Source organism: Procambarus clarkii, chromosome 49, assembly GCF_040958095.1.
Source record: "Procambarus clarkii isolate CNS0578487 chromosome 49, FALCON_Pclarkii_2.0, whole genome shotgun sequence".
Lineage (NCBI taxonomy): Eukaryota > Metazoa > Arthropoda > Malacostraca > Decapoda > Cambaridae > Procambarus > Procambarus clarkii.
The window spans coordinates 14,162,452-14,226,204 of NC_091198.1; the positions used below are offsets into that span (position 1 = coordinate 14,162,452).

A 63,753-nucleotide genomic window follows, 5' to 3' on the forward strand; every position below is an offset into this window, starting at 1 on the left:
TGCCAGCACCTGAAATAAGTGTACAAACATTACACATGCATAATTATTTGGTCTTATGTTATCACAAAATAATGTTATTTTACCAAGAACAAATCTCCAACATTCCCATTATGAAGAAGTACAGATAACTGCACCATTTCACTATGAAGTAACAATTAACATTTGTTGTAACCAAAAATTCAAAGAAAATATTAGTTTGCAGGGCCAAGCAATGGTATATCTAGTAAATGCAGACATAATGGATTGATTGAAAAACCCATCAGAAATTAGAGTATGGTCAGAGGTTAATTAATATAGACACGTGTGAAGTTTCATTAAAGACAGCCAGAAGAGATGCTAGTGACAGATACCTGCGACCTTTAAGAAATGGGATTCGGACATTTTTTAACAAAGAATGAAATATCTGCCTTTCGTCGAAGGTCTATTATGGTACTGGCATAGTTTCCCTGTTCCATCATCTACCTGGAGCATACCTGGAGAAGGTTCTGAGAGTTCTACTCCCCAAGCCCGACCCGAGGCCAGGCATGACTTGAGAGAGCTTGGTCCAACAGGCTGTTGCTTGGAGAAGCCCACTGGACCACATATCTACCACAGCCCAGTTGGTCTGGCACTCCTTGAAGAAAACTATCTAGTTTTCTCTTGAAGATGTCCACAGTTGTTTGGGCAATATTTCTTATGCTCGCTGGGAGAATGTTGAACATTCGTGGATCTCTGATGTTTATACAGTGTTCTCTGATTGTGCCTATGACACCCCGGCTCTTCACTGGCTCTAAATTTTCTTCCATATCGTTCACTCCAATACGATCACATCCTCTCTCCACACTCTTCAACACTCCCTGCTGGTCTCCCTCTCTTGTAGCCACTCCTCCACCCTCGTCCTCTCTCCACACTCTTCAACACTCCCTGCTGGTCTCCCTCTCCCGTAGCCACTCCTCCGCCCTCTTCCTCTCTCCACACTCTTCAACACTCCCTGCTGGTCTCCCTCTCCCGTAGCCACTCCTCCACCCTCGTCCTCTCTCCACACTCTTCAACACTCCCTGCTGGTCTCCCTCTCCCGTAGCTACTTCTCCACCCTTGTCCTCTCTCCACACTCTTCAACACTCCCTGCTGGTCTCCCTCTCCCGTAGCTACTTCTCCACCCTCGTCCTCTCTCCACACTCTTCAACACTCCCTGCTGGTCTCCCTCTTCCGTAGCCACTCCTCCGCCCTCGTCTTCTCTCCATACCATTCAATAACCTTTGTTGGTAGGACATTTGATGAGGTTCTACAGGCAAAAGCGTCATGAATAACGACTACTTCTAACTACATGTTTTTCTACAGTGTCATTCATCTGCACACACACTGCTCTTCTCAACCTGAATTTGTATTCTTTTCCTATTAAATAAATTGTAGTGAAAATATGAGTAAAATACAAACTGACAGATGCAGCACTTCACTTACCTCGGATACTGGATAGTAATATGTGGCAAAGAACGAGAATGCCAGGAAGTGATTGACGAAGAACAAAACTGGAAGAAAAAAACTGTACTGTAATTATAATGTATGTTTTGTACACTAAAAATAAAAATGATGACATTTTTTATGCAGCAGTTTGGAAGCACAACAAAATTACCATGTTCTAAAAAAAATATTTTTGACATTTCATCTTCATCTAAATTAAAATCAGAATGTGTCACACAAAGAAGTCTTCAAGCATTTTTACGCTAAGACATTCACTAGAATGTATCAAACATTTAGATCTAAAACAGAAACTCTGTTTTCCAGTCTTCCTCTTTACTATTGATCAGTCTTTCAAAAGACTGCACAGCTACCAAAATTTGCACCCAATTCCATGTTGCAAACATATTTGTAATAATTTTTGGAAATAGTCCACATCATCTAAATAAAGACGCAGAAAAAATTATGTCCTAGCTACAACAAAATGGTAAGGAGAGTCACAGGCAGTTATGAGACTAGAATTTTGTTTAGATACCAGCATATTTAATCATATGGTAAAATATATTATTTTAGATAGGTGACCTAGGCTATTTTGAATAATGAAAATAATTTTGTAATTGTTTGAATTAAATTACAGTAATAAGAAATGCAAACAAACTTACCAATGCCAAGAATAAATGGCAAGGAGGTTAAGAAGAAGAAGGGAAATGTGCGGAGGATGGAGAGGTGCACCAGCTGCGAGAAGAGGCCGCACAAGATCACTGATGCTGGCAAACTCTCAAACAAGAAGAGTAAAATGTACAACCCAATTGTTACCTGTAAAATACCACAATGAAATATAACAAATTAGTCAAATAAGCAATATGAAACATGGTACTGTTTATTCTTGACACAAACAGTTCTGTTTATTCTTGACACAAACAGTTCTGTTTATTCTTGACACAAACAGTTCTGTTTATTCTTGACACAAACAGTTCTGTTTATTCTTGACACAAACAGTTCTGTTTATTCTTGACACAAACAGTTCTGTTTATTCTTGACACAAACAGTTCTGTTTATTCTTGACACAAACAGTTCTGTTTATTCTTGACACAAACAGTTCTAAAATAGTAATAATTTTCAGTCATTCTTCTTTACCCGAGCATACCCAATACGCAGTATACATGACAGACTATCAAGTGTTAGGCTGAGGTTCATCACCTTACATACGAATAATAAGTGTATTAGCTTAATATCTCTTACCTCAGTGAAAAGTTAAATACCAGGAAAATAAGTTGACAAAGGTTGAGAGCTTGCTTAATTACAGTAAATAAATACCATACTTAGTAAAGAATAACCCTAATGGGTTCGCAACAATATTTTTGTTGAAAAAAACTAGCATTGAATGTAATGGCTCCTTGGGAGTGGCTCCTGGGAGCCACTCTGGCTCCCAGGAGCTATCGGACTGATATATGCTTCTGCCAGTTCACCAGGAACCCAAACCCGGCTAGCTGGGAAAGCATCAAATCCCTGGCGAGCAGACGCAAGGACCGACTGGGAGCCCAAACCAGCCAGTTGTCAAGGTAAGCCAACACCCGAACACCTAACAGACGCAGACAGACCACCATGACTCGGGTAAGGCGTGTGAACATGCGAGGTGCCAGGTTCAACCCAAAAGAGAGATAACGAAAACGGTAACTCTGGCGCCCCAAAACAAAACCGAACCAGTCCCTGAACCCCGGATGAATCGGGACATGCCAATATGCGTTCTTGAGGTCCAGGGACACCATCCAAGCGCCCGGCTCCAGCAGAAACCAGACCTGGGACAGAGTGGTCATTCAAAAGGAGGGGGCAAAAAACTAGTGTTGAATGTAATGAAACATCATTTTCTGGGTGAGTCCCGGAGGCTTTCCGGAGCTATCCAGGCTGATAGGGATAGTCCTAACTTTTGGCATCAGTCGATGTGGGTGGAGTTCTAGGCCTACTGGGGACAACGGCCAGAGCCTGGTCCCCTCAGAGAGGCACGAGGAGCAATGGCCTATAGAAATGCACATGTGATTTTGGAGCATTCTATATCTGCCATCAACTGGGACAGGCACCCAAAAAGGTAAGCGCCTCAAAATAAACCCCTATTCTGGTAAAACCAACGAAAATAACGAAACAAATGGACAGAACTTCCCCAAGGAAAAACGAGCAAACAAGCATGACGTCACATGAGCCGCACCGCATGTCTGCGCAGCTCCCCCCTCACCAGGAGGGGGAAGGGGAAGTCCCAGACCCTCGCTCTGGCGATTCACACCTCCAGTTCCGAGGCTGGATATCAAAAAACTTGAAACCCCCCAACCAGAGGGAGGGAAGGTTTTCCAAAGCTCCGAATCCCGGAGCCTCTGGGATTCTCCCAGAAAATGGCATTTCATTACATTCAACTCTGGTTTTCAGGGAAAGCCCCTATGGCTTCCCGGAGCTACTTCACCAAAGACCGGGGATCTTTGGTGAAGCAAAGTCGTCCCCCCCCCCCAGGTAAACCTGGACCACAGTCAACACCTCGCGCTACTCAAGCGTGCGGGTACGACAAAAGGCATCCCAAGCATCCAGCGAAAACATAGGGTAGTCCGCAAGCCAGGACGACTCCAGAACCTCATAATGAACCCAGTATGGCGACGAAGACCCAAACCTGAAGGAAGACGGATCCGTTATAGAGACATACTCCGGGTCCCGCAGGAGATAAGCTGCAATGGCCACCCACAACTCTGACGGAGAGATGCGGTAAGCCGAAAACCTCCGGAAGAACGGAACCGAAGGACCCACAGGGACACTGAACCAAACCCGGAGAGGAGCCGAACCCATAAATAAAACGGGGCAGCCTCAGGGTATCCGGGGGGAAGCAACCAACCTAGTGCGCTGTAACAACCTAAACCTATCCTGCAGCGTGCGAGACGTCTGCAGCCGAATAATGTCAATCAGATTGGATGAACCGAATCACAAACAAGCAACAAAGCTCACAGGACTCCGGGTCAAATGTGTCACCAACTCAACAGACAACATGACGGATGCAAAAACAATGAGTGTCGCCCTGAGACAAGGGAACAGAGCAACCCTCAAACTCGCAAAAAGCGAGAGGAGACTCAGGGGGTCACATCCACTGAACCCAAGTGCCCCTGCTGGGTTTCCCAGGGCCCCTAGACTGGGTCTGTTAAGGGGAATCCCAAGCAGGGTACTGCTAACCGGCACTCACGCTACCAATCAACACTGCTAATGCTGAACCTCCGGGATGTGTCCACTCACAAGGGCTTAGCAGGGGGGTACCACCAAACACAAACAACCCTAGTATAAAGGGGAATGAACACCAAGGCAGACTCCCCACCAGGCAAAAACAAAAATAAAAGAAAAACCTCGCAAGAGGACAGTGTATCCAGAGGGAACAGAGCCGGCTACTGTTATAGGTAAAAACTAGCTACGCAGTACCCCGTGCCCCTACCAATGCAAAAACTACCACTTACCACAAGGCAAACCAGGGAGGAAACCCCCCAAAACACTCAGGGCAGTCAATCGGCAAGCAGCAAAAGACCAACAGAGGCAGACCCAAGGTGATTTGTGGAAGGGAACCCCAACCCCCCAGTGTGGTTCTTACAGGGTACTCGGAAAAGGTGACACTAAGCACATGCAGCCCGAATTCCTGTGAATATTACTCCCAGCTCGCACAACACTGTAAGAGCAGTACTGAAACAGAGGACAACACAACAAGAGTCTGGAGCTGGAGCCACAACGACCAAGCCGTATCCCATCAGCCGAAGAACTGCACGGTGGATTGCCGGCACAGGGGGTCTGGGGCTCCCCCTTCCCCTTCCCAAGGAGGGGGGGGGAAGCCCGCAAAAGTATGTCACCAGAAGGAACAGGAACACGGCTGCTGCATAGGTAGGCAAACTGCGCAGCTCCTTGCGTCCCAATCAGGAACAATACCACTTCCTACAAGGCCTAACAAAGGCCACGAAAACTCCAGCTGGACCCAAGGGCGGGGTAAATGCTGAGCAGCAAGAACTCCTATGGAAGTGGAATCCCGAAGGCCTAATGGAAGGTAACCCCAGAACCCAAGGGTAGTACTTACAGGGAGCTTAGGGAAGGCAGCCCTAAGCTCATGCAGCCCCTAATTTCACCTGGCTACTGCACCACAAACAGCAGTATACACCACTAAGACAAACAGTCTCCGTGGTGTAGTGGTAAGACACTCGCCTGGTGTTCTGCGAGCGCTATGTCATGAGTTCGTATCCTGGCCGGGGAGGATTTACTGGGTGCAATTCCTTAACTGTAGCCTCTGTTTAACGCAACAGTAAAATGTGTACTTGGATGAAAAAACGATTCTTCGCGGCAGGGGATCGTATTCCAGGGACCTGCCCGAAACGCTACGCGTACTAGTGGCTGTACAAGAATGTAACAACTCTTGTATATATCTCAAAAAAAAAAAAATACTGCCAAGAAACCGAGGCCAGAGTCGATGCCCGCCCCAGAGCGCATCAGCCTTCAAACTGGAGGTACCTACTTGATGGGGTTCTGGGAGTTGTTCTACTGCCCAAGCCCGGCCCAAGGCCAGACTTAACATGTGAGAGATTGGTCCATCAGGCTGTTGCTTGGAGCAGCCCACAGGTCCCCATATCCACCACAGCCCGGTTAGTCTGGCACTCCTTGAAGAAAACTATCTAGTTTTCTCTTGATGTCCACGGTTGTTGCGGCAATATTTCTTATACTCACTGGTTGAACAAACGTGAACCTCTGATGTTTATACAGTGTTCTCTGATTGTGCTTATGGCACCCCCTGCTCTTCACTGGTTCTATTCTGCATTTTCTTCCATATCGTTAACTCCATTATTGTTAACTCCAGAAGTTGTTATTTTACTGTGTAGATTTGGGACCTGGCCCTCCAGTATTTTCCACCTGTATATTATTTGATATCTCTCTTCTCCTTTCTGGTGAGTATATTTGGAGAACTTTGAGACGATTCCAATAATTTAGGTGCTTTATTGCGTCTATGTATGCCGTATATGTTCTCTATATTCCCTTTATTTCTGCAATCGCTCTTGCTCTGAAGGTGGAAGTGAGTACTGAGCAGTACTCAAGATGGGACAGCACAAGTGATTTGAAGAGTACAACCATTCTGATGGGATCCCTGGATTTGAAAGTTCTCGTATTACATCTTGTCATTTTTCTGGCTGACGCAATATTTGCTGGTGAACACTGGTCACCAGCAAATACATGTTGTTTTCCTATGGGCAGATTTGATTGTGTTTTGTAACCTGTATTATGTTTAAGGTTCTCATTTTTACAGTACCTGAGTATCTTGAATTTATCACTGTTAAACATCATGTTATTTTCTGCTGCTCGGTCAAAAACTTTATTAATATCTACTTGTAGTGTTTTAATGTCTTCAGCTGAGGTAATTTCATGCTGATTTTTGTGTCATCTGCAAAGGATGATACAAAGCTGTGACTTGTATTCAAGTTTATATCTAATATGGGAATGAGGAAATGAAGAGGTGCAAGGACTATACCCTGAGGTACAGTTCTTGCACCACTGCTTTTCCTCATGAGGCGTGAGTAGCCAGCATGGGGGAGGGGGGTCCGGGGCTCCCCCACCCCTCCCGGGGAGGGGAGGGCTGCATGGACAAGCAGCACGGCGGCAGTGTATGACGTTTGCTTGTTTGCTAATTTCTTTGGGCTGAGGGAGTTCTGCCTCTCTATTCAGTCTTTGATTGCAATTTTCTTACCAATTGGGGTCTGTTTTGTTATGCCTACCTCTCTGGGTGCATAACCCCAGTCGATGGCAGACATGGAATTCTCTGAAATACACGAGGGTCTCCATAGGACACTACTCCCTTTGTCTCTCTGAGGGGGGCCAGGTACTGGCTCATGGTCCCCAGTAGGCGAACTCCAATTGACTAATGCATCAGACTAATACAGTGGAACCCCGAGTGACGAGCGGCTCTATCTACGAGCATTTCGAGAAACGAGCAAGCCACTTGCCAAAAATTTGTCTCAATTGACGAGCTTTCACTCGATTAACGAGCAAACTACATGGTGATTCCTAGCATTCCCGCTGGTTCTCAGACGCCTCCGACGACAGTGTTGTTGTTGTTGTTTCGCAAGACGAGTGTTTCACATGATGAGCGTGGTGCCGGAACGGATTAAATTCGTTAACAGAGGCACCACTGTATAGCGTATATCAGTCCGACAGCTCCAGGCAGCTGGAGGGGTTCCCCACAAAAAAAAGACAAAATAAAAAATATGGCAGGAAAATCTAATGCTCCAATCAACAGTAAGGAATAAATGATAACAAAAGCGTCAAATAATATATGACCAGTTGAATAAATAAGTTGGTAATTATGAAGAAAATGTTAAGTTGAATTTGAGAAAAAGGATAGATGACCAAAATTAATAAGAGATTGGCAGTAATATTATGAATAATTTATAGAACTGATGAACATGTGAGGATCATGAATATACAGTATGACCTCAATTATCCAAACTATTTGGTACCTCGATGTTTGGATAACTGAAAATTCGAATACAGTACAGATTGAGATATATTTATTGGAAACTTCTTAATTTTGGTACATATTTAAAGATACATGCTAAAATCACCTGTAATGGTATTTTAATGGGAATGCACCAATGAATGTGTAGGAGTGCAATTAAATTTGTTATTTTAAATAAACGTGTCCTCCATTGTGTCAAGTTGGCTGGGTAGGACCCTAAAGAGGGACTTAGCTAAAAAAAAAAAAAAAAAAAAAAAGGGAGGCACAGAGTTTAATTTAATGATCCTCTCTGAACGGCACCTAAACTGGTGGGCTGCCACCTCCTCCGACCCTGTGCTACTAACTAGTGGTGACATCTAGTGGAGGTCACTATAGTGAGTACTGTAGCTGGTTAATGATATACTGGTATTTACAGAACAATTATTGGCTATCTTTGTGATCCCAATGATTGTTTGAAGGTCAATCAATCATTGGGTAAAATTAATAGTTTAATATTTTCTTTGGTGTTATTGTGAGTTTCTTCTTTCAGTAGATGGATTGAGGTAACAACTCTCCTCAATCTCACTTTCCCTTGACTATGAAAGAAGACCATTGAAAAGTTACTTGTTCCTGTAGGACTTGACTTCAACCAGAGCCTGCCTGCTTAACACTTTCATTTGGGAGGGACGTATACGACAGTCCGTAATTAACTCTGCGGATGTTCGGGAGGGATGTCTATGACGTCCGATTTTAATATATTTGTTAAAATTCCATTTTTTATCCAATCATTTTGGGACGTGTTTTAAAGTTTGTGCCAATGTCTACCCATTTTCTGTTGGGGCCATGTGGCATAAAGATTCGCCAAAAATACAGGGCTGTGAAACTAACCCTGTAAACTGGAAATACAGTCTATATTTGGTGATTTTTCTGATTTTGAAGATGAAAGTGACAAAAGTGAGTGATGAAGATAGTGAGTTTATTGAAACTGAAACAGCAGGTGAGGATGAACTTGAATGTGAGGGGGAGTGGTGATTTTGAGCCCCCTACCACCACAGGTACGCAGTGGACACACCGCATATAGGAAATGCGAATGTTGTGGTGAAGCCTGGTCAACTGACAACACTCCACCATTTGTAGACAGTTTTACTGAAACACCAGACTTGACTGTACCAGTACCAAGCACTCCTCTGGGAATTTATACAGTTATTTATTACACCCGGACCATCAGGTGTGAGGTGGCCACTATTCCCATCTTCACCTCCACATGACAACTGCTAGGAGAAACTGCTTGTATTGTTGAGAAACTTCACCACTGCTAGGTGAAACCCTCATATTGTTGATAAACCAGAACAGTCTGATCAGCAAATTGAACCATTCCCTATTTCGCATTCAGAAAGGGCTGAAGTGTCGTGTTGCTCCAGAAATGGTAAAAGGAAGGACACCAAATATAAGTGCAAGTCGTGTGATGTGACTGACTTTCACCTTTGCTGTGGAGATGGGGGGGGAGGTTGGCTTGGAATTTGGACTTTATATGCATATATTCCCTGTAGGGAATTCTATTGTGAACAAATTGATACCATATTAAATGATGTAGGACGAGAATTGAGGTGAGAATCCCACAAAGAGTGCACACATTTTGGTGGTGTTGAGCGCTCACGGGTAACCCTCAGCCAATTTGTGAGTTTAGTGCGGATGGCACCTCTGGCTTTTGGACTTCATATGTATATATCCCTGTAGGGAATTCTATTGGGAACAAATAGATACCAAAATTAATGCAGTAAGACAAAAATTGAGGTGAGAAAACTTAAGAGAGCATACATATTTAAGTCTGGCCACGCACTCATGGCCAATGCTCGGCGCTCCTGAGGAAGTCTAGAGACCATACGGTGGGGAAGGGAAAGTGTTAAAGTGACCTGAGTGGACTCATGGCTGTATATAAAAGAGCAACCAAAGGAGGCTCTGCACACAAAATTTTGAAAGCATTATTGAGTTTGCATTTACAGCTCATTCTTAAATATGTTTTTATACATATAGGTACTTGTTTTTCACAATAAAATTACAGTAGGGTAAAACTTACCCATATCCAAATTCTGAGAACCTTAGCTGCTGTGCTGGTATACTCTTCGACCAACTCTGCTAGGTAATAGAGTGCTGCAGCTAGAAAGAAAATTGCCTAATATTAGCTTATACTGTAGTCTAGATCAGCCTTCCATACATGAAAGGCAGCAGAAATAAAGGGAAACCCAGAACTTCATCTTACTCACTGTGTATATATCTTAAACTTTCATACAATAAACTCAAGTGAACAGGATCTTCCACACTGTTGCAACCACTTGGGCTGAACGGAAGAGTGACAGTCTTGCTTCATGCAGGTCTGTGTTCAATCCCCTGACCGTCCAAGTAGTTGAGCACCATTCCTTTCCCCCATCCATCCTGTTTCGTCCCAAATTCCTTATCCTGATCCATTTCAAGTGTTATATAGTTGTAATGGCTTGGCACTTTCTCCTGATAGTTCCCTTCCCACTGTTGCATTACCTCATCAACATCCAAGAACAACCGTTTCACCAAGACAAAATATGCACTACCAGTCACCTGTCTTCACTACTGTACTACCAGGTGGCATGCATTTCACATGCCCACCAACTTTTTTATTCCTCATAGTCATTGTAAACGTATATAATAGTTTTATCTTAATTCCAGTTACACCAAACAGAATAGTATGTGAAACAATGCTATACAATTTGTTGATACAGTATTCAAAGAACCCAGTATTCCACAGGCTTCTATCCGACATATCTACGACATGGATGACCTATGGAGGAGTCAAATTTGACTCCTCCAACATTATGGAGGAGTCAAATTTAAATTGCCTGCCAACAGGAGTACGGTATTTCCCTTCTCCAGGTTATAGCCGATGGTGATTGTCTGTGCCATCCCCAGGACAGCACGCCTCCGTGAAAGAGAGAACAACCACATTGTGCCGAGGAGCTCCTGTGAATCCACAATTTGACTCGGGGCTAATAATACCTGTTGGGAGTACATCACAAACACTCCAAGCCTTCACTACATATTTAATCTACCTCCAAAACCTAGGCTAGCTTCTACCTCTACATCACAATACTACAGATGCAAGGTGAGCCTCTGTTAATTCTGTACACCTTATAATCATGCAGAGGTTCTGCCATAACAAGTGTGGTAGCCTCTATATTACACTGGGTACTACATCTTTCTCTCACGTCTTGAATCACATGTGCTGCAAATGTAACTCCAACAGAAGAAAGAATGCTGCCAATGACCATTACATCAATGACTTGGATTACTGACTGGATGAAGGGAAGAGAATTATCAGGGAAAAGCACCAAGCTATTACGACTTAATAGCACTTGGAAGGGAAGAGCACGAGGATTAGGGATAAGATGGGGGGGGGGGGAAGGAATGGTGCCCAACAGCTTGGACGGTCAGGAATTGAACGGCGATCTGCAAGAAGGGAGACCGTCACTCTACTGTCCAGGGATTGCCGACTGATTAATGAAGTCTTTGTTAAATATGGTTTCCTGTTGCCAGGCAGCTTGTTAGCTTTATCGTCTCCCTAGTCAACAACTGGCCATTCCCAAGTTGCAACTCACAACAGTTGCCCAAAACGCTATGCGTATTAATGGCTTTAGGTATTGTATGTACTAGCTCTATTTATAAATCCAACATTATGTTTGTAAATCAACTACGTATGTACTTTTCCCGAATAAAAATTTATTTATTTATTTATTAGTTAACTAGCTTCCAGATACCTATGCTAGATGAATGAAGCATTGGGTGAATGGAAATGTGACCAAATGTCTCCACCTGCAGAGAATCAGACCAGGATCACTCAGGTAGTCACTACACTACAAGTGCAGCTCACCTCACCCGGTCTCACATTCCTGGTAACCATCTATGTCTACATTTTTGGGACTTGTCTTACTTAAAGACAGGTTAGGGTTAGAAGATGAGTCCCAATAATGCTGACCAATGATGACCAAACTACACACCAGATGAAGAAACGACCACGTTTCGGTCCGTCCTGGACCACGTGGGGCCTGACGGCTGAGTGGACAGCACTCGAGATTCATAGTCCTAAAGTTCAGGGTTCGATCCCCAGTGGAGGTGGAAACAAATGGGCAATTTCTTTCACCCAGATGCTCTTGTTCACCTAGCAGTAAATAAGTATCTGGGAGTTAGACAGATGCTACGGGCTGCTTCCTGGGGGGTGTGTAACAACCAGGAAGCCTGGTCGAGGACCGGGCCACGGGGACGCTAAGACCTGAAATCATCTTTTTTTCATCAATCATTACGCTTTGCGTAATAGTGGCTTTAGGCACTATGTACTAGCTCTATCTATAAATCTATCAATTTTTGTATCACCTCTTGTATGTATGTACTTTACCTGAATAAACATTTGAATTTGAATTTGAATCTTAAGATAACCTCAAGATAATCATTATCAAGTCGTGTATAATAATAGTCCAAGACGGAGCGAAACATCGTCGTTTCTTCATCTTCTGGTGTGTGGTTTGGTCATCACAGGTTAGGGTTACCTTACAACATCACCTTCAGCTGAAGATGGAGCTCTGAGCAGAGACCCTAGCTATGAAAACGTTCAAAGCGGTGTGGATAAACACAACATTTATTACATGCCTAGGTGAAGATATCGACTAGCCATGTGTCCCGAGTGGGTATAGACTTATACGCTGTTACTGACCGAGGGCTAGAGTTCCTAGACATATTTGTAGGAGCGTGGAGAGCCAGGAGAGGAGGTAGAGGAGTCCAGGCATGACAGCAACTCTCCTCACCTCAAGATGCCAAATAAACACATTGTTCGGGTGCTTCACTTCATTCTAGTCATTTTACCTCAACAATTAGATAATACACTATTTATACAGAATCTTGATATTTAAAATTTCATTCTTGCCATATGTTTTATTTTTAAGTAAATAAAGTAAGTGAAACTTGAACTTATTTTTGATTATATGAACATTGAGCGTAAGTTAATAATACAAGGAATCGGACGTGTTGCCGAGAGAGCCAATCAGGTGGCTGCTGAGATGGCGATGACATCACAGCAAACTTCTCTATCTGTTATTTAACTCATCCGTATCTACCCTAGACATCACGGGAGACATCTCCCGTCACGCAGGGTGCAGTCGCACCACCACAGATTTCCAGTATCATCTATTGATACTGGTAATGGTTCAAAAGGGCCACCACTTACGGGCTATTCATGCCCGTGCCACCTTTTGGGTGGCTTAATCTTCATCAATCAATCAATCACCCTAGACATAGTATTGACGCAGTTGTACTAGTAGGGGTTTAAAATTATATTTTACCCCGAGGGGCGAGTTTATTGGGCAGCGCCACTCATCTTGTGAGTGAACATACCGCCATAGCAGAATGTACAACACTCTCCAATAGGAAGAAAACCCGCTGGGTTGTTCATCCTGTCACTTGTACCCAGACACAGCTGGGACTTGCTTAACTGTCTCAAGTGAACAGCTCCTCAAACAAGAAGATTAACATTTATCAACCCTTAAAAGCTTACGTTATCATTGCGGGTGCAAAATGGGGAAATCTTTTAAGAACAGTATCAATATTTGACAAATAGTGTTTTCCTAACTCAAACAATGTGGGGTTTATTATTCTACACATATTCCTAATATGTCTCTCAGGTGTTCACATTCACGTAGATAGTGGTCAAGGCGGTGTCCATCACTCTCACCACAGATTCTGCAACTTCGCTGATCAACTGTTGTTTCCATTCCAAATCTCCATGGATATTTGTATCCAAGACGGATTCTCGCTATTACTGATTCTCTCCCTCGTCGTCCTCCTCTTCGGCCATAATGATTGGGATTGCTAGCTGCAACCATGTTGTACCATCGTACAGATTCACTGGTTTGTGCTTCTATCCTCCTTTCCTCAGTTACCTTGTCACGGTGATGTTGCCTGACAATACCTCTAATTTGTAGTTGAGTCTTGGGTATGAAGTATTCAATATGGTCTCCTTCAGCGCCTTCAGCAGCCAGCACATCTGCTCGTTCATTCCCACATATTCCAACATGGGAGGGGATCCACAAAAACTTGATGACTCTTCCCTGATTGGTAAGTACTCTCACAGCTCTCTTAATTTCAGCGACTATTGCAAGATTTTCTGCCTGATTTTTACTTAGGCTTTGCAGTGCTGCTTTTGAATCGGTGCAAATCACTGCACCATTAGTGTTCCGTTCAAGGAACTTTAACGCCATAACAATGGCAGTTAGCTCTGCTTGCGTTGAAGAGGCATAGTTCTCAATACGTGCTTTTTCTTCATTTCTGCGTTGGAAAGTATTATCCTTGATTACCGTGTATGCCGCATCAGCCCTGCCATTGATAGGATTAGATGACCCGTCAGTGTAGATTTGATCTAGTTCATCTCCGGCTTCTTTATAAATTTCCTCGAGATACTTGTGCCTCATTTCTTGTGGTATCATGTTGGATTTTTTCATTGCCATTTCATTGATGATAATCCTGAATGGGTCATCCTCCCAGGGAGGTAACCTCTCTACAGGCAGGAGCTCACGGGCTTGCTCAAGCAGGTGAAGCTCTTCAAGGTAGCAGACTGATCTGTGATGCCATTTTTTGCTTCTCCTGTTTCCCCCTGAAAGTAGCACAGAGCTCAGTTTTTTCTTGGCAATATCATTGTAATGGGGATCTCTGGCTATCTTAATTGCAAGCTTAGCATTCAGCTCCTGAATTCTGTTGAACTCCAGTTCTTTGGTCCCACCTCTGAGCTTTCCATCAAATGGTGCATACACTAGCTATACCGCTCTGTGCGGGCTCAGCCAGGTTGCTACAATGTATTAATTCCTATCATTAAAGCTGGAATAATACAAATTACCCGATTGTCCTTTATATTTTATTATTTTATTAATTTACAATATAAGTGTGAAGGTTTATACTATGATATAATGTAATGTAACCAATATATGTTAGTATGTGTATATCTTATAGCTGTGTATGTCTAAGTTGTGTATATCTTAGCTGTGTATGTCTTAGCTGTGTATGTCTTAGCTGTGTATGTCTTAGCTGTGTATGTCTTAGCTGTGTATGTCTTAGCTGTGTATGTCTTAGTTGTGTATGTCTTAGTTGTGTATGTCTTAGTTGTGTATGTCTTAGTTGTGTATGTCTTAGCTGTGTATGTCTTAGCTGTACTTACCTAGTTATGCTTGCGGGGGTTGAGCTATATGGCTCTTTGGTCCCGCCTCTCAATTGTCAATCAACATCTGTATGTCTTACCAATGTATGTCTTACCTATGTATGTCTTACCTATGTATGTCTTACCTATGTATGTCTTACCTCTGTATGTCTTACCTCTGTATGTCTTACCTCTGTATGTCTTACCTCTGTATGTTTTAGCTCTGTATATCTTAGGTGTGTATATCTTCGCTGTGTATATCTTGGGTGTCAATATGACTTCAGTGTTGTCCTGTGGCTGGGCTGTGGAGAGAGGCACACTGACTGACACTGACTGGTGTGTGACTGGTACTGTCCTCTCCTGTCTCATACTGTCGTCCTGTGGCTGGGTTGTGGACAGAGAAGCATTGTCTGACACTGGTTGGTGTTTGACTGATGCTGTCCTCTCTAGGTCCATTATGTCTGCTGTCTTGCTGGTAGAAGCAAGTGGTGAAGCCTCGATAACAGTTTTCTTCGGTGCCTGCTGCACTTCGGTCCACTGTCCCTCCTCGTCTGAAAGCTGCCTCCATTGCCTCTTTCTCTTCGACTTCCCCATGACGCCTCCACGTAGTGAGCACCGATTCACTGCCCTACCTAATGCCTGAGACACTCCTAGGCCTGGAGAAATTCATTCCCCTCCAACGGAGGTCGTAGAATGATTCCCCCAGGTGGAATCAGGGATATCTAACACCTAAATGAGCTGTTTGGTCTACCTTTCCCTTAAAAGGCTCAGTACACCTTCTAAGGTGCTCTCTTGTGGCGATGCCCGCAGAGTATCGCCTCGCCCTTCAGAGTAGGACTCTAAGTGACCTGGTCAGTGATACGGTCCTCACACAAAATCACACAAGACGAAGGCATACTCCCATCACAAGCGGAGAGCAAATGAAGAACTGCAAATTAATGGTGTAACACTTGAATGGGTTGACCACTACCGGTACCTTGGCGTCACTGTCGGCTCTAACAAGGGAAAGAAAGAGGAGCTCAATCAACTCATAGGAACATGCAAAAGTCGACTCAAGGCACTGAAAGCTATGACCTGGAATGGACATGGAGCCTCAATTGCCGTGCTCAAAATGATGTACACAGCCTATGTGCGCTCCGTCATAGACTATGCCGCACCAGTACTGTGCACCTACTCCCAAACCGATATGAAAAGGCTTGAAAGCATTCAAAATGAAGCCATGACAATCATTCTTGGAGTCCCAAGAACTGCCAAAACGTCTAATCTACGAGAAGAGTTGTCCCTTCCCAGTATTAAAAACAGAATTCAGGAGCTGAATGCTAAGCTTGCAATTAGGATAGCCAGAGATCCCCATTACAATGATATTGCCAAGAAAAAACTGAGCTCTGTGCTACTTTCAGGGGGAAACAGGAGAAGCAAAAAATGGCATCACAGAGCAGTCTGCTACCTTGAAGAGCTTCACCTGCTTGAGCAAGCCCGTGAGCTCCTGCCTGTAGAGAGGTTACCTCCCTGGGAGGATGACTCATGCAAGATCATCATCAATGAAATGGCAATGAAAAAATCCAACATGATACCACAAGAAATGAGGCACAAGTATCTCGAGGACATTTATAAAGAAGCCGGAGATGAACTAGATCAAATCTACACTGACGGGTCATCTAATCCTATCAATGGCAGGGCTGGTGCAGCATACACGGTAATCAAGGATAATACCTTCCAACGCAGAAATGAAGAAAAAGCACGTATTGAGAACTATGCCTCTTCAACGCAAGCAGAGCTAACTGCCATTGTTATGGCGTTAAGGTTTCTTGAACGGAACACTAATGGTGCAGTGATTTGCACCGATTCAAAAGCAGCACTGCAAAGCCTAAGTAAAAATCAGGCAGAAAATCTTGCAATAGTCGCTGAAATCAAGAGAGCTGTGAGAGTACTTACCAATCAGGGAAGAGTCACAAAGTTTCTGTGGATCCCCTCCCATGTTGGAATATGTGGGAATGAACGAGCAGATGTACTGGCTGCTGAAGGCGCTGAAGGAGACCATATTGAATACTTCATACCCAAGACTCAACTACAAATTAGAGGTATTATCAGGCAACATCACCGTGACAAGGTAACTGAGGAAAGGAGGATAGAAGCACAAACCAGTGAATCTGTACGATGGTACAACATGGTTGCAGCTGGCAATCCCAATCAGTATGGCCGAAGAGGAGGACGACGAGTGAGAGAATCTGTAATAGCGAGAATCCGTCTTGGATACAAATATCCATGGAGATTTGGAATGGAAACAACAGTTGATCAGCGAAGTTGCAGAATCTGTGGTGAGAGTGATGGACACCGCCTTGACCACTATCTACGTGAATGTGAACACCTGAGAGACATTAGGAATAACTGTAGAATAATAAACCCCACATTGTTTGAGTTAGGAAAACACTATTTGTCAAATATTGATACTGTTCTTAAAAGATTTCCCCATTTTGCACCCGCAAGATAACGTAAGCTTTTAAGGGTTGATAAATGTTAATCTTCTTGTTTGAGGAGCTGTTCACTTGAGACAGTTAAGCAAGTCCCAGCTGTGTCTGGGTACAAGTGACAGGATGAACAACCCAGCGGGTTTTCTTCCTATTGGGGAGTGTTGTACATTCTGCTATGGCGGTATGTTCACTCACAAGATGAGTGGCGCTGCCCAATAAACTCGCCCCTCGGGGCAAAATTTAAAAAATTTAACAAATCGGTCACGGGCGTCGAGAGTGCGGTACGAGAGTTTGGGTCGCCTGCCTACTGGGGTTGCACAGAATACCAGTCAGCTGCAGATAATCAACAACGTTGTTTCTCCATCAATTGTAGACGAAATCGGAATTGTTTCCTTCCAAACAAGATTTTGTCTGGGTCTCGGAGTATTGATGTATTCTTCCTCACAAAACCGCGATGATTTGAGTTGATGGGTGCTCAGAATCGTAAGTTTTCCCGGGAACAAATCCGCAAGAGGCCAGCTAGCAATGGCGCCGGCAGCGAGTCTAATATATAATATGCCAGGTGCCAATATGGCTTCAGACCTCTCCCCCCCCCCAAGAAACACTAACGATGCAATCATTAGTATGATTAACTTGATACATACAGTTCTTGGTAAAAATGAGTTCCCTGTTGGGTTATTTGTTAACCTACGTAAGGCTTTTGACACTGGCACCAAAACCTTCTTCTTAAATTACCTCATTATGGAGTCAGAGTAATGATAAATACCCTCCAATATCTTCAGTCTTATCTTACTGACAGGCTCCAGTATGTTTCTGTGAATAATTCCATTTCTCCCACCCTACCCATAAACATTGGTGTTCCTCAGGGCAGCATACTTGGCCCTCTCCTCTTTCTCATCTACATTAATGACCTTCCAAATGCCTCACAACACCTCAAACCAGTCTTATTTGCTGATGTCACAACCTTCATTTACTCCAGTCCTGACCTTCTTGCTCTAAATGTCACAGTGAATACTGAACTAAATAAAGTCCATCTTTGGCTAACTGCTAACAAACTCACCCTTAACACTGACAAAACCTTCTATATTTTATTTGGTAATAAATCAAATTAATCTAAAAATAAACAATATCCAAATTAGTAATTTACGCAGCTAAGAAATATTTCATTAAAAATGATCTGTTATCAGAAATTTTAGCCAAATATCCCCAGTTTGCTAACTGTAGTTAGTAACTGAGTGATTGTAACCTATCCACCGCTGCCCACTGGATGAGGGGCGGTGTGCAGGACAAACATATCAATTGTGACACTAGCTCTACACATATGTCAGTTGCTTAATTTAGAACCTGTACTTGTGGTCGATCTCGAACCCATTGTTGATGTGACGACTTATACTGAATTTTCTGGCTAACTCATCAAAATTGTAACTTGCTTAGCTAAATGAATTGTGGAGTTCAGTCCCTGAGCCCATTATGTGCCTCTGTAACCCTTTCCACTACCGCCCACAAGATGGGTATGGGGTGCTTAATAAATGAACTAAACTACTAAGACATACACACCTAAGATATACATAACTAAGACATACACACCTAAGATATACATAACTAAGACATACACACCTAAGATATACATAACAAAGACATACAGAGCTAAGACACACAGCTAAGACATACACAGATATTTAAAATTTCCTTCTTGCCATACATTTTATTTTTAAGTAAATAAAGTAAGTGAAACTTGAACTTATTTTTGTTTTTAAGTTAATAATTCATATTAATATATCTAGGTATATATACTTATTATACTTAGGTATATGTACCTAAACCTAACAACTTTACCATTAAACATTGCTATTATCTTATCTTATATGTGCTATCAGTGTGTTAAATATGCCTACTAATCTTTGTCATATTATCAATCAAAGGTTTCAATGTACTGTAATGTGCCTACTTACCGTACATTGTCAAATACAGCTTCGTCAAATTTTCTTACAATGTACCTCTTAACATTTTATAAATTTTGCTAGAAATTACCTACTTAATATTATCTGTTAGACTAAAGACCTGTCCGAAACGTTGTACGTACTAGTAATAATAATAATAATAATAATAATAATAATAATAATAATAATAATAATAATAATAATAATAATAATAATAATAATAATAATTTATTTAGGAACAGTACATACATAGTTGCAGCGTTACAGTACAAACATTCTGTTAGATTTAAATATAGAGGTAGTACATACAATACCTAAAGCCACTAGTACGCATAGCGTTTCGGACAAGGTGTGGGGGGGGGGGGAAACACTTAGACTAAAACTTAATAGTAATTGAGCTTAAAGTATAAATTGAGTTGAATGAAAAAAAAATAATAAAAGATAAAAAAAGGGGGGAACATGGTAGAAAATAGCCAATATACAAGTTGGTCAACAAACAGCTTTTTTTTTAAATAGTAAGACATGGGTTGACATTTAGAACTAAGGTAGGTTACATGGAGTTAATTAGGTAGTACTTAGTTTTCATCTTAAACTGGTTGGGAGAGGTACAGTCTTTGACATAATTGGGAAGGTCATTCCACATTTTGGGTCCCTTGATTTGTAGAGCATCTCTAGTTTGATTAAATCTAACTCTTGGAATAACAAATAGGTATTTGTTTCTGGTGTGGTGCCCATGGGTTCTGTTACAACCTTCTAGGAAGCGTTGAAGGTCACGATTGACAGAGTGTTTACACAGATTAAGTTTGACTCTGTGGATATCAAAGATATATTTATTTCTGGTGTGGTGATAATGGGTCCTATTACATTTGTCCAGGGAGAGTTTCAGAGCAGGATTTGCATTGAAGAACAGGGTTTTGTAAATGTAGTTGACACAAGAGAATTTGTGGAGTGAGATTATGTTTAGCATGTTTAGGGAGTTAAACAAGGGGGCTGAGTGTTGTCTGAAAGCAGAATTTGTTATTATTCTGATAGCAGATTTTTGCTGGGTGATGATGGACTTGAGGTGGTTTGCAGCGGTTGAACCCCATGCACAGATACCATAATTAAGATAGGGATAGATTAGTGCATAATATAGAGAGATGAGAGCAGAGTTAGGTACATAATATCTGATTTTGGAGAGTATACCAACTGTTTTAGAGACTTTCTTAGGTATGTATTGTATGTGGGTACTGTAGTTGAGTCTCTTGTCTAGGAATAGGGCGAGAAACTTTCCATCATTTTTATTGCTAATGTTTACACTTGCCTATCTGAAGCTGAATTGCATTTGTAGATTTGCTTCCAAATAAGATGTAGTAGGTCTTTTCTATGTTAAGTGTTAGTTTGTTGGTTGACATCCATAAGTGGACTTTTTTTAGTTTATTATTAACAACATTATTTAGTGTATGTGGGTTGGGGTTAGAGTAGATGAGGGTAGTATCATCAGCAAACAAAATAGGTTTCAGAATGTTAGAGACATTAGGCAGATCATTGATGTACATAAGAAATAGGAGAGGTCCCAAAATGCTGCCCTGTGGCACTCCAACGGTTATTGGTAGAGTGGGAGAGGTTATATTATTGATGGCTACACATTGGTGTCTATCACTAAGATAGGATTGGATATAGTCCAGTGTATGGCCTCGGATTCCATAATGATGGAGTTTACGTAAGAGGTAATTGTGATTAACAGTATATAAGGCCTTTCTCAGGTCAATGAAGAGTCCAATCGGAAACTCATTTTTGTCAAGGGCTGAGTAAATTATATCAAGGAGACTAATAATTGAATCGTTGGTACTCTTTTGGGAGCGGAAGCCAAACTGACAGTGGCTAAGAATGTCGAATTTTACGAGATAGGAGTAGAGCTGTTTGTAGATAATTTTTTCAAATATTTTTGATAGTATGGGTAGGTTTGATATTGGTCTATAATTGTTTATGTCTGCCGGATTACCTCCTTTATGAACTGGCGTTACTCTTGCTTTTTTAAGGATATCAGGGAAGGTATGACACTCAAGGGATTTGTTGAACAGCAGAGCTATAGGATGGTGCAAGGGCATGGGAGGCGCTCTTGTATACAATGGATGGGATTTCACTGATGTTCCCAGCTTTGGTTTTTAGTGAGTGTATGATGGACACAACATCTGACGGGCTGACTGGTGAGAGGAGAAGAGAGTTTGGATAGCTGCCTGAGAGATATGTGTTGATATGTGTCTGAGTCTGTGGGCTTTAACTGGCAAGATTAGCACCAACCGATGAAAAGAAGCAATTAAATTCATTCGCCATTTCTAAATCAGATGACGGTATAAGGCCATCGTTAGAGAGTGTTATCTGGTTGTGGGAGTGTTGTTTAGTTACCAGGATATTAGAGATGGTTTTCCATGTGCTTTTCATGTTTCCCTTTGCTTCTTTGAATCTAGTCTCATAATATGAAAGTTCAGCTTTTCTTATGATACTGATAAGCAGTGATGAGAACCTCTTAACTACTTCCCTTGTAACTAGGCCAATCCTAAATTTCTTTTCATATTCATGTTTTTTGTTGATTGATTTGATTATGCCACTTGTGAGCCACGGGTTATTTTTTCATTTATAAAAAAATAAATAAAATAAAATGTTTATTTAGGTAAGGTACATACATACAATACATATTTACAAAGGATTGGTTGACTTATAGGTAGAGCTAGTACATACAATGCCTAAAGCCACTATTACGCAAAGCGTTTCGGGCATGATAAACTTAAATGACAAGCTTAATACTAATTGAGCATAATGAGTAGAATGAAAACAAGAAATGAAAACATAGCTGAAAAAGCAGCACAAATACAATTATGTCGACAAACAGCGCTCTTTAAAAAAAACAGACATTGGTTGACAATAGAAGGGTAAGGTAGGTTACAGGGAATTTATTAGGTATAGCTTCGTTTTTAGCTTAAACTGGTTGAGAGAGGTACAGTCTTTAACATGGTTGGGAAGGTCATTCCACATTCTGGGCCCCTTGATTTGCAGAGCATTTCTAGTTTGATTAAGTCAAACTTAATCAGTTACTTGTTTGGTAAGGAGGGGACAATGAGTGTTGTAGAGGCTTAGAGTTTTGGAGAGAAAGAGGTTAGTTAATGAGTTTATATCCTGTGTATTATTAAATTCAGATTCCCAGTTAATATTGTGAAGTGCATTAGAAAGATTGCCTAAAGCTGATTTACTGTGTAGCCTGAATGAAAGTTTCTTGCTCTCTGGTGGTGCTGTGTCCATGTTTGCTATGAGGAAGGTAGGATAGTGGTCAGTTGTTCTGTCATAGATTACCCCAGATGTAAGGGGATCTGTTATATTAGTCCATAAGTGATCCAGGGTAGTGGCAGATGTTTGAGTGACTCGGGTGGGCTTGGTGATTGTGGGGATTAGCATACAGGAATACAGGATGTCTTATTAATGTAATCAATGCTGTTTGTTGGCCAACTTGCATAATTGCTATTCTCTGCCTTGTTCCCCCTTTTTTATTTTTTTAACTCAATTTATACTTTAAGCTCAATTACTATTAAGTTTTAGTCTAAGTGTTTTTTCCCCCACACCTTGTCCGAAACGCTATGCGTACTTGTGGCTTTAGGTGTTGTATGTACTATCTCTCTCTTTAAATCTATCATTATATATGTAACTCAATGGATGTACCTTTACCTGAATAAAGAATCTGAATCTAAATCTGAATCTGATTCTCCTTCCCCGTCCCCCAACACCGGCTAGCAGAGTCTCTGGTTCCTAAAGCCATCACGTTCTCTCGAGTTGCCTACAACTCACAGAAAATGGTGTATTAAGACGCTCGAGGCAATCCTAATCTAAACTATCGACCCACGCATAGAAAACGTTAATGTTTGTGAGCCGCTATGTTTTTGTTTTAGATTTAGCTACTCAGAACAAAAAGATCCAAGTAGTACAGGCTATAGTGAATCCGTAGTGGACTTATCTAGTACAGGAGCGGGGCTGTAACTGTACCTATAACTGTAACTGTATTCGCAAGGATTTATGGTACCACTTTATATTATATATATTTATTTATTGTTTTTCTTGCCCGAAACGCATTGCGTAATAGTGGCTTTAGGCATTGTATGTACTAGCTCTATCTATAAATCAATCCATTAATGTAACATCACTTGTATGTATGTACCTTACCTGAATAAACATATTTATTTATTTATTTATTTATTTATTTATTTATATGTCCGTTGGGAATTCTAGCTTAGTTTAGTTCATTTATTATGCACCCCATACCCATCTTGTGGGCGGTAGTGGAAAGGGTTACAGAGGCACATCATGGGCTCAGGGACTGAACCCCACAATTCTTTTAGCTAAACAAGTTACAATCTTGATGAGCTAGGCAGAAAATTCAATGCACATCACATAAGTACACCGAGAACTTCAACAAAATCTTGTAGATCTGAGGCAAAGTGAAATCGACACCAGTAATTCCATCTATCATCATACTATCATGCAAGAGGAGCCACACATCTATGGTTCATCCAATAAAATCAGCAGACTTCTAGATGTTACTTCTGCTCGGCTTAGACTCGGTTACAAGTATCTCTGGGAATTCTCATTATCTGCTGATGTAGACCTGACCAAATGTAAACTGTCAACAAAATTATTGTTGCTCAAAATTATAAGCGAAAGCGAGAGTAACCCCAGTCCACAAATGTGGTGATCTCACTGATATCAACAACTACAGACCTATATAAATTCTGCCAAACTTGTCAAAAATATTTGAAAAACTAATCTACAAGCAGCATTACTCTTATCTAGCCAAACTCAATATACTTAGCTCTTGTCAATATGGCTTCAGACCTAAAAAAAGCACTAACGATGCACTTATTAGTATGATTAACTTGATACATGCAGCTCTTGATAAAAATGAGTTCCCTGTTGGGTTATTTGTGGACCTGCGTAAGGCTTTTGACACTGTCAACCACTAAAACCCTCTTTATTTATTTATTTATTTAGTTATATACAAGAAGGTACATTGGGTTTGTGAGAATACATAGCATAGTATTTACAATCTTGTAAAGCCACTAGTACGCGCAGCGTTTCGGGCAGGTCCTTAATCTAACAAATAATTTTAAGTAGGTAAATTGTAGCAGAATTAATAAAATGATACCAAATACATTGCAAGAAAAAAATGAGATGAGAGAGATTAGTAAGTATATTAAAGCACATTGGTATATAAAGCTCTGATTGATTACATTGACAGCTTGATTGGTAATTTAAACAAGATTAATAGACACCATACAGCATTAAGTTTAACTCTGGGGATATCAAAGAGATATGTATTTCTGGTGTGGTGATAATGGGTCCTATTACATCTGTCCTGGGAGAGTTTCAGAGCAGGATTTGCATTTAAGAACAGGGCTTTGTAAATGTAGTTGACACAAGAAAATTTGTGGAGTGAGATTATGTTTAGCATGTTTAGGGAGTTAAACAAGGGGGCTGAGTGTTGTCTGAAAGCAGAATTTGTTATTATTCTGATAGCAGATTTTTGCTGGGTGATGATGGACTTGAGGTGGTTTGCAGCTGGTTGAACCCCATGCACAGATACCATAATTAAGATAGGGATAGATTAGTGCATAATATAGAGAGATGAGAGCAGAGTTAGGTACATAATATCTGATTTTAGAGAGTGTACCAACTGTTTTAGAGACTTTCTTAGTTATGTGTTGTATGTGGGTACTGAAGTTGAGTCTCTTGTCTAGGAATAGGCCAAGAAACTTTCCATCATTTTTACTACATTGTCTATCTGAAGCTGAATTGCATTTGTTGATTTGCTTCCAAATTAGATGTAATAGGTCTTTTCTATGTTAAGTGTTAGTTTGTTGGTTGACATCCATAAGTGGACTTTTTTTTAGTTCATTATTAACAACATTATTTAGTGTATGTGAGTTGGGGGTTAGAGTAGATGAGGGTAGTATCATCAGCAAACAAAATAGGTTTCAGAATGTTAGAGACATTAGGCAGATCATTGATGTATATAAGAAATAGGAGAGGTCCCAAGATGCTGCCCTGTGGCACTCCAACGGTTTTTAATGTGCTTAGCTGCACGATCAATTAGGCTCCTTCCGGCACCACCACATGCGGGAGGCCTGAGCTGCTCGCTGGGAGTGTTCTTCTCTGGTTGCTGGCTGTGGTGAAAGGAACCTCCTCCTTCCTCTTCGTTTCCTTATTTCTGTGTCTTGTTCAAGATAAGTATATACTGAGTACATTATTCAATCTCTGGCATACTCATGTTCTATGTGTAGAGTAGTATACTCTGTGTGTAGTAGGTGTTTTTAGAGTTTATATTACTAGTTATTCTAAAGGGGGTCCCATTGGAACCACGTGGTCCCCCTACCCTAAGCTGACTCTAACTTCAAGTTATTCAATAGTAGAGCTTTACCCTAGCTTGTGTTCAGTGTAAAACCTTGTATCCTGCTTATGTGGACCAAGGCTTTTAACGTAAGGTAGTTTGGTAAAGTTATTATTATTATTGTTATTGGTGTGAATGTATATGGGGGCTGTTAAGGGGTTAATAAATAAGTACATGAATTATAAGAGTATCGTTCTTCCTGTGTAGGAGATCTTGATCATTCCCTAGACTGACCTTGTTGTGTAGCCAAGTAGTCAACACTACTTCTAGTTTCCATGGGGGCCGGGCCTTACTGATCTCCCCAAATTGATACATCTTTATTCTGACTGACCTTACCCCTGAATAGCACTAGTTTCCCCATAGCAAGCCTACCATTTTTTATAACAAGTGGGGGCCTGTCCGGGAGGAGCCTAATTGATCGTGCAGCTAAGCACATTAAAAAATCTTCCCCTATGCAACATATTGTTACTTTACAAATGATTAAAGTATTAGTAAACATAGTTGGTGCCTATGTTATTATTTAATAATCAACCCCCAGCTCAGTCTTTAAATGCTCTTTGAGAAACAAGAATAGTCTTACGTCTGGCAGGGAAGATACAAACAATGACACATCGAGTTGCGTTCAACTATACTATAGGAAAGTTTAATAACTCAATTTTGACCTCTGGTTTCCACTGAAGAACCTAGGGTCGTAACAACAAGTTTTGGCCTTAATGTAGAGTATACGTCAAAATGCGACGTTCTATTAGAAGGACGGTTCACTGCCTGTCGCTTCGCGCATGCCCCGTGACCTCTGACCCCTGACCCCCTGACCTCTGACCCCACAACCTCCGCCTGGGGAGACCTCATTACGGCCACCCGGTTATTAAAAGTTACTGGAGTTTATTAAAACTTATTAGATATTAAAAAACTTAGGAAAGAGAATAAATTTCTGGCCGTTCACCCGCCGCCTGACTGGACTCCACAACACACTACAGAGTGTCCACTCCCTGGTGAACCTCTCACCCACTGATCAACACTCCCGCCCTCATCTATATGGATATGTGTATGTGGCATGTGTATGTATATGTATATGTATCGTGGTCTAGTGTCTAGACTGACAATCTTGTATTCCTGAGGCCGGAGGTGGGACTCAAGCGAGATATTATAGTTCCAGGTCATGTGATGAGAGGGGGGGGGGGGGGAAGGGTGGGAAGACAGTGAGGGCGGGAAGACTGTGAGGGCGGGAAGACAGTGAGGGCGGGAAGGCAGTGTGAACGGGAAGACAGTGAGGACAGGAAGACAGTGTGGACGGGAAGGCAGTGAGGGTGGAAAGACAGTGAGGGCGGGAAGACAGTGAGGGCGGGAAGACAGTGATGGCGGGAAGACAGTGATGGCGGGAAGACAGTGTTGACGGGAAGACAGTGAGGGTGGAAAGACAGTGAGGGCGGGAAGACAGTGAGGGCGGGAAGACAGTGATGGCGGGAAGACAGTGATGGCGGGAAGACAGTGAGGGCGGGAAGACAGTGATGGCGGGAAAGCAGTGAGGGCGGGAAGACTGTTGACGGGAAGACAGTGAGGGTGGAAAGACAGTTTTTTTTTTTTTTTTTTTTTTATTTTTTTTATTTTTTTTTTATTTTGAAAGGACGGAAAGACAGACGGAAAGACGGAAGAAAAGACGGAAAGACAGTGAGGGCGGGAAGACAGTGAGGGCGGGAAGACAGTGATGGCGGGAAGACAGTGAGGGCGGGTAGACAGTGAGGGCGGGAAGACAGTGATGGCGGGAAGACAGTGAGGGAGGGAAGACAGTGAGGGCGGGTACACAGTGAGGGCGTGAAGACAGTGTGGACGGGAAGACAGTGAGGGCGGGAAGACAGTGAGGGTGGAAAGACAGTGTGGACGGGAAGACAGTGAGGGCGTGAAGACAGTGTGGACGGGAAGACAGTGAGGGTGGGAAGACAGTGAAAGCGGGAAGACAGTGAGGGCGTGAAGACAGTGTGGACGGGAAGACAGTGAGGGTGGAAAGACAGTGAGGGCGGGAAGACAGTGAGGACGGGAAGACAGTGATGGCGGGAAGACAGTGAGGGCGGGAAGACAGTGTGGACGGGAAGACAGTGAAAGCGGGAAGACAGTGAGGGCGGGAAGACAGTGAGGGCGGGAAGACAGTGATGGCGGGAAGACAGTGAGGGCGGGAAGACAGTGAGGGCGGGAAGACAGTGATGGCGGGAAGACAGTGAGGGCGGGAAGACAGTGTGGACGGGAAGACAGTGAGAGCGGGAAGACAGTGAGGGCGGGAAGACAGTGATGGCGGGAAGACAGTGAGGGCGGGAAGGCAGTGTGGACGGGAAGACAGTGAGGGCGGGAAGACAGTGAGGGCGGGAAGACAGTGAGGGCGGGAAGACAGTGTGGACGGGAAGACAGTGAGGGCGGGAAGACAGTGAGGGCGGGAAGACAGTGATGGCGGGAAGACAGTGAGGGCGGGAAGGCAGTGTGGACGGGAAGACAGTGAGGGCGGGAAGACAGTGATGGCGGGAAGACAGTGAGGGCGGGAAGACAGTGTGGACGGGAAGACAGTGAGGGCGGGAAGACAGTGAGGGCGGGAAGACAGTGATGCCGGGAAGACAGTGAGGGCGGGAAGGCAGTGTGGACGGGAAGACAGTGAGGGCGGGAAGACAGTGAGGGCGGGAAGACAGTGAAAGCGGGAAGACAGTGAGGGCGGGAAGACAGTGAGGGCGGGAAGACATTGAGGACGGGAAGACAGTGAGGGCGGGAAGACAGTGAGGGCGGTAAGACAGTGAGGGCGGGTAGACAGTGAGGGCGGGAAGACAGTGAGGGCGGGAAGACTGTGAGGGCGGGAAGACAGTGAGGGCGGGAAGACAGTGAGGGCGGGAAGACAGTGAGGGCGGGAAGACAGTGAGGGCGGGAAGACAGTGAGGGCGGGAAGACAGTGATGGCGGGAAGACAGTGAGGGCGGGAAGACAGTGTGGACGGGAAGACAGTGAAAGCGGGAAGACAGTGAGGGCGGTAAGACAGTGAGGGCGGGAAGACAGTGAGGGCGGGAAGACTGTGATGGCGGGAAGACTGTGATGGCGGGAAGACAGTGAGGGCGGGAAGACAGTGAGGGCGGGAAGACTGTGATGGCGGGAAGACAGTGAGGGCGGGAAGACAGTGAGGGCGGTAAGACAGTGAGGGCGGGTAGACAGTGAGGGCGGGAAGACAGTGAGGGCGGGAAGACAGTGAGGGCGGGAAGACAGTGAGGGCGGGAAGACAGTGAGGGCGGGAAGACAGTGATGGCGGGAAGACAGTGAGGGCGGGAAGACTATGATGGCGGGAAGACAGTGATGGCGGGAAGACTGTGATGGCGGGAAGACAGTGATGGCGGGAAGACTGTGATGGCGGGAAGACAGTGAGGGCGGGAAGACAGTGAGGGCGGGAAGACAGTAATGGCGGGAAGACAGTGAGGGCGGGAAGACTGTGATGGCGGGAAGACAGTGAGGGCGGGAAGACAGTGAGGGCGGGAAGACAGTGATGGCGGGAAGACAGTGAGGGCGGGAAGACAGTGATGGCGGGAAGACAGTGAGGGCGGGAAGACTGTGAGGGCGGGAAGACAGTGATGGCGGGAAGACAGTGAGGGCGGGAAGACAGTGAGGGCGGGAAGACTGTGAGGGCGGGAAGACAGTGATGGCGGGAAGACAGTGAGGGCGGGAAGACAGTGAGGGCGGGAAGACAGTGATGGCGGGAAGACAGTGAGGGCGGGAAGACAGTGATGGCGGGAAGACAGTGAGGGCGGGAAGACTGTGATGGCGGGAAGACAGTGATGGCGGGAAGACTGTGATGGCGGGAAGACAGTGAGGGCGGGAAGACAGTGAGGGCGGGAAGACAGTGATGGCGGGAAGACAGTGAGGGCGGGAAGACTGTGATGGCGGGAAGACAGTGAGGGCGGGAAGACAGTGAGGGCGGGAAGACAGTGATGGCGGGAAGACTGTGATGGCGGGAAGACAGTGAGGGCGGTAAGACAGTGAGGGCGGGAAGACAGTGAGGGCGGGAAGACAGTGATGGCGGGAAGACTGTGATGGCGGGAAGACAGTGAGGGCGGGAAGACTGTGATGGCGGGAAGACAGTGAGGGCGGGAAGACAGTGAGGGCGGGAAGACAGTGAGGGCGGGAAGACTGTGATGGCGGGAAGACAGTGAGGGCGGGAAGACAGTGAGGGCGGGAAGACAGTGAGGGCGGGTAGACAGTGAGGGCGGGAAGACAGTGAGGGCGGGAAGACTGTGATGGCGGGAAGACAGTGAGGGCGGGAAGACAGTGAGGGCGGGAAGACAGTGAGGGCGGGAAGACAGTGAGGGCGGGAAGACTGTGATGGCGGGAAGACAGTGAGGGCGGGAAGACAGTGATGGCGGGAAGACAGTGAGGGCGGGAAGACAGTGATGGCGGGAAGACAGTGAGGGCGGGAAGACTGTGATGGCGGGAAGACAGTGATGGCGGGAAGACTGTGATGGCGGGAAGACAGTGAGGGCGGGAAGACAGTGAGGGCGGGAAGACAGTGATGGCGGGAAGACAGTGAGGGCGGGAAGACAGTGATGGCGGGAAGACAGTGAGGGCGGGAAGACTGTGATGGCGGGAAGACAGTGATGGCGGGAAGACTGTGATGGCGGGAAGACAGTGAGGGCGGGAAGACAGTGAGGGCGGGAAGACAGTGAGGGCGGGAAGACAGTGAGGGCGGGAAGACAGTGATGGCGGGAAGACAGTGAGGGCGGGAAGACTGTGATGGCGGGAAGACAGTGAGGGCGGGAAGACAGTGAGGGCGGGAAGACAGTGATGGCGGGAAGACTGTGATGGCGGGAAGACAGTGAGGGCGGTAAGACAGTGAGGGCGGGAAGACAGTGAGGGCGGGAAGACAGTGATGGCGGGAAGACTGTGATGGCGGGAAGACAGTGAGGGCGGGAAGACAGTGAGGGCGGTAAGACAGTGAGGGCGGGTAGACAGTGAGGGCGGGAAGACAGTGAGGGCGGGAAGACTGTGATGGCGGGAAGACAGTGAGGGCGGGAAGACAGTGAGGGCGGGAAGACAGTGAGGGCGGGAAGACAGTGAGGGCGGGAAGACTGTGATGGCGGGAAGACAGTGAGGGCGGGAAGACAGTGAGGGCGGGAAGACAGTGAGGGCGGGTAGACAGTGAGGGCGGGAAGACAGTGAGGGCGGGAAGACTGTGATGGCGGGAAGACAGTGAGGGCGGGAAGACAGTGAGGGCGGGAAGACAGTGAGGGCGGGAAGACTGTGTGTGTGTGTGTGTGTGTGTGTGTGTGTGTGTGTGTACTCACCTAGTTGTACTCACCTAGTTGTGTTTGCGGGGGTTGAGCTCTGGCTCTTTGGTCCCGCCTCTCAACCGTCAATCAACAGGTGTACAGATTCCTGAGCCTATCGGGCTCTGTCATATCTACACTTGAAACTGTGTATGGAGTCAGCCTCCACCACATCACCCCCTAATGCATTCCATTTGTCAACCACTCTGACACTAAAAAAGTTCTTTCTAATATCTCTGTGGCTCATTTGGGCACTCAGTTTCCACCTGTGTCCCCTTGTGCGTGTTCCCCTGGTGTTAAATAGACTGTCTTTATCTACCCTATCAATCCCCTTCAGAATCTTGAATGTGGTGATCATGTCCCCCCTAACTCTTCTGTCTTCCAGCGAAGTGAGGTTTAATTCCCGTAGTCTCTCCTCGTAGCTCATACCTCTCAGCTCGGGTACTAGTCTGGTGGCAAACCTTTGAACCTTTTCCAGTTTAGTCTTATCCTAAATCCTGTGTGTGTGTGTGTGTGTGTGTGTGTGTGTGTGTGTGTGTGTGTGTGTGTGTGTGTATGTGTGTGTGTACTCAGCTAGTTCGTACCTAGTTATGCTTGCGGGTAGTTTGAGATTACCAGTACCTGTGCCTCTAGAAGCTCTGTGCCTGCCACTCTCCATAGTATATAACATATCACTGGTAACAGGTGAACTGCCAAAAATTTGGAAGACGGCCAATGTAGTCCCAATATACAAGAGGAGTGATAGACAGGAGGCACTGAACTACAGGCCAGTGTCCCTAACCTGCATTCCATGCAAGATGATGGAGAAGATTGTGCGAAAAAGCTAGTAGAACATCTATAGCAAAAGAACTTTGTAAGACAACATCAGCATGGGTTCAGAGATAGGAAAGCATGCCTAACCAGTTTAATTGAGTTCTATTACCAGGCAACAAAAATTAGGCAAGATAGAGAGGGCTGGGAAGACTGCATATTTCTGGACTGCCAGAAAACCTTTGACACAGTACCACCTAAGAGACAAGTACACAAACTGGAGATGCAGGCAGGAGTGAAAGGGAAGGTACTCCACTGGATAAGGGAGTACCTAAGCAACAGAAGACATCGAGTCACTGTGAGGGGTGAGGCCTCGGAGTGGCGGGGAGTCACCAGTAGAGTCCCACATGGATTAGTCCTTGGACCTATAATGTTTCTGATATATGTAAATGATCTCCTAGAAGGAATTGACTCGTTCCTCTTAATGTTTGCTGATGATTAAAAATTATGAGGATCAAGACAGGAAGATAGTATGAGGCTACAAGATGACCTAGACAAACTGAAAGAATGGTCCAACAAATGGCTACTAAAGTTCAACCCTAGTAAATGTAAGGTAATGAAACTAGGAGGAGGAACTATGAGGTCAGATACTGGATACCGAATGGGAGATGAAGTTCTTCACGAAACAAATATCACAAATAAGCTGTGTTGGCTAGGATAGAGAGAAATATCTAGGAGTTGATATCACGCCAAACCTGTCTCCTGAAGCCCACATCAAAAGAATAACATCATCGGTCTATGCGAGGCTGGCTAACATCAGAACTGCTTTCAGAAACCTGTGTAAGGAATCCTTCAGAACCTTGTATACCACATATGTAAGGCCAATCCTGGAGTATGCGGCCCCAGCATGGAGTCCGTACCTAGTCAAGCACAAGACGAAGCTGGAAAAAGTTCAGAGGTATGCCACTAGGTTAGTCCCAGAACTAAGAGGCATGAGTTATGAGGACAGACTACGTGTACTGCACCTTACGTCGCTGGAAGACAGAAGAGCTCGGGGAGACATGATCACCATATACAAAATTCTCAGGAGAATTGACAGAGTAGACAAGGAAGGATTGTTTAACACGGGTGGTACACGCACAAGGGAACACAGGTGGAAGCTGAGTACCCAAATGAGCCACAGAAACGTTAGAATTTTTTTTCAGTGTCAGAGAAGTTAGCAAATGGAATGCACTAGGAAGTGATGTGGTGGAGGCTGACTCCATACACAGTTCCAAGTGTAGATATGATAGAGGCCAGTAGGCTCAGGAATCTGTACACCTGTTGATTGACGGTTGAGAGGCGGGACCAAAGAGTCAGAACTCAACCCCCGCAAGCACAAGTAGGTGAGTACACATGGTCTTGTATCTAATGCGTTGTATATCTTGCATTATCTTATAGGGTATTATAAGCATCTGTTTCAACCCTCTTCTACTCATCTCGTCCTTCTGTCTCTCATACCTTGTTCCTGTCCCCCCCCTCACTCCCTATCCGTCACCCAGGGGGGGGGGAGGAGGGGGTAGTTAGGGGTGGGGGAAGAAGGGGGGTGTGGGGCCACAAAAGGTTATATATATGATAATGACTGCCAACTCTCCAGTGTCAAAGAGGCGACGTTCCAGAAATCATAACAAATATATTTTGTCCTACCTTCCCCCCCCCCCGGCTCCAACAACAGCAGCAGCAGCAGCAGCAGAGGGCCGGGGGGGGGGGGGGCGGGGGTAGCTATCAGTTGTTTATTAGTGCCATGGTGGGGGGAGATTGCAGCTCTTGATACCCAGCCTCTCATACCCGGTGCTTATTGTATTGTCAAGCTGTGCATGGAAGCTGATTCATCAACTTCTTCCGTTATTGTATTCCGCTGGTCAACCCCACACACACACACACACACACACACACACACACACACACACACACACACACACACACACACACACACACACACACACACACACACACACACACACACACACACACACACACACACACACACACACACACACACACACACACCAGGTTGAGGATAGTGAGTGGTGTCCCAGTGAACATAAAGGTGTAGTGCTTTGGAAGGTGAGGTGAGAAAACATGAATGTGCCAAGGGAAGTGAAAAATTGAATGAGAAAAAGTTGCCCTAGTGTTCACAGTGCAGACAATCGACTTGAGAATGGTCCAGGACGGACCGAAACGTCGTCGTCCCTTCACCTTCTAGTGTGTGGTCTGGTCAACAGACAACAACATTCAAGATGGCCGCCGGCAAGAAGGAATACAAAACAGTGCCAGATTTTGGGAGTTTTAATAAAGAAAGCATTGATACAAGCAGTCTACACAACAAATTGGCTAAATTAAATATGATAGTGAACTATCATGCAGAAATAATCAACAAATTGAAAGAGAGTAATGAGCACTTGAGTAGCAAGGTTTTAAGTCTTGAGGGTTTAGTGAAAAACTTGTGCAAAGACAAGAATCAATTGGAAACAAATTGCAAAGTCATGGAAGAGAAAAATAAACTCTTAAAAATAGCTTTGGAAGAAGTTAAAGTAAATTTAAACATAAATGACTACAATAGGTTAGGTAAGGAACTTCAACAAGAGAAACAGCTTGTGTCAGCACAGATGGAGGAAGTTACACGGGGAATAGAACAGTGCAAGAAGGATATGCAACTCACCTATGTACAAGTGGCCAAGGAGAAGGACAAAATTGAAGAAGCAGTAAAGGAAGCCAAACACTGTAGCAACCAGGATAAAACAAACATTAGGCTGGAAGTCAGAAAGGAACTGGCATCAAATCCTAAATTGGTGCAAAAAACAGTTGATCGAAGTAAGCCTCTGATAATTTTTGGTTGCAAAGAAAAGGAGATAACATCTAGGTCAGAAAGCGCTGTAGAAGGAACGAAAGTAACAGATAAAATTGTTGGCCTCGTGGAAGGTCTTACAACCGTAGAGAATGTGTGCGACTACAGGAGGATTGGAAAGTACGTAAAAGGGAAAGATCGACCTTAGAGAATCAACCTAAACGGTGCCAAACAGATAGAAGAAGTACTAAGGAATGTTAGACAATTACAAAGTGATAAGGATAGGAAAGTGTGGTCGTTAAGACGAGATCTTTCAAAAGAAGACAGAGAGAAGCTGAAACTGAACCTCGCCGAGGCAAAACGTTTAAATGAGAACAGGAATGAAGAAGAAATCAATTCTTTTTTCTACATTGTGATAGAGGTAGGCAGACCAGTAAAGTGGTATATAAAGGCAAACCAACAAAATCATTAGAGGGAGGGGGAGTGAAGAATAAGAATAGGGGGAACAAGTTCCTGAAGATTGCATACACCAACATAGATGGAGTGAGATCGAAGATACTGGAGTTAAGTGATGTAATACAGCTGCAGACACCAGACATTGTTGCACTCACGGAGACAAAACTTGAAGGTGATATTTTAAATGAGGTCATATTCCCAAGAGGCTACTCGGTCTGGAGACGGGACAGAAAAATTAGGAAAGGCGGTGGCGTTGCTTTGCTGGTGAAAGAACACCTAAAGGTAAATGAAATAATGACTGCCAATCCACGAGAAGTTGACATAATAGCACTAGAGATCTGCCATGAGGATGACAAACTAATGATCATAATAATGCATATAGTCCACCGCCAAGCAACACGTGGACAAAGGAGGAGCTAGATAATAAACGAGAAGGTCTTATAACAATAATGAGATTATAGTGAGAGCTGATAAAGATAGATCACGAATGATGGTAGTTGGCGACTTCAACTTGAGATCCATAGACTGGGAGGCATATGAAGCTAGAACGGAGGATTTTTGGACTTGTAGATTCGTAAACTTCCTCCTGGAAACATTCATGTTTCAACATGTTAAACAAGCTCCGAGGATGAGGGAAGGGGACGTTCGCTCCATGCTGGATTTGATATTTACCAGGAAAAAGGAAGAGATATTTGACATTCAGTACCATCCTCCCTTGGGTAAAAGTGATCATATCTTATTGGTAATAAAGTATGCAGCGCGTTATAATCTGGAAGAAAATGAGGTTAAAGCAGTTGAAAAACCTGATTTTAGGAAAGGTCATTATGGGGAACTCAGACATTTCTTTTAGGAATTTGACTGGAAAGACTGGCTGTTAGGACATGAAGTAAATGAGATGTATGTCAAGTTTTGTTAAATATATGATAAAGGTACAACAAAATTTATACCAAAACAGAGATGCAGAACTAGGAAACAGGATTGGTTCGACAGAAAGTGCGAGAGGGCCAGAGACCAAAAGACACAAAAATGGAATCAATACAGGAAGAGGCCAAACCCCCAAACATACCAGCGATACAAAGATGCGAGAAACAACTACACGACAGTGAGGAGAGAGGCAGAAAGAAATTTTGAAAAAGGGATTGTGGACAAATGTAAAACAGAACCAGGTCTATTCTGTAAATTCATAAACAACAAATTGCAGGTAAAGGATAATATCCAGAGGTTGAAAATGCGAAATAGATTCACGGAAAATGAAAAGGAAATTTGTGAAACATTAAACGAAAAGTTCCAAAGTGTGTTTATACAAAACGAAATCTTCAAAGAACCAGACACAATAAGAATTCCAAAGAACAACATAGAGCATATAGAGGTGTCTAGAGACGAAGTGGAAAAAATGTTCAAGGAGCTAAGTAAGAACAAAGCAGTTGGTCCAGATGGAGTTTCACCATGGGTTCTGAGAGAATGTGCACCTGAGCTCAGCATTCCACTTCAACTGATGTTTCAGGCATCCCTGTGTACAGGAGTTGTAGCTGGTGTGTGGAAACAGGCTAACATAGTTCCAATCTACAAAAGTGGCAGCAGGGAAGACCCCCTCAATTATAGACCTGTATCATTGACAAGTGTAATAGTGAAAGTATTGGAAAAAATAATTAAAACTAAATGGGTAGAACACCTGGAGAGAAATGATATAATATCAGACAGACAGTATGGTTTTCGATCTGGAAGATCCTGTGTATCGAACTTACTCAGTTTCTATGATCGAGCCACAGAGATTTTACAGGAAAGAGATGGTTGAGTTGACTGCATCTATCTGGACCTAAAAAAGGCTTTCGACAGAGTTCCACATAAGAAGTTGTTCTGGAAACTGGAATATATTGGAGGGGTGACAGATAAGCTTCGAACATGGGTGAGAAATTTCCTAACTGATAGAAAAATGAGGGCAGTAATCAAAGGCAATGTATTGGATTGGAGGAATGTCACAAGTGGAGTACCACAGGGTTCAGTTCTTGCACCAGTGATGTTCATTGTCTACATAAACGATCTACAAGATGGAATACAGAATTATATGAACATGTTTGCTGATGATGCTAAGATAATAGGGGAAGATAAGAAACCGAGATGATTGTCATCCCCTTCAAGATGACCTGGAAAAAATAAGTATATGGACCACCACTTGGCAAATGGAATTCATTGTGAATAAATGCCATGTTATGGAATGTGGAATTGGAGAAAATGGACCCCACACAACCTATAAATTACGTGAGAAATCTTTAAAGAATTCTGACAAAGAAAGGGATCTAGGGGTGGTTCTAGATAGAAAACTGTCACCTGAGGACCACATTAAGAACATTGTGCGAGGAGCCTATGCTACACTTTTTAACTTCAGAATTACTTTTAAATACATGGATGGCGAAATACTAAAGAAATTGTTCATGACTTTTGTTAGGCCAAAGCAAGAATATGCAGCGGTTGTGTGGTGCCCATATCTTAAGAAGCACATCAACAAACTGGAAAAGGTGCAAAGACACGCTACTAAGTGGCTCCCAGAACTGAAGGGCAAGAGCTACGAGGAGAGGTTAGAGGCATTATATATGCAAAAACTAGAAGATAGAAGAAAATGAGGCGATATGATCACTACATACAAAATAGTATCAGGAATCGATAAAATTGGTAGGGAAGAATTCTTGAGACCTGGAACTTCAAGAACAAGAGGTCATAGATTTAAACTAACGAAACAAAGCTGCCGGAGAAATATAAGAAAATTCACTTTCGCAAACAGAGTGGTAGACAGTTGGAACAAGTTAGGTGAGAAGGTGGTGGAGGCCAAAACCGTCAGTAATTTTAAAGCATTATATGACAAAGAGTGCTGGGAAGACGGGACACCACGAGCGTAGCTCTCATCCTGTAACTACACTTAGGTAATTACACTTAGGTAACTACACAAGGACAGAGTAGTCCCTGTGGGGAGGGACAGGAACAGGACTCCCTGGGGGAGGGATAAGAACAGGACTCCCTGGGGGAGGGACAGGAACAGGACTCCCTGGGGGAGGGACAAGAACAGGACTCCCTGGGGGAGGGACAAGAACAGGACTCCCTGGGGGAGGGACAGGAACAGGACTCCCTGGGGGAGGGACAGGAACAGGACTCCCTGGGGGAGGGACAAGAACAGGACTCCCTGGGGGAGGGACAGGAACAGGACTCCCTGGGGGAGGGACAAGAACAGGACTCCCTGGGGGAGGGACAAGAACAGGACTCCTTGGGGGAGGGACAAGAACAGGACTCCCTGGGGGAGGGACAGGAACAGGACTCCCTGGGGGAGGGACAAGAACAGGACTCCCTGGGGGAGGGACAGGAACAGGACTCCCTGGGGGAAGGACAAGAACAGGACTCCCTGGGGGAGGGACAAGAACAGGACTCCCTGGGGGAGGAACAGGAACAGGACTCCCTGGGGGAGGGACAAGAACAGGACTCCCTGGGGGAGGGACAGGAACAGGACTCCCTGGGGGAGGGACAGGAACAGGACTCCCTGGGGGAGGGACAAGAACAGGACTCCCTGGGGGAGGGACAAGAACAGGACTCCCTGGGGGAGGGACAGGAAGCCTGGATTAAGGATACAATCGAACAAATGTTAAGAGAATGCAATGAAGGACTGAGGGTAATGCGGGAGAGAGTAGGGCCAGCCACATAGACAACAGTAGGGCCAGCCACATAGACAACAGTAGGGCCAGCCACATAGACAACAGTAGGGCCAGCCACATAGACAACAGTAGGGCCAGCCACATAGACAACAGTAGGGCCAGCCACATAGACAACAGTAGGGCCAGCCACATAGACAACAGTAGGGCCAGCCGCATAGACAACAGTAGGGCCAGCCACATAGACAACAGTAGGGCCAGCCACATAGACAACAGTAGGGCCAGCCGCATAGACAACAGTAGGGCCAGCCGCATAGACAACAGTAGGGCCAGCCGCATAGACAACAGTAGGGCCAGCCACATAGACAACAGTAGGGCCAGCCACATAGACAACAGTAGGGCCAGCCGCACAGTCAACAGTAGGGCCAGCCGCACAGTCAACAGTAGGGCCAGCCGCACAGTCAACAGTAGGGCCAGCAGCTCAGTCAACAGTAGGGCCAGCAGCACAGTCAACAGTAGGGCCAGCAGGACAGACAACAGTAGGACCAGCAGCACAGACAACAGTAGGGTCAGCAGCACAGTCAACAGTAGGGTCAGCAGCACAGACAACAGTAGGACCAGCAGCACAGACAACAGTAGGGCCAGCAGCACAGACAACAGTAGGGCCAGCAGCACAGTCAACAGTAGGGCCAGCAGCACAGTCAACAGTAGGGCCAGCAGCACAAACAACAGTAGGGCCAGCAGCACAGTCAACAGTAGGGCCAGCAGCACAGACAACAGTAGGACCAGCAGCACAGACAACAGTAGGGCCAGCAGCACAGACAACAGTAGGGCCAGCAGCACAGACAACAGTAGGGCCAGCAGCACAGTCAACAGTAGGGCCAGCAGCACAGTCAACAGTAGGACCAGCAGCACAGACAACAGTAGGGGCCAGCAGGACAGACAACAGTAGGATCAGCAGCACAGTCAACAGTAGGGGCCAGCAGCGCAGTCAACAGTAGGGCCAGCAACACAAACAACAGTAGGGGCCAGCAGCACAGTCAACAGTAGGACCAGCAGCACAGTCAACAGTAAGGGCCAGCAGCACAGTCAACAGTAGGGGCCAGCAGCACAGTCAACAGTAGGGCCAGCAGCACAGACAACAGTAGGGCCAGCAGCACAGTCAACAGTAGGGGCCAGCAGCACAGTCAACAGTAGGACCAGCAGCACAGTCAACAGTAGGACCAGCAGCACAGACAACAGTAGGACCAGCAGCACAGTCAACAGTAGGGCCAGCAGCACAGTCAACAGTAGGGCCAGCAGCACAGTCAACAGTAGGACCAGCAGCACAGTTAACAGTAGGGCCAGCAGCACAGTCAACAGTAGGACCAGCAGCACAGTCAACAGTAGGACCAGCAGCACAGTCAACAGTAGGACCAGCAGCACAGTCAACAGTAGGACCAGCAGCACAGTCAACAGTAGGACCAGCAGCACAGTTAACAGTAGGGCCAGCAGCACAGTCAACAATAGGACCAGCAGCACAGTCAACAGTAGGACCAGCAGCACAGTTAACAGTAGGGCCAGCAGCACAGTCAACAGTAGGACCAGCAGCACAGACAACAGTAGGACCAGCAGCACAGTCAACAGTAGGGCCAGCAGCACAGTCAACAGTAGGACCAGCAGCACAGTCAACAGTAGGACCAGCAGCACAGTCAACAGTAGGGCCAGCAGCACAGTCAACAGTAGGGGCCAGCAGCACAGTCAACAGTAGGGGCCAGCACCACAGACAACAGTAGGACCAGCAGCACAGTCAACAGTAGGGGCCAGCAGCACAGACAACAGTAGGACCAGCAGCACAGTCAACAGTAGGGGCCAGCAGCACAGACAACAGTAGGACCAGCAGCACAGACAACAGTAGGGCCAGCAGCACAGTCAACAGTAGGGGCCAGCAGCACAGTCAACAGTAGGACCAGCAGCACAGACAACAGTAGGGCCAGCAGCACAGTCAACAGTAGGACCAGCAGCACAGTCAACAGTAGGGTCAGCAGCACAGTCAACAGTAGGGGCCAGCAGCACAGACAACAGTAGGACCAGCAGCACAGACAACAGTAGGGCCAGCAGCACAGACAACAGTAGGGCCAGCAGCACAGACAACAGTAGGGCCAGCAGCACAGTCAACAGTAGGACCAGCAGCACAGACAACAGTAGGGGCCAGCAGGACAGACAACAGTAGGACCAGCAGCACAGTCAACAGTAGGGGCCAGCAGCGCAGTCAACAGTAAGGCCAGCAACACAAACAACAGTAGGGGCCAGCAGCACAGTCAACAGTAGGACCAGCAGCACAGACAACAGTAAGGCCAGCAGCACAGACAACAGTATAGGACCAGCAGCACAGACAACAGTAGGGCTAGCAGCACAGTCAACAGCAGGCCAGCAGCACAGTCAACAGAAGGGACCAGCAGCACAGTCAAAAGTAGGGCTAGCAGCACAGTCAACAGCAGGCCAGCAGCACAGTCAACAGAAGGGACCAGCAGCACAGTCAAAAGTAGGGCCAGCAGTACAGACAACAGTATAGGACCAGCAGCACAGACAACAGTAGGGCTAGCAGCACAGTCAACAGCAGGCCAGCAGCACAGTCAACAGAAGGGACCAGCAGCACAGTCAAAAGTAGGGCCAGCAGTACAGACAACAGTAAGACCAACAGAAGCAGCAACAGCAGGAACAGCAGGGGCCAAGCACCAACACACCACACTGGGAAAGAAGGATTGGATTCAGTCAACAGAATAAAATATTCATATTGTGGTGCAGAAGACGAGCTCGGCGCCTCTGTGTGTGTCCTCCTCACCAGCGACTTCTTCACTGATCAATATTTATCACAAATCTACTGGCAAAATATTGGAAAAATAACTTAAAACACGATACCTGGTTCGAAGACACCTTTCCTTGTCCGAAATTCCGACTCCATCTTAGTAATCTTCTGCATAAGATGCAGGAGAACAGTTGCGGTTTTTATGTTAAAAGTAAATATTAAGTGAAGGAGACTCGCTGCCGACGCCATTGCTAGCCGGCCGCACACGGCTTTGTTGTCTGTAAAAACTTGGGAGCAGCCATCAGCTCAAATCATCGGTGTTTTGTGAGGAAGAATACATCAATACTCCAACACCCAGACAATATTTTGTTTGGATGGAAACAACTCCGATTTTTGTCCTCAGTTTGCACAAGCAACGTTGTTGATCAGCTGCTGACCAGCTGCTGGCCAGCTGCTGACCAGCTGACTGGTGTTGTGGGCTTCGGTACGGGTCAGGGTGAGGGTCCTTATGGGTGACGGGAGGGGGCCTGGGGCCTGATTCACGAAGCAGTTACGCAAGTACTTACGAACGTGTACATCTTACCTCAATCTTTGAAGTCTTTGGTTACATTTATTAAACAGTTTACAAACATGAAAACTTGCCAATCAACTGTTGTTATTGTTATAAACAGCCTCCTGGTGCTTCGGAGCTCATTAACTCTTTGATAATTGTAAACAAAGCCGCCAAAGACTGGGAAAACATGTACAGGTTCGTAAGTTCTTGCGTAACTGTTTCGTGAGTCTGGCACCTGATTGGTGGGTCAGAGTGGGTGGGTGGTGAGCTTGGAGGGGGGAGATGGGTGCTTCTCATAACATACAACCTCAAAATGGATGATCACAATGAAGAACATCTCGCTATACTACAATGGAACTGCAATGGAGTTCGTAATAGAATTAATGACATCATACAGTACGTCCGTGAACACCAAACTGACGTCATAATGCTACAAGAGACACTGGTGGGTGAAGACTTCAGCCCGAGACTCAGCGGTTATCACAAGTTCTCCCTGCCAGCTGGGGAAAGACACGAGGTCTTATTACCCATGTCAGTAACACCATTCCCGCACAGATTACTGATGACCTCCACATGGGGGGATGAGTATGAGTCACTGGGGGTAAACCTTCACTTAAACAATAATGTCCTACATATAATCAACCTATATGTGCCACAGAGTAAACTTAACCTTGACACACTGCCTGAGTTTGTTAATGAAGAACCTACCCTGCTGGTCGGTGACCTTAATGCCAGACACCCACACTTTGGTGCCAACTGTCATCAGCCCAATGTCAGTGGCCGGAAACTGTCACTCTTTGTCAGGGGAAGTGAAACCCTCAGGGTCCTGGGTGATGAACAGCCAACTCACCTCAGAGGAGGAAGATTAGACTATGCTCTCCTGCTGAATGCACAGGACACGGATGCCAGTTCACACATTGTGCACAGTTTATGTAGTGACCATTGGGCACTGATTACCACCGTCGACATGAGCAAGAGAAGGAAAGAGACGAATAAAAGAAAAAGGTTATCACTCGGACCAGATATGAGGCCGCACTGAATAAACAGGATGAGTGACTGGTTCACGGAATACCAAATCCCAGAAAACATTGACACATTTGTTGATGACCTTAATCACCAAATTGATCACTGTCTCAGAGTTCTGCGCCGTACGCCTGGCGAAGTAATCTCAGAAGAAGGAAAAAAAATGGTATGAGAACGACTACATAAAGATGCTCAATGCAAATGTAAGGAGCATGAGTAGAGAGTACCGGAGACATCCCACTGACAGCAACCAAGAGCTGTTTAAAACTGTGTGTCAAGTAGCCAGGGAAGAGAAGATTAAAGAGCAAGAAAGACAATGGCTTCACTTCACTAGCTCTCGCACTGTGGACAAATGCCCGACAGACCACTGGAACATTATCTAACACAGTGCAGAGATACAAACCCATTATGATTTCAACTTAGATTCAACAGAGCAGAAGTTGTTAAACGCATGGGACAAAATCTTACTGAAGCGACCATACGAGTCATAAATACTCATACTCCGCCCAAGTAAAACAGAAACAAGCAACACATAGTGGGCCAGTCAGAGGCTCAGGGCCCGCACAGGAATATCACTGCAAAAAAAAAAAATAGCTCCATTGGAAGAGGAACATCTGCGAGACAAGTGTGGGTAAAGATACAAATAACTAAGGGTGGCAGAGCCCGGCCTGCGGCTCACAAAGACCCCCAGGGTAAGGCTGAGGAACTAATTCACAAGTGGAGTGATGCAGCATCCTCCTCCTCCCTCCCTGCAAAAGTAAGCAGGGAACAGCTCTTGCGACATGATGACAGAAGAATTAGGATAACAAGAGCACTGTCTAGTGATGACGAATATGGGGAACCAATCACAGCCCAAGAAGTAAGGGGCGCTATGAAAAAGGGTAAAAGTACAGCACCTGGTGAAGATGGCGTCACCTACGACATACTCAATGCACTGTGTGAAGTGTCTGGGAATCCACTACTCCACCTGTTTAACAAGTCATTCCTAAGTGGAGTGTTGCCCACACAATGGAAACTTGCAATAATTGTTCCCATACCGAAGCCTAATGACCCTCATCCTAAACGAACTGTTGCACAAAATAGACAGGTTAGGGGAGGGGGTCAATGGATTTGTTAAAGGACGGAGCACAGCAAACTGTATAGTTAATTTCTTGGCTAATGACACGGCTAAGCTATTTGTTGACATCAAAGTCTGTGCTTCGACAAAGCACAGGGGATTGCGATCCTGGACGAGCTTGCATGCATGTGTATCAAGGGGAGACTCATGAAATAGATTGAAGACTACCTCCCAGGGAGGAAAGCCAAGGTCTGCTTCAATGGAGCAGTCTCAAGAACAATGAATATGGAACTCGGGACCCTTCAAAAAGGGGTCTTAAGCCCCACACTATTCAATGTACTTATGAACGCCATTGCAAATATTGATTTTCCGGAAGGAACACAACAAGTGGGATATGCAGATGATGTTCTAATACAAGCTCCCACCTTGGGAAAAATTAAGCAGTCCCTTGAACTCCTTGGAAGGAAATGTATTGAGCTCGGTTTCACTCTCTCCACAAACAAGACAAAAACATACTCTCATCACAAGAGGGGAGAGAATAAGGAACTACAAATTAATGGTGTAACACTTGAATGGGTTGACCACTATCGGTACCTTGGCGTCACTGTCGGCTCTAACAAGGGAAAGAAAGAGGAGCTCAATCAACTCATAGGAACATGCAAAAGTCGACTCAGGGCACTGAAAGCCATGACCTGGAATGGACATGGAGCCTCTATTGCCGTGCTTAAAATGATGTACACAGCCTATGTGCGCTCCGTCATAGACTGTGCCGCACCAGTACTGTGCACCTACTCCCAAAGCGATATGAATAGGATCGAAAGCATACAAAATGAAGCCATGACAATCATTCTTGGAGTCCCAAGAACTGCCAAAACGTCTAATCTACGAGAGGAGTTGTCCCTCCCCAGTGTTAAAAGCAAAATTCAGGAGCTGAATGCTAAGCTTGCAATTAGGATAGCCAGAGATCCCCATTACAATGATATTACCAAGAAAAAACTGAGTTCTGTGTTACTTACTTAATGGGGGACAGAACAGGAGAAGCAAAAAATGGCATCACAGATCAGTCTGCTACCTCGAAGAACTTCACCTGCTTGAGCAAGCCCGTGAGCTCCTGCCTGTAGAGAGGTTACCTCCCTGGGAGGATGACTCATGCAAGATCATCATCAATGAAATGATAATGAAAAAATCCAAACTGATACCACAGGAAATGAGGCACAAGTATCTTGAGGAAAAATATAAAGAAGCCGGAAATGAGTTAGATCAAATTTACACTGATGGGTCATCTAATCCTGTCAATGGCAGGGTTGGTGTAGCATACACTGTTATTAGGAATAATGCCTTTCAATGCGGAAATGAAGAAAAACACGTATTGAGAACTATGCCTCTTCAACGCAAGCGGAGCTAACTGCCATTGTTATGGCGTTAAGATTCCTTTAACGAAACATTAATGGAGCAGAGATTTGCACTGATTCAAAAGCAGCACTGCAAAGCCAATGTAAAAATCGGGCAGAAATTTTTGCGATAGTCGCTGAAATCAAGAGAGCTGTGAGAGTACTTACCAATCAGGAAAGAGTCATCAAGTTTCTGTGGATCCCCTCCCATGTTGGGGGATCCCCTCCCATGTTGGAATATGTGGGAATGAACGAGCAGATGTGCTGGCTGCTGAAGGCGCTGAAGGAGACCATATTAAATACTTCATACCCAAGACTCTACTACAAATTAGAGGTATTGTCAGGCAACATCACCGTGACAAGGTAACTGAGGAAAGGAGGATAGAAGCACAAACCAGTGAATCTGTACGATGGTACAACATGGTTGCAGCTGGCAATCCCAATCAGTATGGCCGAAGAGGAGGAGGAGGACGAGGGAGAGAATCAGTAATAGCGAGAATCCGTCTTGGATACAAATATCCATGGAGATACGGAATGGAAACAACTGTTGATCAGCGAAGTTGCAGAATCTGTGGTGAGAGTGACGGACACCGCCTTGACCACTATCTACGTGAATGTGAACACCTGAGAGATATCAGAAATATGTGTAGAATAATAAACCCCACATTGTTTGAGTTAGGAAAACACTATTTGTCAAATATTGATACTGTTCTTAAAAGATTTCCCCATTTTGCACCCGCAAGATAACGTAAGCTTTTAAGGGTTGACAGATGTTAATCTTCTTGTTTGAGGAGCTGTTCACTTGAGACAGTTAAACAAATCCCAGCGGTGTCTGGGTTTAGTAGCTGAGTGGACAGCGTGCGGGACTCGTAATCCTGTGGTTCCGGTTCGATTCACGGAGCAGGCAGAGCCAAATGGACAGAGTTTCTTTCACCCTGATGCACCTGTTACCTAGCAGTAAATAAGTACCTGGGAGTTAGAGAGCTATTACGGGCTGTTTCCTGTACTTACCTAGTTGTGCTTGCGGGGGTTGAGCTTTGGCTCTTTGGTCCCGCCTCTCAACCGTCAATCAACTAATGTACAGGTTCCTGAGCCTACTAGGCTCTATCATATCTACACTTGAAACTGTGTATGGAGTCAGCCTCCACCACATCACTTCCTAATGCATTCCATTTGTCTACTACTCTGACACTGAAAAAATTCTTTCTAACGTCTCTATGGCTCATTTGGGCACTCAATTTCCACCTGTGTCCCCTAGTGCGTGTGCCTCTTGTGTTAAATAGTCTGTCTTTATCTATCCTATCAATTCCTCTGAGAATCTTGTACGTGGTGATCATGTCCCCCTCTAACTCTTCTGTAGTCAGTGACGTGAGGTTTAATTCCCGTAGTCTCTCATCGTAGCTCATACCTCTCAGCTCGGGTACTAGTCTGGTGGCAAACCTTTGAACCTTTTCCAGTTTAGTCTTATGCTTGACTAGATATGGACTCCATGCTGGTGCCGCATACTCCAGGATTGGTTTGACATATGTGGTATATAATGTTCTGAAAGATTCCTTACACAAGTTTCTTAAGGCCGTTCTTATGTTAGCCAACCTGGCATATGCCGCTGATGTTATCGTCTTGATATGTGCTTCAGGGGACAGGTCTGGCGTGATATCAACCCCAGGTCTTTCTCTCTCTCTCTGATTCTTGAAGTATTTCATCTCCCAAATGATACCTTGTGTCTGGTCTCCTGCTCCCTACACCTATATTCATTACATTACATTTGCTTGGGTTAAACTCTAACAACCATTTGTTCGACCATTCCTGCAACTTATCCAGGTCTTCTTGAAGCCTCAAGCTGTCCTCCTCTGTCTTAATCCTTCTCAAAATTTTGGCGTCGTCAGCAAACATTGAGAGGAATGAGTCTATACCCTCTGGGAGATCATTTACGTATATCAGAAACAGGATAGGTCCGAGTACAGAGCCCTGTGGGACTCCACTGGTGATTTCACGCCACTCTGAGGTCTCATCCCTCACTGTAACTCTCTGCTTCCTATTGCTTAGGTAATCCCTTATCCACTGGAGCGCCCTACCAGTTACTCCTGCCTGTCTCTCCAGCTTATGCATCAACCTTTTATGTGGTGCTATGTCAAAGGCTTTCCGACAGTCCAAAAAAATGCAGTCCGGCCATCCTTCTTTTTCTTGCTTAATCTTTGTCACCTGATTGTAGAATTCTATCAACCCTGTAAGGAAAGATTTACCCTCCCTGAACCCATGTTGATGGGTTGTCACGAAGTCCCTTCTCTTCAAATGTGTTACTAGTTTTTGTTTCTCACGATCTTCTCCATCACCTTGCATGGTATACAAGTTAAGGACACTTGCCTGTAGGTCAGTGCCTCTTGCCTGTCACCCTTTTTGTATATTGGTACTACATTAGCAGTCTTCCATATTTCTGGTAGGTCTCCCGTTTCCAGTGACCTACTATACACTATGGAGAGTGACAAACAAAGTGCTCCTGCGCACTCTTTCAATACCCATGGTGAGATTCCGTCCGGTCCAACAGCCTTTCTCACGTCCAGCTCCAATAGGTGCCTCTTGACCTCATCTCTTGTAATTTCGAACCCTTCCAAGGTCGCCTGGTTTGCTGCCACCTCTCCTAGCGCCGTGACCTCTCCTTGTTCTGTTGTAAAGACCTCCTGGAACCTCTTGTTGAGTTCTTCACATACCTCTTTGTCATTCTCTGTGTACTTGTCCTCACCCGTTCTAAGTTTCATCACCTGTTCCTTCACTGTTGTTTTCCTCCTAATGTGACTGTGTAGTAGCTTTGGTTCGATCTTGGCTTTATTAGGTTCATCATTTTCATACCTTTTCTCAGCTTCTCTTCTCACACTAACATACTCGTTCCTGGTTCTCTGGTATCTCTCTCTACTTTCTGGTGTTCTGTTATTACAGAAGTTCCTCCATGCCCTTTTGTTCAGCTCCTTTGCTTTCATACATTCCCTCTTAAACCATGGATTCTTCTTTTGCTTTTCGTTTTTTTCCTGTCGGGCCGGGATAAACCTGTTTACAGCCTCCTGACACTTTTGGGTGACATAGTCCATCATGTCTTGTACGGACTTAGTTTTGAGTTCTGTGTCCCATGGTATATCCCTTAAGAATTTATTATCTCCTCATAGTTTCCCTTCCTGTACCACAGCCCTTTGTTTCCCAGTTCTTTTTTGTGGGGAGATAATTCCTAGCTCAACCAGGTACTCAAAGCTCAGTACACTATGATCACTCATTCCCAATGGGGCTTCCAACTTAACTTCCCTTATATCCGACTCATTTAGGGTAAATATCAGATCAAGCAAGGCTGGTTCATCCCCTCCTCTCATTCTTGTCGGTCCCTTGACGTGATGACTTAGAAAGTTTCTTGTTGCCACGTCCAGCAGCTTAGCTCTCCATGTGTCTGGGCCTCCATGTGGGTCTCTGTTCTCCCAATCTATCTTCCTGTGGTTGAAGTCTCCCATGATTAGTAGTCTGGATCTGTTCCTGCTAGCCACAGAAGCTGCTCTCTCTATTATGTTGATGGTGGCCAAGTTGTTTCTATCATATTCCTGTCTGGGTCTTCTGTCGTTTGGTGGGGGGTTATATATGACTACTACTATAATTTTCTGTCCTCCAGTTGCTTGTCCTCCATCTCTTCGAAACTCCAACCTTCTCTTATCAGCAAAGCTACACCACCTCCTCCTCTCCCCTCTCTCTCTTTCCTCACTACATAGTAGTCCTGTGGAAACACTGCGTTTGTTATGGTTTTCGTTAGCTTTGTTTCTGTGAGTGCTATTATGTCTGGGTTTTCTTCTAGTGCCCATTCTCAGAGTTCACTTGTTTTATTTGTAATCCCAAACACACGCATGTGCATGCGTGTGTGCGTGCATACATACGTGGTCGTGCATGCGTGCGTGCGTGTGGGCGTGCGTGTGTCACGAGTTCCCGTAAGTGTTAACCTCTACCCAAAATGAGCCACTTTGAGATTTTAAATATATATGATATCCTGAACAAGAATTTGATAATATTTTACCTCACTCTGTACACCTGATTGATTGACCAGAGAGGGGCACCAGTCAGCCTCCCGCTCACACAACTAGATGAGAGATGAGTAATGACGATGTATGGATGACGATGGTGATCCGTCGTCGCCTCCCTTGTGGTGATTCACTTAGTTCTAGTAGGTTGATGATGGTGGTTCTTCTCTATCTAACACAAAGCTCTTGAGTCAGTCACTGTATCGTTGTGTTATAGTTCACTAATTTACTGTACCACACAAATTTACTGTGTGTGTGTGTGTGTGTGTACTCACCTAATTGTACTCACCTAACTGTGCTTGCGTGGGTTGGGCTTTGGCTCTTTGGTCCCGCCTCTCAACTGTCAATCAACTGATGTACAGGTTCCTGAGCCTACTGGCGTCTATCATATCTACATAAGAAACTGTGTATGGAGTCAACCACCACATCACTGCCTAATGCATTCCATCTGTTAACTACTCTGACACTGAAAAAGTACCTTCTAACGTCCCTGTGGCTCATGTGGGTACTGTACTCCACCTGTGTCTCCTTGTTCGCGTACCACCCGTGTTAAACAGTTTATCCTTAACTGAGAGACCCCAGACGTGGGGTTGTCTGACCAGTAAATGGATGGGTGACCGAACGGACAGGTTCAGCGTTAGCAAAAGGGGGGGGGGGTCACCCCCGGTAAGTCAATCAGGGTTCCTGCGCCCATCAGATTGCCTGAAACACTAGGCGTGCTGATGGCTGTACAACACTGTAGGAACTCTTGTATATATATAAATATATAAAATAAATATATGTATGCTGTATTATATATATATATATTCAATTATTTTTATGTACTTTGTAATTAGCCTAAGTGTAGTTACAGGATGAGAGCTACGCTCGTGGTGTCCCGTCTTCCCAGTACTCTTTGTCGTGTAAGGCTTTGAAATTACTGACGGTTTAGGCCTCCACCACCTTATCACTTAGCTCGGTCCAACCGTCTACTACTCTGTAAAAGAAAACTTTCTAATATTTTTCGACACCTTTGTTTCTTTAGGTTGAATCTGTGTCCTCTTGTTCGTGAAGTTGCTGGTTTTCAAGGGTTCCTCTTTGTCAATTTGGTCGATTCCTGTTATTATTTTGTAAGTGGTGATCATATCTATTTTTCCTTCTATCTTCTAGTTTTGGCATGTTTAACGCCTAAAGTTTCTCCTCGTAACTCTTGTTGTCCAGTACCTGAAGCTCTTTTGTAGCATGCCGTTGCAGCTTTTCCAGTTTCTTTTTGTGTTTCTTGAGATTTGGGCGCCATACAAATGCTGCATATTCCAGTTTTGGTCTCACAAAAGTCATGAACAGTTTCTTTAATATTTCACCATCCATATAATTAATTAAAAGCAAGTCTGCAGGTTGAAAAGCGACACATACGCTCCTCTCACAATGTTCTCTATGTGTTCCTCTGGCGACAGCTTACTATCCTAAACCACCCTCAGGTCTCGTTTTTTATTAGAGTTCTGTAATTCGCTTCCACATAATTTGTAATTTGTGTGTGGTCTATTTTCTCCTATTCCACATTACATAACATGGCATTTATTAACATTAAATTCCGTTTAATTGGATGGAATGTTACACATTCCATTCACATACACACACAACCAGAGAGAGAGAGAGAGAGAGAGAGAGAGAGAGAGAGAGAGAGAGAGAGAGAGAGAGAGAGAGAGAGAGAGAGAGAGAGAGAGAGAGAGAGAGAGAGAGAGAGAGAGAGGAGAGAGAGAGAGAGAGAGAGAGAGAGAGAGAGAGAGAGAGAGAGAGAGAGAGAGAGAGAGAGAGAGAGAGAGAGAGAGAGAGAGAGAGAGAGAGAGAGAGAGAGAGAGAGAGAGAGAGAGAGAGAGAGAGAGAGAGGGAGGTATGTGCGTGAGTGCGTGCGTGAGTGCGTGCGTGCGTGCCCAGAGCACGAGAGGTCAGCAGTCATCGCCACCCTCCCTCTAGGGAAATCTTACAAAAACACACCTCTAATTCAGGCGTGTGCTTGTGTCGCGGGAGTTGGACGAGAGTTACCTTGAGGTCACAGGCCTGACGGCTTCCATGCATGTAAATGTCCACCAGGACTTTGCTCATCTCTACTCCGCTCCTCGCTCCTGTATGATGGAATAATTTGGCGGAGTTGTGTGGAGGGAGTCAAGACGGTAAACACCAGCTCCTTCACTCCCGCCTGAAGACAAGGTCACGACGCCTTGCTGAGGGCCTTGTTGACTGGGCTAATGACCTGGGGGGTGGCGGGATGGACGGGGAGGGAGAGAGAGGGATGGACAGGAAGGAGGAGAAGGAGGAGGAGGAGGAGGAGGAAGAGGAAGCAGGAAGAGATAGAGAAAGGTGAAGGAGAAGCAGGGAGGGAGAGAGGGAGTCAGATGAGGACACAAGCACCCCATAGAGCAACATACACCCATCGAGACGAGAGGTCCCATCACCTACACAAACCCCAAATGTCGTGTATACGTGTCAACTTTGTGAAAGAGAAAACATGCACTCTCTTGAACATTATATTGTAGAATGTCCCATATTGACTGACTTTCGCCCTCCTGGGCTAAGGTATGCTGAACTGTGTAACTACTATATGAGTACTGGAACACTTGATGATATATTGGACTTGTACCCAAGATTGACCATGTAATGCATCAATTATACAATGTATGTATGTGATGTAACTATTTAACCTGAGCTTGTAAAAGCACCTTAATCACCTTCAGTGATTAAGTGACCTTAATCACCTTCAGTGATTAAATGCTTAATTGCACACTAGTTACTCTATCAGCTATCTCACCCTGTCAGAGTATCTTATCTTGAGGTTATCTTGAGATGATTTCGGGGCTTTTTAGTGTCCCCGCGGCCTTCTTGAGCCCGGATGGGCACATGTATAAGGAAGTAGATGGGGTTGCCATGGGTTCTCCCCTAGGTGTCCTGTTTGCGAACTTCTACATGGGTACCATCGAACAAAAGCTCTTAGTCGACATGAACTTGAAACCGGCCATATACTGCAGGTATGTTGACGACATTTTTACACAGGTACCTGATGTCAGACATCTGCAGGAGCTGAAGGAGGCATTTGAGCGAAATTCTGTGCTGCGTTTCACTTACGAGATGGAGAAGGATGGGAAGCTGCCCTTTCTAGATGAAACAGTCATGGAAAAGAGCGGAGGTTTCCACACTGCAGTCTACACTAAGGAAACAAACATAGGAATGTGCCTCAATGCCAACAGTGACTGCCCAGACAGGTACAAGAGGAGTGTTGTTAATGCATATGTCGACCGTGCTCTCAGCCACAGCTCAGAATGGAAGCAAGTCGACGAAGAACTCTGTAGGGTAAGGCAGGTCCTAGTCAATAACGGCTTCTCCAATGGTTTCGTTGAAGACATCATAAGAAGGAAGGTGAAACGCCATGCAACCTCTGAAGAGACAACTAACACAACACCTATACCCCCTATTAGACTATTTTACAGGAACTTCTTTTCCACAGCTCATAAAACGGTGGAAAGGGTCCTGAAAGATATTGTTAATAGAAACGTTATCCCTACGGACAAAAATCAGAAGATACAATTGACAGTTTACTATAAAACCAAGAAAATGGCCAACCTACTCATGAGAAACTCTCCAGACACAAAGCAGAACGCTTTAAAAGAGACCAACGTCGTCTATGCCTTCAAATGCCCACTTGGGGACTGTAAGCCTCAAAGAGCTCAGTATATAGGCAAGACAACAACATCTCTTTCCAGGCGATTAACGATGCCTAAGCAACAGGGCTCCATTAAGGAACATATAATCTCTTCCCACAACCAGACCATCACCAGAGAAGTTTTAACAAAAAACACGGAAATCATTGATAGCTACAGCGATAGCAGGCGGCTTGATATCTGCGAGGCACTACACATTAAGAACTCAACACCAGCAATCAACAGCCAATTAATGCACAACTATATTCTACCCACTTCAAGACTCCGCACCAATATTGAAGCATCAAGAAATATGGATGAATAGGCCCTTTGCAGTTACTTCCATTCTTCCCTTTAACTTACCCAATATTATACCCATTGTTTCGTGTTCTGTCTTGTGTTGAAAGTTTGTTTTCACCTCATCCAAAACTGTTGTAACATATCACCTCACCCAAATGCAGGTATAAAATGAAAGCTGTTTAAACTCTGTTTAGTGTTTGCTGGTTATAGTTGTGTGTGTGTAAACTAAAGTCTTCGAAAATGTAATAAGTTATTACGAAACGCGTTCAAGTGTCACGTCAGACTAGAAATAAAAATGAATTTTGGAGAATTGATTTTTCAATTACCATCGACAGTGAAAAGAAACATAAGAAATATTGAGAAAATTCGTGTTAGAATTATTAATCTTACTTTTTCGGTCATATTTAATAATATATGTCTACAGGAAAGACTGCTACCAATATATATATATATATATATATATATATATATATATATATATATATATATATATATATATATATATATATATATATATATATATATATATATATATATATATATATATATATATATATATATATATATATATATATATATATATATATATATTGGTGTATACTGGCAGCAGGTCTTCTTTCAAACATGTTTCATTGAATATGACCGCATATTCTGTATTTATTATTTTCTGGTTTAGGGCTTCTATCCCTCTAACTATTTTCTTAGCATCAGGGCTTAATTGGAATAGGAGTTCTCCAAAACTCATTTTCGTACTTTTAAGGTGAAGAAAAGAAGTGATTTACTATAGAGTGTATTACACTTATTTGTATAATTTGCACGACGTTTCGAGCCTCCATGGTTCATTCTCAAGTGAAGAATCTTACAATACTAGTTGATTTTATACCCGCATTAGGTCAGGTGATAATACAATGAAGGTGAAAAACATGGGGGGATACATAAGGGATAAACATAGGGGCTGCAGAAGGCTTATTGGCCCATACGAGGCATCTCCTATCTAAACACAAAGATTAATCCAGTGTAATTGGCCTGTTATATATATATATATATATATATATATATATATATATATATATATATATATATATATATATATATATATATATATATATATATATATATATATATATATATATATATATAGGAAGTTGAGTGAGTGAGGCAGGCCGGCCAGGCATCGGTTATTACTCCCCCCCCCCCTCTCTTGCCTGAGGGATATTAAATATAACCAACCCGGTAAGGTTATCTTGAGCTGATTTCGGGGCTTTAGTGTCCCCGCGGCCCGGTCCTCGACCAGGCCTCCACCCCCAGGAAGCAGCCCGTGACAGCTGACTAACACCCAGGTACCTATTTTACTGCTAGGTAACAGGGGCATAGGGTGTAAGAAACTCTGCCCATTATTTCTCGCCGGGGCCTGGGATCGAACCCAGGACCACAGGATCACAAGTCCAGCGTGCTGTCCGCTCGGCCGACCGGCTCCCTCAGGTTAGTATTCTTTGTGTATGTATTCTTGTATTCTTTGTATTGTGTATAATTATGTATGTGTAATATATTATTAGGCGGGTACTATATTCTTGTGTACTATATTCTTGCATGCTCCGTATTCTTGTGTTATACTCAAGTTGTAATGTTTAAACTTTTGTACTCGATATTGGCGGTTATAATTCTCAAGGCGCGCCGAGGCAGCGTCAGTGGCCTCTGGGTGTTGGAGGGGAGAACACACGCGGTTTGAGCTTGATACCTGGTTGATGGGGTTCTGGGAGTTCTTCTACTCCCCAAGTCCGGCCCGAGGCCAGGCTTGACTTGTGACAGTTTGGTCCACCAGGCTGTTGCTTGGAGCGGCCCGCAGGCCCACATATCCATCACAGCCTGGTTGGTCCGGCACTCCTTGGAGGAAACAATCTAGTTTCTCTTGAAGATGTTCACGGTTGTTCCGGCAATATTTCTTATGCTCGCTGGGAGGGTGTTGAACAACCGCGGACCTTTAATGTTTATACAGTGTTCTCTGATTGTGCCTATGGCACCTCTGCTCTTCACTGGTTCTATTCTACATTTTCTTCCATATCGTTCACTCCAGTACGTTGTTATTTTACTGTGTAGATTTGGGACCTGACCCTCCAGTATCTTCCAGGTGTATATTATTTGATATCTCTCTCTCGTCTTCTTTCTAGTGAGTACATTTGGAGGGCTTTGAGACGATCCCAATAATTTAGGTGCTTTATCTCGTCTATGCGAGTCGTATATGTTCTCTGTATTCCCTCTATTTCAGCTCTCTAACTATTTTGTATTTTCTGGTCTGAGGACCTTGTATAGGAGGTGATGGATCAGAATCATCATTGTATTTCACGTTTGGATCGTCTTCAGTCCCCGTGGCGTAGTGGTAAGACACTCGCCTGGCGTTTCGCGAGCACTTTGTCCTGGGTTCGTATCCTGGCCGGGAAGGATTGACTAGGCGCAAATCCTTAACTGTAGCCTCTGTTTAACCCAACAGTAAAATGGGTACCTGGTTGTTAAACGATTCTTCGCGGGGGTTGTATCCCAGGGACCATAGGATTAAGGACCTGCCCGAGACCACCCCCCCTTTCTGCCCCCCCAGAAAGGGGGGGAGCTAGGTCCTTATAGCCAGCAGGGGATTAGTGCACCACTGTTACTAGGTGCTGGGGCCCGAGTGACACCTGGCTACCTTGAGGTGCTTCCGGGGCTTAGTGTCCCCGCGGCCCGGTCGTCGACCAGGCCTCCTGGAAACCTGGCGACTTGATTAATACTACTGTGACAGTTGTTCAAACTGCGAATATGTTTGTGCATAATGCGGTGTCATGGTTATAATTTCTTCCCCAGTAAACTGGTGAATTATTGGGTGGACTCTGCCTCATCCCCCTACACCTAACTATTGTAGTCCCAGCAGGCGCTTGGTCACTTGTGGAAGGTTATAACCCGCTAGTGATGCTGTGGGGCATCTTGACACCACACTCTCCCAGTCCCCAGTCCTCTCTCTCTCTGTCTCTCTCTCTCTCCCCCTCCCTCCCACGTCTGCCAGCGTCCCAGGAGCCGCACATCACCTGGCTCAGCCCCAACAATAATCACGCTACATATTGCTGACTGGAAATGAACAAACTCTCCTGTAACAACCAACCCGTAAACAGGAGGCAGGTCAGAGGGTCGTGCAGGAGGCAGGTCAGAGGGTCGTGCAGGAGGCAGGTCAGCAGGCCGTGCAGGAGGCAGGCCAGAGGGTCGTGCAGGAGGCAGGTCAGCGGACCGTGCAGGAGGCAGGTCAGCGGGCCGTGCAGGAGGCAGGCCAGAGGGTCGTGCAGGAGGCAGGTCAGCGGGCCGTGCAGGAGGCAGGTCAGCGGGCCGTGCAGGAGGCAGGCCAGAGGGTCGTGCAGGAGGCAGGTCAGCGGGCCGTGCAGGAGGCAGGTCAGCGGGCCGTGCAGGAGGCAGGTCAGCGGGCCGTGCAGGAGGCAGGCCGGAGGGTCGTGCAGGAGGCAGGTCAGCGGGCCGTGCAGGATGCAGGCCAGAGGGCCGTGCAGGAGGCAGGCCAGCGGGTCGTGCAGGAGGCAGGCCAGAGGGTCGTGCAGGAGGCAGGTCAGAGGACCGTGCAGGAGGCAGGTCAGCGGGCCGTGCAGGAGGCAGGTCAGCGGGCCGTGCAGGAGGCAGGCCAGAGGGCCGTGCAGGAGGCAGGCCAGCGGGTCGTGCAGGAGGCAGGCCAGAAGGTCGTGCAGGAGGCAGGTCAGCGGGCCGTGCAGGAGGCAGGTCAGCGGGCCGTGCAGGAGGCAGGTCAGCGGGCCGTGCAGGAGGCAGGCCAGAGGGTCGTGCAGGAGGCAGGTCAGCGGGCCGTGCAGGAGGCAGGTCAGCGGGCCGTGCAGGAGGCAGGCCAGAGGGCCGTGCAGGAGGCAGGCCAGCGGGTCGTGCAGGAGGCAGGCCAGAGGGTCGTGCAGGAGGCAGGCCAGCGGGCCGTGCAGGAGGCAGGTCAGCGGGCCGTGCAGGAGGCAGGCCAGAGGGTCGTGTAGGAGGCAGGTCAGCGGGCCGTGCAGGAGGCAGGTCAGAGGACAGTGCAGGAGGCAGGCCAGCGGGTCGTGCAGGAGGCAGGCCAGAGGACCGTGCAGGAGGCAGGCCAGCGGGTCGTGCAGGAGGCAGGCCAGCGGGCCGTGCAGGAGGCAGGCCAGAGGGCCGTGCAGGAGGCAGGTCAGCGGGCCGTGCAGGAGGCAGGCCAGAGGGCCGTGCAGGAGGCAGGCCAGCGGGTCGTGCAGGAGGCAGGCCAGAAGGTCGTGCAGGAGGCAGGCCAGAGGGTCGTGCAGGAGGCAGGCCAGCGGGTCGTGCAGGAGGCAGGCCAGAGGGCCGTGCAGGAGGCAGGTCAGCGGGCCGTGCAGGAGGCAAGCCAGAGGGCCGTGCAGGAGGCAGGCCAGAGGGTCGTGCGGGAGGCAGGTCAGCGGGCCGTGCAGGAGGCAGGACAGAGGGTCGTGCAGGAGGCAGGTCAGCGGGCCGTTCCAGAGGCAGGTCAGAGGACCGTGCAGGAGGCAGGCCAGCGGGTCGTGCAGGAGGCAGGCCAGAGGGCCGTGCAGGAGGCAGGCCAGCGGGTCGTGCAGGAGGCAGGCCAGAGGGTCGTGCAGGAGGCAGGCCAGAGGGCCGTGCAGGAGGCAGGCCAGCGGGTCGTGCAGGAGGCAGGCCAGAGGGTCGTGCAGGAGGCAGGCCAGAGGGCCGTGCAGGAGGCAGGCCAGAGGGTCGTGCAGGAGGCAGGCCAGAAGGTCGTGCAGGAGGCAGGCCAGCGAGTCGTGCAGGAGGCAGGCCAGAGGGCCGTGCAGGAGGCAGGCCAGTGGGTCGTGCAGGAGGCAGGCCAGAGGGCCGTGCAGGAGGCAGGCCAGAGGACCGTGCAGGAGGCAGGCCAGAGGACCGTGCAGGAGGCAGGCCAGAGGACCGTGCAGGAGGCAGGCCAGAGGACCATGCAGGAGGCAGGCCAGAGGGCCGTGCAGGAGGCAGGCCAGAGGGCCGTGCAGGAGGCAGGCCAGAGGACCATGCAGGAGGCAGGCCAGAGGGCCGTGCAGGTGGCAGGCCAGAGGGCCGTGCAGGAGGCAGGCCAGAGGACCGTGCAGAAGGCAGGCCAGAGGACCATGCAGGAGGCAGGTCAGAGGACCATGCAGGAGGCAGGCCAGAGGGCCGTGCAGGAGGCAGGCCAGAGGGCCGTGCAGGAGGCAGGCCAGAGGACCGTGCAGGAGGCAGGCCAGAGGGCCGTGCAGGAGGCAGGCCAGAGGACCATGCAGGAGGCAGGCCAGAGGGCCGTGCAGGAGGCAGGCCAGAGGGCCGTGCAGGAGGCAGGCCAGAGGGCCGTGCAGGAGGCAGGCCAGAGGACCGTGCAGGAGGCAGGCCAGAGGACCGTGCAGGAGGCAGGTCAGAGGGCCGTGCAGGAGGCAGGTCAGAGGGCCGTGCAGGAGGCAGGCCAGAGGACCATGCAGGAGGCAGGCCAGAGGACCATGCAGGAGGCAGGCCAGAGGGCCGTGCAGGAGGCAGGCCAGAGGACCGTGCAGGAGGCAGGCCAGAGGGCCGTGCAGGAGGCAGGCCAGAGGGCCGTGCAGGAGGTAGGCCAGAGGGCCGTGCAGGAGGCAGGTCAGAGGACCATGCAGGAGGCAGGCCAGAGGACCATGCAGGAGGCAGGCCAGAGGGACGTGCAGGAGGCAGGCCAGAGGACCGTGCAGGAGGCAGGCCAGAGGACCGTGCAGGAGGCAGGCCAGAGGACCGTGCAGGAGGCAGGTCAGAGGACCATGCAGAAGGCAGGCCAGAGGGCCGTGCAGGAGGCAGGCCAGAGGGCCGTGCAGGAGGCAGGCCAGAGGACCGTGCAGGAGGCAGGCCAGAGGACCGTGCAGGAGGCAGGTCAGAGGGCCGTGCAGGAGGCAGGCCAGAGGACCGTGCGGGAGGCAGGCCAGAGGACCATGCAGGAGGCAGGCCAGAGGGTCGTGCAGGAGGCAGGCCAGAGGACCATGAAGGAGGCAGGCCAGAGGACCATTTAGGAGGCAGGCCAGAGGACCATGCAGGAGGCAGGCCAGAGGACCATGCAGGAGGCAGGCCAGAGGGCCATGCAGGAAGTAGGCCAGAGGCCCGAGGGAAGACACCATCCTGGCGCGCAGATCTCGCATGAGAACTACAATTGTCCGGATGCACGTTAACTTATGAGGCTGTGTACGAGGGCGGAGGGTATCGTATTACCCGGAAGATATTATTGTGCACGCCAGCCAGAGGGAACCCGCGGATAAATTTGTTAGTTTCACAGTTTATTGCCGGCGGGGCTGGAGTCTGCTGCCTCTCCTCCCTGCTCGCTCCTCCTTCCTTCCTGGGAAATATGAAGAGCCTTCCTCTCCTCCTCCCTTACACACACACACTACACATTTGGGTCAAGAGTCATCGACAGAAACATTGGCGTCTGGAGAGAGAGTGTGGGGTCCAAGAGCTGGAATTCTGCCATAGAAGTAACACAGCTGTTCTGACACTGTGGTTCGATAATTAGTGATGCGGTTTTTACTTGTTTTAGGAACAAGTAAACTGTGGAAATGCTGTCAGAAGGCTAACAAATTAGTCTGACCAACTAAACTATTGTTGTCCAGTAGACACGTGTATATAATTACTATTGTCTGCCTGGGTCAGTTTATGTATTTTGTCTCGATGGCTTTTGGGAGTTTTTGTTTATTTCCCATGTGTGGTGTCCTCTCGTGTAGTGTCCTCACTCTTGTGTGGTGTCCTCTTGTGTGGTGTCCTCTTGAGTGGTGTCCTCTTGTGTGGTGTCCTCTCGTGTGGTGTCCTCACTCTTGTGTGGTGTCCTCTTGTGTGGTGTCCTCTTGAGTGGTGTCCTCTTGTGTGGTGTCCTCTCGTGTGGTGTCCTCTCGTGTGGTGTCCTCACTCTTGTGTGGTGTCCTCTTGTGTGGTGTCCTCTTGTGTGGTGTCCTCACTCTTGTGTGGTGTCCTCTTGTGTGGTGTCCTCTTGAGTGGTGTCCTCTTGTGTGGTGTCCTCTCGTGTGGTGTCCTCACTCTTGTGTGGTGTCCTCTTGTGTGGTGTCCTCTTGAGTGGTGTCCTCTTGTGTGGTGTCCTCTCGTGTGGTGTCCTCACTCTTGTGTGGTGTCCTCTTGTGTGGTGTCCTCTTGAGTGGTGTCCTCTTGTGTGGTGTCCTCTTGTGTGGTGTCCTCTTGTGTGGTGTCCTCTTGTGTGGTGTCCTCTCGTGTGGTGTCCTCACTCTTGTGTGGTGTCCTCTTGTGTGGTGTCCTCTTGAGTGGTGTCCTCTTGTGTGGTGTCCTCTTGTGTGGTGTCCTCTTGTGTGGTGTCCTCTTGTGTGGTGTCCTCTCGTGTGGTGTCCTCACTCTTGTGTGGTGTCCTCTTGTGTGGTGTCCTCTTGAGTGGTGTCCTCTTGTGTGGTGTCCTCTTGTGTGGTGTCCTCACTCTTGTGTGGTGTCCTCTTGTGTGGTGTCCTCTCGTGTGGTGTCCTCACTCTTGTGTGGTGTCCTCTTGTGTGGTGTCCTCTTGAGTGGTGTCCTCTTGTGTGGTGTCCTCTTGTGTGGTGTCCTCACTCTTGTGTGGTGTCCTCTTGTGTGGTGTCCTCGCTCTTGTGTGGTGTCCTCTTGTGTGGTGTCCTCTTGTGTGGTGTCCTCTTGTGTGGTGTCCTCTTGTGTGGTGTCCTCTTGAGTGGTGTCCTCTTATGTGGTGTCCTCTTGTGTGGTGTCCTCTTATGTACTGTCCTCACTCTTGTGTTGTGTCCTCACTCTTGTGTTGTGTCCTCTTGTGTGGTGTCCTCTTGTGTAGTGTCCTCTTGTATGGTGTCCTCTTATGTACTGTCCTCACTCTTGTGTGGTGTCCTCTTGTGTGGTGTCCTCTTGTGTAGTGTCCTCTTGTGTGGTGTCCTCTTGTGTGGTGTCCTCTTGTGTGGTGTCCTCTTGTGTGGTGTCCTCACTTTTGTGTGGTGTCCTCACTCTTGTGTGGTGTCCTCTTGTGTGGAGTCCTCTTGTGTGGTGCCCTCTTGTGTGGTGTCCTCTTGTGTGGTGTCCTCTTGTGTGGTGTCCTCTTGTGTGGTGTCCTCTTGTGTGGTGTCCTCTTGTGTGGTGCCCTCACTCTTGTGTTGTGTCCTCTTGTATGATGTCCTCTTGTGTGGTGTCCTCACTCTTGTGTGGTGTCCTCTTGTGTGGTGCCCTCTTGTGTGGTGTCCTCTTGTGTGGTGTTATCTTGTGTGGTGTCCTCACTCTTGTGTGGTGTCCTCTTGTGTGGTGCCCTCACTCTTGTGTTGTGTCCTCTTGTGTGGTGTCCTCTTGTGTGGTGTCCTCACTCTTGTGTGGTGTCCTCACTCTTGTGTTGTGTCCTCTTGTGTGGTGTCCTCTTGTGTGGTGTCCTCACTCTTGTGTGGTGTCCTCACTCTTGTGTGGTGTCCTCACTCTTGTGTGGTGTCCTCTTGTGTGGTGCCCTCACTCTTGTGTGGTGTCCTCACTCTTGTGTGGTGTCCTCTTATGTGGTGTTCTCTCGTGTAGTGTCCTCTTGTATGATGTCCTCTTGTGTGGTGTCCTCGCTCTTGTGTGGTATCCTCGCTCTTGTGTGGTGTCCTCGCTCTTGTGTGGTGTCCTCGCTCTTGTGTGGTGTCCTCGCTCTTGTGTGGTGTCCTCACTCTTGTGTGGTGTCCTCACTCTTGTCTGGTGTCCTCACTCTTGTCTGGTGTCCTCACTCTTGTCTGGTGTCCTCACTCTTGTGTGGTGTCCTCACTCTTGTGTGGTGTCCTCACTCTTGTGTGGTGTCCTCACTCTTGTGTGGTGTCCTCACTCTTGTCTGGTGTCCTCACTCTTGTCTGGTGTCCTCACTCTTGTGTGGTGTCCTCACTCTTGTGTGGTGTCCTCACTCTTGTGTGGTGTCCTCACTCTTGTGTGGTGTCCTCACTCTTGTGTGGTGTCCTCACTCTTGTGTGGTGTCCTCGCTCTTGTGTGGTGTCCTCACTCTTGTCTGGTGTCCTCACTCTTGTGTGGTGTCCTCTTGTGTGGTGTCCTCACTCTTGTGTGGTGTCCTCACTCTTGTGTGGTGTCCTCACTCTTGTGTGGTGTCCTCACTCTTGTGTGGTGTCCTCACTCTTGTGTGGTGTCCTCACTCTTGTGTGGTGTCCTCACTCTTGTGTGGTGTCCTCGCTCTTGTGTGGTGTCCTCACTCTTGTGTGGTGTCCTCGCTCTTGTGTAGTGTCCTCTTGCGTGGTGTCCTCACTCGTGTATAGTGTCCTCTTGTGTGGTGTCCTCGCTCTTGTGTGGTGTCCTCGCTCTTGTGTGGTGTCCTCGCTCTTGTGTGGTGTCCTCACTCTTGTCTGGTGTCCTCACTCTTGTCTGGTGTCCTCACTCTTGTGTGGTGTCCTCACTCTTGTGTGGTGTCATCTTGTGTGGTGTCCTCTTGTGTGGTGTCCTCTTGTGTGGTGTCCTCACTCTTGTGTGGTGTCCTCACTCTTGTGTGGTGTCCTCACTCTTGTGTGGTGTCCTCTTGTGTGGTGTCCTCTTGTGTGGTGTCCTCACTTTTGTCTGGTGTCCCCTCCCGTGTCTGGTGTCCCCTCCATTGTCTGTTGTCCCCTCCCTTGTCTGATGTCCCCTCCCTTGTCTGGTGTCCCCACCCTTGTCTGATGTCCCTTCCCGTGTCTGGTGTCCCCACTCTTGTCTGGTGTCCCCTCCCGTGTCTGGTGTCCCCCTCCCTTGTCTGGTGTTCCCACCCTTGTCTGGTGTCCCCACCATTGTCTGGTGTTCCCACCCTTGTCTGGTGTCCCCACCCTTGTCTGGTGTCCCCTCCCTTGTCTGGTGTCCCCACCCCTTGTCTGGTGTTCCCACCCTTGTCTGGTGTCCCCACCATTGTCTGGTGTCCCCACCCTTGTCTGGTGTCCCCTCCCTTGTCTGGTGTCCCCACCCCTTGTCTGGTGTCCCCACCCTTGTCTGGTGTCCCCACCATTGTCTGGTGTCCCCACCATTGTCTGGTGTTCCCACCCTTGTCTGGTGTCCCCACCCCTTGTCTGGTGTCCCCACCCTTGTCTGGTGTCCCCACCCTTGT

General features: G+C 46.5%; 2 protein-coding genes across 2 annotated transcripts in view; one reads left to right on the forward strand and one right to left on the reverse strand.

The window, feature by feature from the left end:
• LOC123763224 (protein TEX261) overlaps positions 1–12,811 on the reverse strand; it is a 15,687-nt gene extending 2,876 nt beyond the window's left edge. Inside the window, exons 1-5 of the mRNA XM_045750298.2 lie at positions 12,657–12,811; positions 9,999–10,078; positions 2,100–2,253; positions 1,441–1,508; positions 1–9 (exon numbers count right to left, since the gene is read on the reverse strand). The exon at positions 1–9 is cut by the window's left edge and continues 106 nt beyond it. Coding sequence (XP_045606254.1) covers positions 1–9; positions 1,441–1,508; positions 2,100–2,253; positions 9,999–10,078; positions 12,657–12,729 — 384 coding nt within the window. The 5' untranslated portion in view covers positions 12,730–12,811. The remainder of the gene's footprint in view (positions 10–1,440; positions 1,509–2,099; positions 2,254–9,998; positions 10,079–12,656) is intronic.
• Positions 12,812–34,258: 21,447 nt separating this feature from the next.
• Positions 34,259–59,722, forward strand: LOC123748617 (ice nucleation protein-like). The gene is made up of 4 exons (XM_069303211.1): positions 34,259–34,684; positions 35,042–35,227; positions 56,867–57,689; positions 57,810–59,722. Exons 1-4 carry the CDS (start codon positions 34,259–34,261, stop codon positions 59,720–59,722), a joined length of 3,348 nt encoding a protein of 1,115 aa, XP_069159312.1.
• The last annotated feature ends 4,031 nt before the right edge of the window (positions 59,723–63,753 follow it).

Excerpts from the sequence above, each read along its gene's own strand:
- LOC123748617 (XM_069303211.1), top strand. The coding sequence starts at position 34,259 with ATGGCCGCCGGCAAGAAGGAATACAAAACAGTGCCAGATTTTGGGAGT. Across the intron at positions 34,685-35,041 it reads AGGATATGCAACTCACCTAT|ATAGAAGAAGTACTAAGGAA; the intron begins GTACAAGTGGCC and ends GGTGCCAAACAG. Across the intron at positions 57,690-57,809 it reads GCGGGCCGTGCAGGAGGCAG|GCCAGAGGACCGTGCAGGAG; the intron begins GTCAGCGGGCCG and ends TGCAGGAGGCAG.